A 72,089-nucleotide genomic window follows, 5' to 3' on the forward strand; every position below is an offset into this window, starting at 1 on the left:
CAATGTTGTTGACTCAGTGTATTAATTGGTTATTGGGAGATGGGGTGATTAAAAATGGTTTTTATTTTCTCTATAAACACATCTATATTTTGCAAATGCTCAATAATCAACAAGAATTAAAATTAGAAAAAAAGAAATAAAGATTACAACTACTTGGTTGACTTTACCATCACAAAGTGCTCTTTAAAAAAAAAAATCACAGAGATGACAAATACCTTAAGGATCTGTTTAACCAATTGCTTATTACCAGCGTGGAAGGCAAGTGATACCATCTTTATCCCACCTGCTGCCTGAAGACAGACCAGGGTGAGTGAGAGGAACAGAAGCTGCCTTCCGCCTCATTCTCACCTATATTGGGAAGATTAGGATGCCAGGAAGACTGAGCTCATAACAAGTTCAAATACAGAAGAGCTAAATAGAAGGGTAGCATGAAAAAAAGGTAAAGATATGGTCAATGCTCAGGAAGATTCTATGACTAGAATGGTGGGATAGGGCTAAGTACACTTATGATGAGAGATGGTTGCTAAAAGTATCATAAGTAAATAGACATGCCAATCTCACAGGCCCACTGTCAGTCCACCAGGAGATGAACTTTGTCAGTTCTGACATTGGCATAATGCAGTCGTTTGGGCAAAGCAGGGGTCAAATAGCATTTGAAATGTTGATCAGGTTTTCAACACTGAAAAACAGGTCATTATTTCTTCATGAAACTTATAAAATGGATAAACTGCTTCAAAAATTTCATCTTCAGAGACAATTGGTTAGTTTTGAAAAGCAATAGAATTTAAGCTCAGTTAATAACAGAAATATTAAATCTGTCATTAAGGTAGTCAAATTATATTGTCTTTATTGTAACAATATTAGATTGCAGTTAGAAATCTGATTTAAATTATGATTTAGTGTTGGATGCTTTCAGTTTTCATTCCTGTGCTAATATCACACCAAGAATCTACCTTCATTTTCTAATAGAGACTAGGTATAAGTAATCAGTCTAGATTTAGAGTGGCAACTATAATGTTTCAACATAAATTATAGATGAAAAGTATATAACATATTAGTAGATATAGGCAAACAGTTTTAGAAATCAGCTTACTTGAACCAAAAACTCCTTCCCATGTAACGTAATTTAGCCATTAAATAACCTATATTTTAGTAATTTTCAAATCAAGTCAACAGCTTTAGACCTAGTAAAATCCCCATATTTATGAAAACTTCACAGTTTCCATATAAAAATTTTTAACAATTACTGCTGTATTTATAAAGTACTTCTAAACTCTGTAAAAATACAAGTCCTTATTTATTCGTGTAAAGGAAATGAGGAAATGAGAAACGTTTTTCTTACTCTGAACTGTTGGAGGAGCAAGAGGAGAAAAGAATAGACATACAGGTAAGAATAAGGGGAAGTGAATTTCTTTTTTTTTCTTTTTTTTTTCTTTTATTTAATTCCCCTCCCCTCCCCCGGTTGTCTGTTTTCTGTGTCTTTTTGCTGCGTCTTGTTTCTTTGTCCGCTTCTGTTGTCGTCAGCGGCACGGGAAGTGTGGGCGGCGCCATTCCTGGGCAGGCTGCTCCCTCCTTCGCGCTGGGCGGCTCTCCCTATGGGTGCACTCCTTGCGCGTGGGGCTCCCCTACGCGGGGGACACCCCTGTGTGGCATGGCACTCCTTGCGCGCATCAGCACTGCGCATGGGCCAGCTCCACACGGCTCAAGGAGGCCCGGGGCTTGAACCGCAGACCTCCCATGTGGTAGATGGACGCCCTAACCACTGGGCCAAAGTCCTAACCATTGGGCCAAGTCTGCTTCCCAGGAAATTTTAAATACACCCATAACAAGAGCAACTGCAGAATCTGATCTGATTTAATCCTGGGTTCATTCAATTCCCAACCCTTAAAGCATGAATCTCAGTCTGCCTAGTTTTTAATGAAAGTGTGTCATCTTTAGCAATAATATGCAACATGTGCTAGTTAGGTTAGAGTCTCCTCTGTTAAAATAATAGCACATTTCATGTTAGTGAAACTATTTTCATCATCATTGATAATTGTATATATTGTGTTATATTTTGATGACTTGGGGATCCCCAATTATTTGAAACTATGTTTGAAGTATTGTTAAAGTGCTCTTTCAGAGAACATGAATGATGGTTTTATATTTTACAGTAGCAACTGACAAGTCTCAGGCACCTTACTTAGCATTAGAGATAACAGACAGGTCTCCAGTCAGGTTACTTAGAATTGGAGATAACAGAGAGGTCCCCACCTTAAAGAAGGGAGACGACAAGAGTTCTAATCAGGGATGATAACTGCTACCCTAGGAGTACAAGGCTCAGGGAAGCAGGAAGTAGGATAACACACCATTGGGCCTGGGTGTCAGAGAGCCTCAGAGAATGTTCCCTGGAAAAGTAGTTCCTAACCTGAATTTTGAAGACTCAGGATGGGTTCGAACAAATGCTGCCATACAGCAGGCCTGCCCCATGCAGCTGAGCTGTCTGTACACTGGTAGGAGGCTGCCAGCCAGGAAAGTATGTGGGAGGTCAGAGTACTAAGTCCTCATGGGGACTGTGTCTGCAGAAGGACAGAGAACACTTTTCTTGGCCAGAAGTCAATCATCTGCTTGCCAAGCCTTAGTCACTGCCGGGCAGTGTCCTGCCATGGATGCTTCTTCCTCTAGTTGCTCTTCTCAGAAACAAGCGCCTATTTTTAATAAACCAGCAGCAGCTCTGAGGGGAGGATGGGTAGTGAGAAGGAGGCAGATTTCAAGACAGAAGAACTGGAGTACAGCAGTTTCAAGTAGTTTGGTTTTGCTGGAGCATCAGGTGACATTGCCTCTGCAGAAGGGACCTTATCTGGCTGACTTTTATCCTGAAGAAAGGAGGAGACCATTGGTAGATATGAGGTGGCCAGGGGTGAATATAGCAAGAGGTACCAGGGATTGAACCTGGGATCTCCTACATGGAAAGCAGAGGCTCAACCACTGAGCTACATCCACTTTCCAAGATTTGCATTTCAGAGAGCTCACTCCAGTAACTACATGGAGGTCAGTCCAGTAAGAACCTGGGAGGCCAGTTGGAAAGATGTCAGCATCATGCAGTCCCAATGGTAGCTGTGAAGGGGAGGGGACGTGCGACCAGGTAGGGGCATATCACTAGAAAGTAGGTGTGGTTAACTTACAACCCAGATTCTCCAGGAGAGTCTTGGTGTGTCATATCCTGTCCCACATTTGTACTCACTAGAACAGTGCTTGTCATTTGTGTTTGTGTGTGTGTGTGTAGGTCTGTTAGGTGGGGAGATTCTGAAGGTCTGAAGCAGGATGACCAGTTAGCAAACTTGTTCAGGCCACAGGTAATAACAATCCAGCTTAGAATGGTGGCAATACAAGAGGAAAGGAAGGAACAAATGGGAAAAATACGATGGGGAAAGAAGCACTAGGACTTAGCAGCTGACTGTCAGGAGAGAAGTCTTTTTGTTTGTTTTGTTTTTAGTATTTTGGGTCCAAATGCACACTGCTGTGGTTTGGGAAGAAAAATGACAACAGGAGAGAAGTCTTGTTCATCTCTCCTACGTGACTGAGAAATCCAGCCCTGATTTCAGGTTTACTAATTAGACATAAAAAACATAGTAGCGAATTTGTTATTAGAATTAGAGATTTCTTATAGATCTTGAAAGTTGAGCTTAACCATAAAAGATAAGATCAACTCATCCTTTCCCAATGTCAGCTTCCATTTTTCCATGTGTAATTTCCAGATCAAAATTAGTGGTTGGAAAACATAAACATGCAGGAGGAGAGCACATTTCTTAAATGTTCCCTTGGAAGCAACGTAAAGTTGATAGAGCTTTTTCAAACCATATTTTTATTCTTTGCATCTGAATGTAGTTTTACAATATTTATTATAATATTCTAATTGAACTGGGTTAGGGGTTGTCAATATTATATAAAAAAGAATTTCCTGAGATGGAAGGATATAAGAAGGGTCGATTTTACAAAATGTTACCAGTAACTTTTTTCAAAAGACCTTTTTCTTTTATTTAAGAACACTCACTCTATTCTCCTACAAAGAAATTAAAGCTTAGTAATTGCCAAATAATTCCACAATTCTTGGGGAACCAAATATCTATGCAATAAAAATAAAAATATTTTATAAAAAGTTTGTTTGTTAATTTTTTTTTTTAAAGCTAAGATTAAGATATGAACTGGCCCCTAAGATAACTAAATTTAAATCCCTTGTAAAGTAGGACCCCTTTTGCCTTCTCCACCCCAGGGACTTTTTAGCTTCTTTTCCTTCCTCTACTGGGAGTTGAGTGTTGCCTGGGCAGTTGTGGCTTATTTTTTATTTTTATTTTAAAATTAGTTTTAATTTTCTTTTTTAACTGAGCAAAACTCAGTTACTAATTTTGAAAAGCTAAGCTTTTTAGATTCCAATTTAAAGTCCTGCTCCCTGTTGAAATGGCAATGTAAATAAGTAAAATAACATTGAGTATAAGTGTGTATGTATGTGTGTGTTTGTCCCAGGAAGGGAACACAAATGAGAGAAACTGATTTTTTAAGGCCAGCCGTTGGAAATAGGAGTCTTTTGTCTCCTTCAGAGGCTAAATTTGAACAGTATAACATTCAGTTACTTTTAAAAATCTATGTTCACGTATCACTGTTTTTTTCAAGTATACAAACCAAGTATTTGTAATTCAATTCAAAGGTGAAAATCCAAAAAAGTGGACAAAAGACCAATTAATTAAATTTGAAAAGTCATTCACATGATCGATAGGACAGGTGGCCTGTGGAAGAACATCCCCAAAGTTAAAAATAAACTCTGAATTTACAGACTATACTAGCTTTTCCTTACCAAGTGTTTTAGCTAACTTACCATGAGTATTTTTTAGTCATGCACTTAATTTATTTCTCTAGACATCTCAACTGTAAAATGAAAATCAATATTTATTTCCCAAATCCAAAGATTTATTTCTAAGGCACCAAGATACTTGAAGTACCATAGTGATAGGACTATTTTCAATCAGGCTGTCATTGATGTGTAAAGATAAAGGGGAAGCTTGAAGACAAAATATATTTTGTCTCTGCCTTTGTCCTTATTCTTTTGTCAATGTCTAATAGTCAAAGACTTTTGAATTCTACTTTTAGACCCTGGCATTCTGCTGCTTCTCTCTAGCCATTCTGCTTATTTTTCTGTGGTTATGCATTTGAGCAAGAAAATAAATGTATTGATTCTCTTGTAGACAGAAAAAGTTACTTATACAAAAGCAGAAACTGTAACATCTTTCGAAGCTCAGTTCATTAAAGGTCCCACAGCAGTGTATTTATCAGAGTGTAATAATGCTATTTCTTTTTTTTTTTTTTTTTTTTTTAATTTTTTTATTTTTTATTGACTTTGTAATAATATTACATTAAAAATATATATGTGAGGTCCCATACAACCCCACCCCCCCACCCCCCCTCTCCCCCCCCCCAACAACACTCGTTCCCATCATCATGACACATCCACTGGACCTGGTAAGTACATCTTTGGGCACCTCTGCACCTCACATACATTGGTTCACATCGTGGCCCATACTCTCCTCCATTCCATCAAGTAGGCCCTGTGAGGATTTATAATGTCCGGTGATTACCTCTGAAGCACCATCCAGGGTAGCTCCATGTCCCGAAGACGCCTCCACCTCTCATCTCTTCCTGCCTTTCCCCATACCCTTTGTCCATTATGTCCCTTTTTCCCAATCCAATGCCACCTCTTCTATGTGGCCACTGGATTGGTTGTGTCCATTGCACCTTTATGTCAAGAGGAGGCTCAGATTCCACCTGGATGCTGGATGCAATCCTCCCATTTTCAGTTGTAATCACTCTAGGCTCCATGGTGTGGTGGTTGTCCTTCTTCACCTCCATCTTAGCTGAGTGTGGTAAGTCCAATAAATCAGATTGTAGGTGCTGGAGTCTGTTGAGGCTCAGGATCTGGCTATCACATTGTCAGTCCAGAGATTCAAATCCCCTAAATATATCTTAAACCCCAACATTAACTGCACCTCCAGCACATTAGCATGGAAGTCTTATGAAGGGAGATCCCATCTGAGTCCAGATTCATCACACATAAACACCATTTCCAAATAGGGGCCATCTGCCCTGGTAGTTAACCCCATCGGCCATGACCATAACTCCCATGGGTCTCTTTAGCCCTCAAAGGAACCAATATCTGGGGGTTGTATCTGCTTTATCTGTCTCTCTGACTCTGCTCAGTTGTGCATGAGGGCAAACCTTCTGCCAGCCTCCAGACTCTTTTTTAGAAACTCGTAGCCATATAAACTCATTTCTCCTTTCCATTTCCCCCTTACTTTAGGTCAAACAGCATTTTAAAGTCATGGTATTTTATGTAGACATGGATATTCTGCTGATCCGCATTGAACCTTCCGTATAAGGTCATTTTCCAGTTGCATCATCAGTTGGTAGTTGATAGTGGTCCCTCGTTGCCAGGGAGGCTCATCCCCGGGTGTCATGTCCCACGCTGGGGGGAAGGCATTGCATTTACATGCTGAGTTTGGCTTCGAGACTATGCTATTTCTTTATAGGAGTAATGCACACATACCCTGTGGAGGCTGCAACCACTGTTATCACAATGAGTTTAAGGGCATGGAGGTAATTACACTGCATTTTTAAAAACAAATATTTAATGAGCACTCACTTTATGATTAACACTGTTCAAGCTTTTTAGATGTATGTGTGAGCAAAATAGGCAAAGATTCCTGCTCTCATGCAGCTTTCATTCTAGCAGAGAGATAAAATAGTATGCATACTCAACGATTATAGTATATTGTATGTTAGGTCATAAAGGCTTTGGGAAAATAAAGAAAAAGTAGAGTTGATTAAGGGGAATATGCAATGGTTTAAAATAGGGTGGAGAGCTTAAGCGTCATAAAGAAAGTGATGTTTGAGCAGAGACTTGAAGGAGGTGAAGGAATTAACCTTTCAATCATCTGGGGCAGTTATACTGGGCAGAAGAAACAGTGCAAAGGCCCTGTGGTGGGAGTGTGCTTAACTTGGTGGGAGCTGGAGGAGAGATTACTGAGGGTCTTTGTAAGCTACTAGAAGGATGTGGCCATGGTGTAGCTGATTCAGGGGAAAGGAACTAGGGTTCAAATGGACAAGTTAAATTTTGTAGTGTGTTTTTTTTTAAGAGAAATTGTGAGTTTCTAGACAAATTATGCATAAAATACAGGGTTCTCATATACCACCCTAATATTAACATCTTATACAAGTATGGTACATTTCTTACAAATGTGGAAAAGTTACATTTAAAGTATTTATTAGACATGCAAATAGAGATATTGAATAGGCAACTGCAGAGAAAATCTGGCCTGGAGATTTTGAAAAATGAATCTTAAGCATATAAATTATTTTTAAAATACGAATTTAGATCCCCAGGGATTGAGTATAGAGAGGAAAAATGAGTACTGAACCATGAGTCACTTCCACTTTCAGAGGTTGAGGAGAAAAAGAGTAACCATCAAAGAGACTGAGAAGTAGCCACCAGGAAGGCAGGAAGAAAACAGTGGATGGCCGGGGGGGAGAAAATGTATGGAGTCCACCTATAAAATCCAGCTGATGGGTTCCCTGTAAGTTAAGCTTTATGATTATTGAAATTTGACTGTCTTATCTACAAACACTGTATATCTAGAAGGACTATATGCATAGACCCCTTTCCAAGTATCAATAGAATAAGATATCAAACTTTTTATGAACATATTGTCTCTTAACTTTGTCATAGTGACTTACATCTCTGCAATTATTTGGAGGCAGAGTTTTTCTATTATTCAGGGTACTATATGACAATTAAGTTCATTGTTGCAAGAAAAATCTATGCCTCCAATTCTTTACCAATTATCTTCCAGATTAAAATATATGTATATATACATACACACACACACCACTGTTCCCAGAAAAGCATTGCTTATCTATTTCTTACATTTTTCTTCTAGTTATTTAAATAAAAAAACAACAATTCTTAGATCTGTTATACATAATATAACTAACACTGATTAAATATAAATAAAAATATTTAGATGTCTTCATCCTGACAGTAAATGGAGATGCATTTGGGAAATAAGTGGATTGGAAAGTTGTGCAAAAATTTAATGCTTAGAAACTTTAACATTTTTGTCACTTATTAAGGCACTTGTTCAATTATATGAAAAGAATATAAACATGCCATAAGAAGTTAGATGATGAATTTCTAACATATATTGCCCAGCACTTATAGAATTGTGCTGGGGAAGCTGATGTGGCTCAGTGCTTGAGAGCCAGTTTCCCACATCCGAAGTCCTGGGTTCAATCCCTAGTCTTGGCACCTCAAAAAAAAAAAAAAAAAGAAGAAGAATTTTGCCAGTACAGATTGTCCACTGCTGCTTGTTTTCTCCTAGTCTGTTGCTATGTGGGGTGCCATGGAAATGAACACAACTTGGACCAGACCACAGCCAATGGGTAGAAATGATTTAAAAATCATTTTTGAAGGCTGACAGGAAGTGCTACAGAGCTGTGAAATATAAATATGAGAGCTGTTACAACATCTGTTGATGGTTTGAATAGCGAATAGTAATAGTTTGACTGTTACTCCTAGGCTATCTTTTTGGCAGAAGGACCCAGTGTTAAAGAGAAGACTGAAATTAAACCATTTGAAAATACTGAAGTCTATAACCTAATGTGTGGTAAGTATAGTCATGAATTCACCAACAAAAGGTGGCTGTATTTTTTTTTTAAAATAAGTATTTTGGAATTGGTGATAAATTGAATCATAGGGTTAATATGCTACGCTTAAGAGTATGTTATTTAACTCCTTACTAAATTGCAAAGTGATCATTAAGTCATGCTCCTTTCCTCTGGTGGTGTATAAGAGTTCATGAGAATTTCCTAGTGCACATCTGCAGTGCCTGCTCCTATGCTCTAGAAAGACATGAAACTCTGGGGAGATGTCAGTGGCCCCAATGGCCAGTGCAGCCTAGGCTGAGTTGCAGCAGGATTTAGTAAAGGCACTGAAGTAGCAGGCACTTTTTCCGCTCAGCCCCCACAAAGGAGTTGTTGCCTTCAAGCTGAAATCTATTTTTTCCTTATTTTTTCAAAATAAGATTTTCTATACATTCGACCAGCCTTAAACAATGGGACCCATGGCAATTTAAACCATCTTCTGAAGGTGCCTTTTTATGAGCCATCCTATGCCAAGGAAGTGTCAAAGCCTTCTGTTTGTGACATTACTAATCCTTTGCCCACAGATTCTCTAGAATATTCATGCCCAGAGCTACAAAATATGAGCAATTACTGCATGTAAACCTCAAAATGTGAAGGTGCAAGCTGGTTTATGACTGGGGTAGGAAACAGCTGGGTTTGGGTTTGAGCTCAGATTACTAAGTAAAGGTATGCAATTTTTCAACCTTACATGTTTATGTGATATTGTCATGTATAGGTGATAAGATTAAGCACGTGAATGTACTTTGTAAATGGAAAAGCCCTTTTTAGAAATTAATTACTTTCATTATGAGCTAACTGTCCATAATCATTCAAAACAGAGATGATACCAAGCAAAAGCAGGTTTTTTTCTCTGGATGTGTCTTTAAAGCCAAATAGAGAAGGATTTTTATAGGTTGCTGTTCTGCTCAATAAAGAAGCAGAAACTCTCCATGCTATGCAAAGGCATCTTTGTTCAATTAAATGAGTTTCAGGTTATGGCAAATGATTATAATAATTGGGTAATCACAGTAGAAAATAATTAATTAGAGATATAGGAAAGAATGAAAGTATAGGGAAGTGGATTTGGCTCAATGGATAGAGTGTCCGCCTACCACATGAGAGGTTCAGGATTCAAACCCAGGGCCTCCTGACCTGTGTGGAGCTGGCGCATGTGCAGTGCTGATGCCTACAAGGAGTGCCATGCCACGCAGGGGTGTCCCCCACATAGGGGAGCCCCACACACAAGGAGCATGCCCCGTAAGGAGAGCTGCCCAGGAGTGGTGACGTACACATAGAGAGCTGACTCAGCAAGATGACACAACTAAAAGAGACACAGATTCCTGGTGCTGCTGACAGGTGGACATGGGGGGTGGGGCAGGGAAGAGAAATAAAAAAAAAAAAAAATCTTAAAAAAAAAAAGAAATATATGCATACTCACCAAATTGGGGGAAAACACAAACATCTGATCTTTTACAAGGCCAGGAATTCCCTTTGGCGGTTGATCAGAGTCCCATTTGGAAAAACAGGCCCAGGCAGAGCATCCTCTCCTGGGTGAGACTTTGACCAGCAGCCAAAATGAGCCTCCTTTTATGAGAGACCAAATCTATGATCTCAGGGTGGTCGTGCAACTTGTGATTTGTCAGTTCCCCCTGGAACAACAGTGCCCATCTCCAGGAGAATGGCCAGGTCCCGAGGAGGGACGTCGTGCCCCGAAGTGCTCTATTCTATACGAGGTACCCTGAACAGGAACATGAATGTTCTCGGCTTTCAGTTTTATGGGGAATACAAACAGGACATGCAGATGCCACGTTTGGTAATTTGTTCCTTTTAAACATTTGTTTTTTGGTTACTAAGTGAGGGGGTTTCCTGCATAGCAGCTTTACAACATTCCAAAAAACAATGGACAAGGTGATCATTCACAATTCTAGGCTAAAACGGCAGACACTATTGATTAGAAAGCTTATGGAATCACAATTCTTAATAATTTTCTTACAGTACAACAGTTGCCCAAGCAATGGAGCACAGTGGCCTTCTGGCCCCAAACTGCCTCCCTGATCTGCAGAAATTCTAATGTTTTGTAACATCAGTGCTGATGAATAATCAGAGTGGAGCTGGACACAGTTTCCTTCATTAATAAACATTAAGGGATTGAGCAAGCTTGAACCACAAGCCAGGGGGAGTTACAGAGTTAAATCATTTTCAGAGATGAAGGTTCTGAGATAGGAAATTCCAAAGTTGAGGTCAGTCATGAGGTTGTCCATATGGATATTAAACAGAGGAGGGTGGAGAGGTTACCATTCCAATAGTAAGCATGCACAAGGGTGAGCTCAATCTAGAATAACTCACAAAAGTAAGCATACACAAGGGTGAGGTTAAGTCTAGAGTGGACGGGCTAGTGGAGTGGGCCCACTCTAGCCAACTTCAGTAATTTCAAGTATTAACTTTTTGCTATTTTATAATATAAAGGCATTTATATAATGATTTAGCAATCATGTTTATTTTTTAATTCTTAACCCTGTTACAGAGACACTTGAAACCTTGAATCTGTCTTTGATATCCCTCATAAACTGTTGCTTTTACAGTTTATGCATCAGATGGTTATGGCTGGTTATTAAGAGCTGGGAGAGCTGGGGATGGTAAGCTGGCACTAGCTGTGGTATCCACTCAGCAGGAAGTGCCCAGAGAACAGAGTGGTCTCAAGGGGGAAACACAAATGAAAGCAGGAGGGGTTCTTTCGGGCAGTGGTGGAGAAACCCTAAAGCAACACTTGGAAAATGGCCAACAGACAGTCCCTATTGGGAAGGTCCTTGTAGTGGATGAGGCACCAAGCTGAATCCACAGGCAGGACTTCAGATCCCAGAAGGAGACCAGGCAAGATTCCAGTGTTAGACGGGACCCCAAGGGAATCAGAACCAGAGCTCAAAGACCAGGCCCAAGCCCTCCAGCAAGAGAATGAGAGCACTTGGGTGGGCTGGAATTTCAGGATAAAATTGGAGTCCACTTATCAGGAGCCCATCAAGCTGAGAGACTAATGTCAAGGCAGCTCTGATGACAAGTTCAAAGAACTTGTCAAGTGGAATTTGAAGAAGTTCAAGTTCAAATGAGCACCAGATGCCTCATTGTTCCTTATATCCAAGAATAGGTGAAGAATTTTCATCCCCTAATCCTTAAAATAACAGTACAGGTGTTACTGAATGGCTCTGGATTCTGGGCTTCTTGATTCTTGGCTTATGTCTCATAAAAGAATTAAAGGACACACTAAAGGGTAGACAAAGAGTAAAGAGTTTATTGTGAAACAAGAAAATGAGAAAAGTACATGACCCGAGGCATAGACCACAGGTATACTGCAGGGTGAATTGCGCTCATGGGGCCCCACATCAGGGCTTTTTAAAGTATTTCCTTCTCCTGCGTCATAATGTTTGGGACAGGGCCACAGGTGTTTGGTGATCTGATTGGTTGCCCCACATGCCATTTCTCAGGGGCCCAATGATGAGGCCTTTTGGAGGGCATCCAGGGCTTTCCCTTGACCCTGAACAGAATTCTCATTCCAAATGAATTCTCATTCCAGGGTTTCATGGGATCCCTCAGGAGGTTTCTGGGGGGATCTCCTGGCCATGTGGTCTGCCGGCTATGTTGTCTGGCAAATCTTTGGCTCTGACTCAAGTCTTCCCTTTCCCTAAACTAATCTGCCTCAACTCCTCCCCAGAGAGTTTACGCCCTTATTCTTAAGGGGGTGATGAAGGGTGATGGCCATTCTTCTGTAACTTCATGCTGGTTAGGGGGGGTAGACCCTGCCTGACAAGGTGTAAAACCTGCTGTCTATTCTATTGTAGTTGAGGGAATATGGGTCTGGCACACTGGCTGGAGCTGGATGAAATCCCCGCATGACTAATAAGGTGTTGATTCTTTAAGAAACAAACAATTAGAATTTTGAAGGTAGATGGTCCTATTAAAAGGATAAAGAAGATGGTGGTGAGCAGACCCAAACAGGACCAGCCATGACATCCTGGACCATGAGAGTGAGAAAGGTCAGGTGCCTTGAAAGCCTGCATCAGCTCTCTGTGTGCACAGCACCACTCCTGGGCAGGCTGTGCTTTTTTTTTTCATGTGGGGCGGCTCTCCTTACGGGGCACACTCCTTACATGTGGGGCTGCCCTACATGGGGGACACCCCTGCATGGCTTGGCACTCCCTGCATGCATCAGCACTGCGTGTGGGCCAGCTCCAATGGGTCAAAAGGCCCTAGGTTTGAACCCTGGACCTCCCATGTGGTAGGTAGATGCTCTATCAGTTGAGCCAAATCTGCTTCCCTCATTTACCTTTAAGTAAGCTTATTAAATTATAATTAGCAACTAATAAAATTTACCTTTTTCTTAATTTCATTAAACATGAACTTATAATTTTCATCATCTTGAAGATTTAAAACAGAAAACGTTAGTTTATTTATTTGGTATTCTATAAACCTAGGGAGATAATACCCAAACTAAATAAAATTGAAACAATTAAATTTTATGCAAGTTATATTATTTTTCCTTCTTTTACAGGAGGCTAAAACCTCTTTTCTTTAATAAAATTCTAAAATTATGAATACCTTAAAAGCATACTGACTGCTAGGTTCTGGAATATAGTATAATCATTTAATTTGTTTTAATTATAATTTAGAAAAGATATTTCCATAGTTTTCAAGGACTTTTTCTTAACTTATGACATTTGGTAATAGGATTATTAGCCACCCTTATTTTAAGGCTGTTAAAAAGTTTGAATTGAAGATGGTGGTTGAGTGAGTGCACCTGATAGTCTCTCCTGCAAAGAAGCGGCTGGGCAGCAATAGAAATTCTTCAGGACCAGGCTGTTTCAGGATTTTGCAGGGCAGGAGGTGTCTGGACATTGATTTCTTGGGAAAGTAACAGAGAAAATTCGTGGAAAAGATAAAATTGAGGCTCTCTTACACAGAGTTAGGGGCTGTGTGTGGGACGCTCCCCCTGGGGGCGGGTGGAACCGCGGCACCGGCACTGCAGCGGCGATTCCTGGAGGCTCTGCGGTACTGGGGAATTCATAAGCCCTGAGCGGGCTATTAAGGGGCTAACAGGGCAGGAGGCCTTCGCAAACTGATTTGATGAGACAGATGGGAGTTTTTTGTGAGGCGGGGAATTTTTGATTTCTGACATAAATAATAGCGCTTCTGGCTAGAGCCCCACGCCCAAGGCCGGCTGCTGATCTGCAGTGGCCTTAAATCGCTCACAGTAAAGAGACGTCACCAGGAGGCTGTTTCAGGGGATTGCAGGGTGGGAGGCATCTGGAAGCCGATTAGGGGAATCTTTTGCGAGGCGTGGGATTTTCGGTTTTGGACACTGATACAGTGCTTCCGGCTAGAGCCCTGCCCCCTACGCCTGGCTGCAGATCTGCAGCGTCCTTAAATTGGCTGCAATATAGAGGTGCCCCCAACTGGCTGTTTCGGGGGCTTGCAGGACAGGAGGTGTCCTGAAGTCGAATTGTTGATACAGCCACAAAAGAGACCCTAGAGAGAGGGGGAATTTCAGGTTTCGGACACATAGGTCAGGGTTTGTGGATGTGACCTCTCCCATAGGGCTGGCACCCAGCTGTGGGGATTGCTGAAGGCTCTGCTGCACTGTGGTGCTCCCAGGCTCCCTGTTAACTGGATTTGAGGTTGCCAGGTCTGTGTCCCCTAAACCCTGGTGGCCCACACCCCAGAGACACATCTCTTGAGTCTGCAGTATCACAGACTTTCCATCCCTGAATCCACTACGCCCTGAGGCCCATCTGAGGTCCTTGATTGTCCTAGCCCTCAACATTTGCGTTTCTTTTTTTTAATTTTAATTTTAATTTTTAATTTTTAATTTTTTATTGTCCTGGTTGCTAATATTGCATTATTTCCTACTCTTTTCTCCCATTGTATCCCCCAAGATCTTTTTTTTTCATTTATTTAGGGGCTTTTTGTTGTTGCTGTTGTTGGTGTTCTATATCTTCTTTTCTTTTCCTTACTTGCTCCCCTCCCTTTTCTTTACCCATCCCCCCTTTTCTTTCTTTCTTTCTTCTCTCTTTTTTTTTCCCTCTCTTTGCTCTTGTCCCTCATTTTCTTCTTATTTTATTTTATCTTAATTATACAATAGGTGCTGCAGGGAACACCTCACATTTCCTGGGTTTCCTCATCCTCTGTTGCCTCATTTCTGTGTGAATTGATTTTGGCTACCTACACTATCCCCTTTCCCCCACATCTTGATATTCTCCATCATCTACTGTTTCTCCTATATTCCACCTCCCTTTCTTTGAACCCCAAGTTGTCTAACTCTTAATTTTTAATACCTTTATTTTATTTTCTGTCTTTTCTCCACTCTTGAAACTATTGCCTTTCTTTTCTCTTTCTCTCTCTCATGAAAACACTAGCTTTTTAATTCATACCATATTCCTCCCATATTCAGTTGACTACCTCATTATAGGTACTCTACTTACAGCTATAACTCTACACAACTTACATGAATCTAATATCCATCCTCCCAGATCTCATATTGTTGCTCTGTTAACATTTATTACCAATACTACTTTACACATTTTCCTTTCTCACACAATTGCCTTTCCCTGGTGCTAATACTTTCCTTCAAAGTGAACTCAGCCAGCAATAAGAAATTAGAATAAGAAGAACAAAGTGACAAAGAGAAGATATAACACTTACGCAAAAACAACAGCTAATTAATCCCCAAGACTAGACAAAGAAGCTAAGGAACTGATTAAACCCATCAAGATAAAATGATGACCAGACAGCAACAAAAATCTACAAACAAAACCAGTAATCAGGAAAACATGGCTGAATCCATTGAACAAACTAAAAACCAGGAAGGGGAGCAGAACTTCGCACAAGTAATTAAAGATCTCAGAACATATATCACCGACAAATTTAATGAAGTAAAGGAAGAGGTTAACAATATGAAGAAAACACTTGGAGGGGAAATTGCAGACAAATGCAAAAAGATAACAGATATGATGGGAATGAACACCACAGTTCAAGAAATCAAAAATACACTCGCAGCAAATAGCAGCAGATTAGAAGAGGCAGAGCAGAGAATTAGCGATGTGGAAGACAGTACATCAGAAATCAAACAGATAGTAGAATTGATTGATAAAAAGATAGAAAAAATCCAGCTAGGACTTAGGGACCTGAATGACAATGCAAAATGCACAAACATACGTATTATAGACATCCCAGAAGGAGAAGAGAAGGGAAAGGGATCCGAAGGAGTGTTGCAGGAAATAATGGCTGAAAACTTTCCAAATCTACTGAAAGAGACAGATGTACATATCCAAGAAGCACAACGCACCCCAAACATCATAAACCCCAACAGGTCCATCCCAAGACATATACTTGTCAAATTATCCAACACTCAAGACAAAAAGAAAATTCTAAAAGCAGCAAGAGAAAAGAAAACCATCACATACAAGGGAGGCTCCATAAGATTAAGTGCTGATTTCTCATCTGAAACCATGGAGGCAAGAAGGCAGTGGTATGATATAGTCAAGGAACTAAAAGAAAAAAATTTCCAGCCAAGAATACTCTATCCAGCTAAATTAGCATTCAAAAATGATGGAGAGTTCAAAATATTCACAGATAAACAGAAATTGAAAGAATATGCCAACAAGAAACCTCCCCTTCAAGAAATTCTAAAGGGAGTTCTGCAGGAAGAAAGGAAAAAACAGGACAGGCAGAGTTGGAGGAGAGTGTAAGAGCAATAAAAAAGACAAAAAGAGAAGAAAAAAAAAACAAACAAAATATGACAAACACAAGTCCAATCAAAATATGGCTAACAAAAATTATTCCTTGAAAGTAATAACACTGAATGTCAATGGATTAAACTTACCTATCAAAAGATTCAGACTGGGACATTGGATAAGGAAATATGACCCATCTATAGGCTGTCTACAAGAGACACATTGTAGACCCAGAGATTCATGGAGGCTGAAAGTGAATGGTTGGAAAACAATCTTACAAACAAACAACCAAAAAAAGGCAGGAGTAGCTATATTAATATTGGACAAAATAGACTTTAAATGCGAAACAATTGTGAGAGACAAAGAAGGATACTACATATTAGTGAAAGGGACAATCTCTCAAGAATAACGAACAATCATAAATATTTATGCTCCTAACGAGGGCACCTCTAAATACATGAGGCAAACACTGGAAAAACTAAGTGAAAGAATAGATGCATCTACAATTATAGTGGGGGATTTTAATACACCACTATCAACTGTGGACAGAACGTCTCAAAAGAGAATCACTAAAGAAACAAAATATTTGAACAGTATATTAGAGGAGCTGGATCTAATAGACATATACAGATCATTACACCCAAACACAACAGGATATACATTTTTCTCAAGTGCCCATGGATCATTCTCCAAGATAGACCATATGCTAGGCCACAAAGAAAGGCTTAATGAATTCAGAAAGATCAAAATCATACAAAATGATATCTCTGTCCACAGTGGAGTGAAGCTGGAAATCTGCAAGGGCCAGAGGCCCAGATTTCACACCAAGATATGGAAATTAAACAGCACACTCTTAGAAAAACAGTGGGTCAAAGAGGAAATCCCAAAAGAAATTAATGACTACATTGAAACAAATGATAATAATAACAACATACCAAAATTTATGGGATGCAGCAAAAGCAGTACTGTGAGGGAAATTTATAGCCATAAATTCATACATCAAAAAAGAAGAAAGAGCAAAAATTGAAGAACTAACTGCACATTTGGAGGAATTAGAAAAAAAAACCAACAAAGTAATCCCACAGGAAGAAGAAGGAAGGAAATAACAAAGATAAGAGCAGAACTAAATGAAATAGAAAATAAGAAAGCACTTGAAAAGATAAACAAGACCAAGAGCTGGTTTTTTGAGAAGATCAATAAAATTGACAAACCTTTAGCGAGACTAACAAAGAAAAAAAGAGAGAAGATGCAAATACACAAAATAAGAAATGAGAAAGGAGATATCACCACTGACCCCACAGAAATAAAGACTATCATAAGAGGATACTTTGAAAAACTATATTCCAGCAAAAACGACAATTCAGAGGAAATGGACAAATTCCTAGAAACACATAAGCAGCCTATATTGATGAAAGAAGAAATTGAAGATCTCAACAAACCAATCACAAGTAAAAAGATAGAATCAGTCATTAAAAACCTCCCAACTAAGAAGAGCCTAGGACCAGACGGCTTCACAGGTGAATTCTACAAAACATTCCAGAAAGAACTAACACCAATCCTGCTGAAACTCTTCCAAAAAATCGAAACAGAAGGAACATTGCCTAAGTCATTCTATGATGCCAAAATTACCCTAGTACCAAAGCCAAACAAAGACACCACAAGAAAGGAAAATTACAGACCTATTTCTCTAATGAACCTAGACGCAAAAATACTTAACAAAATACTTGCTAATCGTATTCAACAACACATTAAACGAATTATACACCACGACCAAGTGGGATTCATTCCAGGTATGCAAGGATGGTTCAACATAAGAAAATCAATCAATGTAATACACCATATAAACAGATTGAAGGAAAAAAATCCCATGATTATATCTATAGATGCAGAAAAAGCATTTGACAAAATACAGCACCCTTTCTTGATAAAACCACTCCAAAAGATTGGAATACAAGGAAATTTTTTGAACATGATAGAGTATATATGAAAAACCCACAGCCAACATGGTTTACAATGGAGAAATCCTAAAATCCTTCCCTCTAATTTCAGGAACAAGACAAGGATGCACACTCTCTCCCTTTCTATTCAACATTGTCTTAGAAGTACTTGCTCGAGCACTGAGGCAAGAACCAGATATAAAACGCATTCAAATTGGAAAGGAAGAAGTCAAAATTTCATTATTTGCAGATGACGTGATCCTATACATAGAAAATCCTGAGAGGTCTACAACAAAGCTTCTAGAACTCATAAATGAGTTTAGTAAAGTCACAGGTTATAAGATCAATGCGCAAAAATCAGTAGCATTTCTGTACACCAATGATGAGCAAGATCAGGAGGAAATCAAGAAACAAATACCATTCACAATAGTAAATTAAAAAATCAAATATTTAGGCATAAATTTAACTAAAGATGTAAAAAACTTATACACCGAGAATTATACAATACTGTTCAAGGAAATCAAAGAAGACCTAAATAAATGGAAGAATATTCCCTGTTCATGGATAGGAAGACTAAATATTATTAAGATGTCTATCCTACCAAAACTGATCTACACATTCAATGCAATCCCAATAAAAATCAACACAGCCTTCTTTAAGGAACTAGAAAAACTAACTATGAAATTTATTTGGAAAGGAAAGAGGCCCCGAAAAGCCAAAGACATATTGAAAAAGAAAAAAGAAATTGGAGGAATCACACTACCTAACTTCAAAACATACTACAAAGCTACAGTAGTGAAAACAGCATGGTATTGGCATAAGGAGAGACACACAGACCAATGGAATCGAATTGAAAGTTCTGATATAGAGCCTCATATATATAGCCATATATTATTCGATAAAGCCACCAAACTCTCTTAACTGGGAGATAATGGCCTATTCAACAAATGGTGCCTGGAGAACTGGATATCCATATGTAGAAGAATGAAAGAGGATTACCATCTCACACCTTATACAAAGATCAACTCAAGATGGATCAAAGACCTAAATATAAGAGCCTAGACCATAAAGACTTTGGAAAGCAGTGTAGGGAAACAAGAACTTATAATAGGAAATGGCTTCATGAACATCACACCAAAAGCACAAGCAGCAAAAGACCAAATAGATAAATGGGACTTCCTCAAAATTAAAGCCTTCTGCACTTCAAAGGAGTTTGTCAAGAAAGTAAAAAGGAAACCAACACAATGGGAGAAAATATTTGGCAACCATATATCTGATAAGAGACTTATAGCTTATATATGAAAATAAAAAGATAAACAACCCATTTAAAAAATGGGAAAAAGATTTAAGCAGACACTTCTCCAAAGAAGAAATACAAATGGCTAAAAAGCACATGAAAAAGTGCTCCAAATCTCTAGCTATCTGGGAAATGAAAATCAAAACTACAATGAGATACCATCTTACTCCCATAAGTTTGGCAGCTATGAAAAAAACAGAAGAATACAAATGCTGGAGAGGATGTGAAGAAATGGGAACACTCATCCACTGCTGGTGGGAATGCAGAAGGATCCAACCATTCTGGAGGACAATTTGGTGGTTTCTCAAAAAACTAACCATAGGTTTGCCATATGACCCAGCAATTCCACTGCTGGGTATATACCCGGCAGAACTGAAGGCAGGGACACAAACTGATATATGCACACCAGTGTTCATAGCAGCATTGTTCACTATCGCCCAAAGTTGGAATCGACCCAAATGCCCATCAACAGATGAGTGGATCAATAAAATGTGGTATATACATACAATGGATTACTACTCAGCTTTAAGAACAAATACACTACAAGCACACGTGAGAACATGGATGAATCTTGAGAACCTTATGTTGAGTGAAGCAACCCAGGCATTGAAGGACAAATACTACATGACCTCAATGATATGAAATAAGCAAGCTGCCTCAGAGAGCTAGAGACTAGAAGATAGGCTTACAGAAATTCAGGGGGTAGAGGAAGGATGTAAGCTGACATCTATATGGGTGAAGTCTATGATAAACTGGAGGTAAGTATGTGTACAAGGAAGGGATAAAATGGGGGCATAGGGTTACCTTTGGGTGGGGCTTTGAGGGCTTGAGGGGGGCTAGGGATGGGCGGATGGGTAATATTGCCCAAGAAATTGGGGGGAGGGTGGGGCAACACACGAACATAGGAGATTGTCAGGTGTTGGTTGAGAGTATAATGCTGAGAAAACCTTTTCAAAATATAATTAGGAAAGTTACCTGTTTAAGATACTCAAAGGGGATAATCTGATGCAGGACAGACTCCTAGGGAATATGTGAATGCTCATTTTCCCTGAGTGGGTTATACCATTGGGTAGAGACCCATATAATGAGAGTAAAGTTAGACCCACAACCTGGGGAGGACTAATGCCATCAAATAGAGGGAACTGTATCTCTCAAGAGAAAGGGTGGCTCCCAGGGTATTAGGGCAGTTGAGCAAGTCAAGCCCTCAACACTGTAGCAAGTATCTCTGAACATGGCTCCTCAAGAAATGAAGATTGACTATCACTGTGGGGCCCAAGGGGAGGGGGAAATTGATATTAAATAGATGGAACCAAAGTAAATGTGAGGGCAAAAGCAGTGTTTCACAAGAGTACACGAGGATGGATATAAAACATGTAATATTACACCAAAAACATATAGGGGACAACAGACTAATAATGTAAACCATAATGTAAAACATAGGATAACTAAAAAATTTAGAAAACTGTATAGCCTAAAGTATAAACCACAATGTAAACACAAATGTTACCTTGTTTGAAAGCTATTGTCTCAATTTCTCTACATCAGTTTCAGTAAATATGATATGAATAAGTTAAAAGATTATCACTGTGGAAGGGAAAAGGTTTTATAATGGATATGTGGGAGTACTGAATATTGTATATATGAATTACTGTGATCTAAGGCTCTTGTGAAGAGAAGCTCAATAATTAGGGAAAAAAGAAAAGAAAAAGATAGGATGTGGAATTTTTCCAAATCAATATGTATTCTATATCTAACCTTTAAACTCATTGCTATATTCCATTTTACTAGTAAGGGAACCTGACATTATATTGGGCTTCACTTTTCAGGAAGTTTTGGATCACAGAGTGGTTCAACAATGGCAGTGGAGGAATACTGATATGGGATGATATTGACAGGGAACATATGGTTGACAGGGAGTTATACAGGGCATGTGTCCAGGGTGCATGGAAATGTTTGGATATACTCATAGTGGAAACAAATAAAAACAACAGCTGGGGGGGGGTACTGGGTTCCTGGCCTGGGGTGGGGGCGGCTCTGTCGTGGTCCCTAGGGGAGCAGCGGCAGTTCCCCAGATGCAACGGCAAGGACCAGGAAGGAATGAGGGTCCAACAGTGACCCCCTGATACTAATGACTATGCTTGTGAGCCTATACACCTGAAATAAGAACAAGGCCTAGAGCAGCACTGTGCCTAAGAGTTCCCTCCTGACAGCCTCCGTGTTACTCAAATGTGGCCAGTCTCAAAACCAAACTCAGCATGTAAATGGAATGCCTTTCCAGCGTTGAGGTGAGGAGCCCCCGCTTCTCTAGACAGGGGGCTCGGGGTGGGGAGGCGCAGGCATGAGAGGATGTACAGTGACTCGAAGGACAACTGCGGAGATGAGGTGGATGGCGCAGGTCTACTTTATCGAGGAAGTACAAGCAGTTTTATAGAGTATGAAGAGAGGGGATTGATGGAGGGTGATTGGGTTCTGATAGGCTAGATTAGCTGTTGTTACCTTATAAGGGCATAGAAGCAGTAGTTACTAGGGAGAGCTTAAATTTGAGAGGGCTGAGCTGGATAGCTCGCTGATAGGTGGAAGAGAGCAGACGTGTCTTTACGAGGTAGGAGGCCCTGAGATTGGCCCAGACGGAGGTGGTGTGAGGGGGCTTGCTTGAGTTTCCCCTGCGGGGAGGCGTAGGTGCATACCTCATCCCGAGGGGCCAACAAAGGGAGGCGTATTTCGTGCCTCAGACCTTGGAGGCGGCCAGTTCTGAGAGCCAAACTTTTGCATGCTTGCCCTCAAGCATGGGACATGACACCTGGGGATGAGCCTCCCTGGCACTGAGGGATCCCTACCAAGTACCAGCTGATGACGTAACTAGAAAATGACCTTGAATTAAAGGTTCAACATGGACCAGCAGAATATCCCTGTCTACATATAATAACAGGAATTAAAAATGCTGTTTGACCTAAATTAAGGGGGAAATGGAAAGGACAAATGAGTTTATATGGCTATGAGTCTCTAAAAAAGAGTCTGGAGGTTGTCAGAAGGATTGCCCTTATGCACACCTGAGCAGAGTCTCAGAGACAGATAAAGTTGATACAACCCTAGGTATTGGTTCTTTTGAGGGCTAAAGAGACTCACAGGTTCTATGGTCATGGCAGATGGGGTTCACTGCCATGTCAGTTGGCCCTTCTTTGGAGCTGGTGTTTCTGCGTGATGGAGCTGGACTCAGATATGATCTCTTTTCACAAGCCTTTCATGCTACTTTACTGGAATTGTAGTTGGTGCTGGGGTTTAAGATATATCTAGGGGATTTGAATCTCTGGACTGACAATATGATAGCCAGGCCCTGAGCCTCAACAGACTTCAGCTCCTACACCCTGATTTATTGGACTTACCCCACTCAGCTAACATGGAGTTGAAGAATGTCAACCCCCACACCATGGAGCCTAGAATGCCTACAACTGAAAGCAGGAGGATTGCACCCAGTATCTATGTGGAATCTAAGCTCCCTCTTGACATAGATGTGGAATGGACACAACCAAGCCATGGTCCACAGGAAGGAGGAATACAGTAAGGATAAGAGTGGACTTAATGATATTCTATTCATGAACTATTATGGTTAATAATCGAGAAAATGTGGCATTGGTGTGGAAAAAGTGGCCATGATGGCTGCTGGGTGCGGGCAATGGGAGGAAGAGATGAGATGTGGAGGCATTTTCGGGACTTGGAGTTGTCCTGAGTGGTGCTGCAGGGACAATTTCCAGACATTGTATGTCCTCCCATGGCCCATTGGATGGAACGTGGGAGAGTGTGGGCTATGGTGTGGACCACAGGACATGGGGTACAGCGATGCCCAGAGATGTACTCACAAAATGCAGTGGATGTGTCATGATGATGGGGGAGAGTGTTACTGTGGGGGGAGTGGTGGGGAGGGGGCAGTGGGGGTGAATGGGGACCTCATATTTTTGGAATGTAATATTTTAAAAAAAATGAATAAATAAAATAAAATAAAAAAGTTTGAATTGGGGGATTACAGGACAAACTGATTCATAATTCCCCAGCCTAGAAGATAAGAATTTTAATCCAAAACACTTAGCCCCTCCCTCATAACTCTTCCAAAAGGCTGGGTAGGTCAAAGAGGTCAGGAAAAAACCTTTTTTCCTGTCCCAAAAGTTTCTATATTCAAATTTCTATATGACCTTTCCATCCTGCTTAGCCTGATTTGGTCTCCAGGAATAGTCTTTCACCATAATAAGCACATATTTAATTTTTAACAATTTGAATAGAGGTCTTTAAAGAATTTTCATTTGTCATTTTGATACTACCATCCTGATGTATGAAGATATACACTGACCAAATAGGCATAAATAGACAGTTACTTATTTTCATGCTCATACAAAATAAGTTTAAGTGTAAAATAATATTTAAAAGATCTCTTTGAAACCTATGACCATGCAGTTTTGTACAAGAGTTTCATTCCTTTTAATTACTGGCTTATAACCAAATTGTTCCCTATACTTTAAAAGACAATTTACGACATTTTCTTTTACTCCAGAGCTTTTCTTATTTCCCATTTTGACTTTGAAAGGCCTTGGATGAGCAACACTAACTGAAGTATATATTCACTGAGGTCATTGAAGTTTCAGGGAAACCTGGTTTTTCTCATAACTTGCGGCTTTTAGGAACCTCACTCAGCACTCCAGGTGGGAGGACCCCAATTCCCAGTCCTCAGAAATAGTAGGACTCCAACAGCCACTGAACTGGAAGAGTGGACTTCCAGCCCTGAGGCTCAAGAATTCCACCAGGCAGCAATCTATGCCACACCTAGAATCACGAGAGAAAGCAGAGTCATTAATACCGGTGGGAGGACAGGAGACAACGTGTTTAAAATTTGCCTTCCCCTGAGCCATGGGGGCATAAATTGTCATGAAATAACCATAAGCAAAAGCAAGGGTTGAGGATAGACCTCAAGGAACTATAAACAAAAGTAAATTAGTCAGCAATTACCATCACAGTAGCAGGTCTAAGCTAAATCCACCTAGTTATATAGCAATTTCAGCTTTTGCTGTTTTATAACAAAAGGCATCTATATAAGGACCTTAGCTCTTAGTTACAGTTTCTAGGAAGTTTTTACTTTAGGCACTTTTGTTTATTAACTAAGCAACTAAAACAATTTTATTAATAACAACATTGCTAAGTTTTCCCACTTTTCTAGCAGTTGAACCAATTCCATGTGATTTCTTTTATACGTCAAATTCAATTGCAAGATGGTATTGACATTTAAAGACTCAATTTTAGGTTACCTTTCACTGTTATTCAATTTGTAACAGGTAAACCACAAACCTGATTTATGAGTTCCTAGGCAGAAGCAGACTGACAAAGTTAAATAGAAAGTTAAGCCTGGATTAATATAGAAGAGATTTTAAACCTACTTAGCTTAAGGAAAGACTTGACTTTAGAATCACCTAGACTCAAAGCTCCCAGGATCTGTCTATGGCAGAAACCTCAGCAGGACCCTCCAGCTTTGTTTCTCCAGGAAAATCCCTGGACAGCTGCTAAGTATGGTACTACAGGGTCCAGAGGAGCCCTGCCCCTGACAAGACATGAATTGGGACTGCTCTGGGGGTTGCATCCCATTAGTTACTTCCTACAAGGGGTAATGCCCTGCTAGGCTTCTTTGCTGGAAGAATTGGGGTGTGTTGGGTCCCAGTTCCTCAGCCAGAGTGGGGGAGTCAGGGCCATTAGCAAAGAAAAAGGTACATGGAGCCATGGGGAATTTATCCATATTGAGTTATTCCATGCATTTTCCCTTCCTCTGCTCTCTCTGCTTTTTCCTGCTCCTGCTCCTTTAAGCTTCCTTTGTTCTCTCTGCTCCTCTGTTTCCATGGGAGCTGCTCTTACGTTACTACTCTCAGAATATATGATTGACTCTTACAGTGGCATACCTGTCATGTTACATATACTGATTAGCTGGTGTATATTTGTTGATAGAGTTTCAAGTCCATCCCCTGGAAGCTAAGTGCAGTTATGCTGTGTCATTGCATCCCAGATATAGCCAGTATGCTTAGTCTGTTTTAACTATTGGGCTCTAGCTACCCCTACATTCCACCCCTTAAATGGCAAGCATCTTAGGGGCTCGTTGCACAGGGCCACACCCTGGGCCCAAAGGCCAAGCAACAATATAAGGCACAACAGAACATAACTAAGAAAGTTATAAAACCAATGCCATTTAACACAACCCATTTCTAAATGGATCCCAGATGTTCCCACCAATACCCCATTTGACTTTGACTACAGTACAATTACAAAGAAACCAGGGGGTCCATCCTGCTATTCTCTGGGAATCATTGGCACGTTGTTCTATATACTGGGGTACTATTTCCCTTAATGTTACATGTTCAGCTGGAAGCCACCCCCACCCATTATAGATAACACAACCCACTGGGGGATGGGTATTGTCCATATCTCTGTGGAGCAGTGCTTCTACTTGTCTTTGTCTTGTTTCCCATTCTGGTGTGAACCAGCCAGTTGTCTGAAGCCATGTCCAATTGGCCTCTGTTGCTGGGGTAATGGTCCTTGGAAGGTCTTCTGCTCCTTCTGCTGGCAGGTCAGTGTATACCCAGCACTGGGTTATGTTGTGAACATGGGCCAGATTTGAGTTCATGACAGTACTGTATTGGCTACTGTCAACCTGGATGGAAAGACAGCAGGGCCAAAGATACCATGAGAGGTAAATAATATCCCTCAGGCAATAAACATGTGACCTCTTCATCTTGGGACAGAGTGGTGGCAGGCATTGGCGGTCACCCTGGTCTGGAATACTGTATCTTGTCTCCCCACACTAAAGTCGGCTCCAAAGGGGATAGCTCCACTGGGAGCAATGGTAGGGGCCACATTTGTAAGACAAAAGTCCCCTCAGAAGGGTTTCCCCTGAGTTTTCAGGATGTATCTCAAACAGCCATTTATAAACCCATGGTGTCAGAGTCAATCCCCTCTTCACACCATCTCCACATGGTAACAGGATGGTTCTCCAAGTGGGGACTTCAGTTACAACAGTCCATGGCCATGTCCACACCACTGTGTGTTCTGACCCCAAAGCAGTGGGGCAGGCAATACCAAAGTTCCATCTAAAACTTTAGGAAATGCAAGAGAATCTGAGGTATTCATCATTACATGTAAGGGTAAATCAGGTCCTCACACAACCAAGTCTAGGGGCGACTGCCTGTTCCATGCAGCTACTCATTTAGAAGATGTTCTGCCCATGGCAGGTGGGTAGCCCACCCCTACAAGGTTGGCTCCTTTGGAGATAGAATGCATAATTTGTCTTTTAATAAACCATTATACTGTTCAATCCTGCCTGAGACCTGCAGTTGATATGGAGCACATAAGTGCCAATCAATGTCTTCATTTTTTTTTTCCTAACCAAATTTTTATTGTATTTTTTGAAGATATGAAAAATGGTACATTAAAAAATATAAAAGGTTCTCACATACCCCACCTCCCACCCCCCTCCATTCCTCCCACATCAACAACCTCATTCATCATTATGGCATCAATGTCTTCATTTTTTGCCTAGGTTTGTACTTTGGAATCCTTGAAATGGGTGCCTTTGTCACTCCACACTTCAAAGGGATGCCCATTTTGAGCACTCAAAATATTCAGTGCCACAATGGTACTCTTGGGTGGCTATTCAAAATGGAAGGGCAAAACTAAACCTAAATTAGTATCCACAGCTGTGAACAGGAGCTTATATCCTTTATCAGAGGGCAGAGGTCTACTATAATCTACCTGCCAAACCTGTAGGGGTCTATCTTCTTGCTTTACAACCCCTTCTTTCATGGGCACCTGACATCTACATGGGTATTATTTAGCACACAGCTCATAGGCTGTTATCGTGTTCATTGCGTCTGTAGTTGTTAATGGGATACCATATTGCCTGGCTTTCTGCAGGAGGGTTTGAGCCCCTACATGTCCCGTGTGCCTATGTAACCAGGTGGCCCATCCATCTGTCAGATGGTATAAAGCTCTTACTTGTGCCAGGCTGTCTACAGCATCATTTCCTGGGCTTATGAGAGGTTTATATCCTGCAACATGATCAAACAGTTATGCTGCATTCTTGCCCTTTTGGTCACAAGTCCTTTCACAAATTTTGTCCCCAGAGAAGTCTTTTACCAATCATCCATTCTTGGTGCTCCCATTGGGGCAGCCATAAAATTAGTCCTCTGTACTTGGCCAACTGTCTGTACGCATGGTAAGGAGGATGGGTTCATGCCTTATACAGCTCTCAGTTCAGCTCACTGGCTGCTTTGGTCAAATCTGGTTTCAAACCAGTTATCTTCTGAATCCACTTGGATACCTACCATATCATTGCTGGACCCATCTGTATACCAGACATCAGCTGGTATAGTGCCCATTCCATCCATGTATGGGCTAGGCTCTAAAGCCTGGGGACCAGGAAGCCCTCTGGCCAAAGGTCACCTCAACACTCCACTGGTCCTAATACTTCCTGCAACTGTGTAGACAGGGGACTATTACTCAACATTGCCCGCTGTTTCAAATATGTGCCCCATTTGGCCAGTATGGGCGTCTGAGCCACCCCAGTCCTGGGGGCATTTAACTATGAATGTACCCATCCTGTCATAGGATAGATGCTGGAATCTTTGGGAGTCGTGTTAACCCTTTCCCAGAAGGAATGGGCTGGTTCTTGGGTTATCTCTCATAAAAGAATTTAAGTACATGCCATAGGATAGGCAAAGAGTAAAGAGTTTATTATGAAACAGAACATGAGAAAAGTACATGGTCTAAGGCATGGACTGCAGGTATACTTCAAGACGAGTTGTGGGCATGGGGCCCTAGGTCAGGGCTTTTTAAAATCTTTCCTCCTCCCCCTTCATAAAGTTTGAGGCGGGCCCCTAGCTGTTTGCTGTTCTGATTGGCTGCTCCACCTGTGATTTTTCAGGGGTACAGGATTCTCCCTAGCTCTCTAGACATGGGCACACTTCTTACACAAATCTTAATTTTTTCCTATGAAAAACTATCACTTCCAATTATAAGTCTAAAAGGACTCTGTGGTTCTAAATTAGTAGAAAAAATATGTTTAAGTTCTCTACTTTTTAAGAGGTCACTTAATAGCATGGAAAGAAGACTAGTTGAAAATCAGAAAACCTGCCACTCAGTCTTTTTGAATCTCTATTATTTTATCTCATTTGTAAAATATTTCAGCTAAATTAGAGAATTATTGGGAGGGTCAGGTAGGATAACGCACCTATAGGGGCTCTGTAAGTTTGTAAAGATAATATATTTCTAGGAAAGGTGAAACACATGCAAATGCACATTAGATTTCTTAGAAATTTAGTGCTAATATATTCAAACACTTGTTAAAAATACATTGGTAACTGCATAACATAGAAAAGAATATTCTAGGACAATGATTGTGTCTTAGGCATGAGCTTCTCAAACTTTAAAGCACATGTATAACCTGAGGTTCTAGACCGCGCACACCCTGCTTCTGCAGGCCTAGGGTGAGGTCTGAGATTTTGCATTTCTACAGGCTCCAAGGTGCTGCTGCTGCTGCTGGTCCCTGGACTTCAGCTGGAAATCACTTTTAAGTAGCAAACCACTAGAGCAGGGATTTGCAAATTGCGGCCCCATATTCGGCCTCCTGTCTATTTTGGCAAGGCCATGAGCTAAAAAACGTTTTTCACATTTTTAAATGGTTGAGGAAAAGATAAAGTCAGAGTAATAACTCATAATACGAAAATGATATTAAGTTCAACGTTCAGAGTCCATAAGTAATGTTTTGTTGGAATACTGGTCTGACCTTATTCATTTACCTATTGCTTATAGTTCCTTTTACTCTGTAACGCCAGAGCCCTGTAAGTGGAGACACAGACTGTAGAGGCCTCAATGCCTAAAATATTTACTGTTTTGACTGGTAATAGAAACAGGTTGGGGTCCTCTATACTGGAGGATAGTTGGGAGATAACCTTACATGATGCTTTTGCAATGTTCCCATCTTGTTTAGTTTAAGTTTTATTTGTTTTTCAACTTCTTACTCCAGTTATACAAATAATGTATGCATACATTTTTATTGTTAAAAAAACTAAAATATCGTAGAGTGAGCAAAACTCCTACCCTCCCTACCCCTGGAAGTAGCCAATATTTTTACAGGCTTTTCCCTCTGCAGTCACGTACTCTGGGGAAACGGAGAGATGTCCAGTTTGGTCTTGCCAGGCCTTTCCCCTAAATAACAAGACACTGCCTGAATTGTTCTTGGCTTATCATTCCCATGCCCATGCCCCAACATTTCCATTTCCGTTGTTAGGGGTCCCTCCATACAGTTCATGTGTGTCTTCAGGAGAGCCTTGTGGGCAAGAGGGTGAGCACCAGGTGCAAGTTCACCTTCACCCCTTCCTAGTCATCTGACTTTAGGTGAATCTTTTAAACACTCTGTGCCTCAGTTCATCATTTATGAAGTGGGGGTTCTTACTTTATAGAGCTTCAATGAAGACTCAGTGAGTTCCTTTGTGTGTGCCCAAACAGAGCCTTTTGAACATAAGAATTTTATCTCCAAGGTACAAGAAGAACACAAAATCTAAAATCAACAGTGACAAGCATGGGGCACACAATAAGAGCTCAGTAAATATGTTAGTTGCCACGATAATCTTCTAATGAGCTGCCAAGTGTTAGTCCACAGTGAGAACATTCTTCAGGTGTTTATAACCATTTCATACTTGATGGATATTTAGATTGTAATAGCACACAAGGAAAATGATAAATACATTGGGATACATTTGTAATAAAATTCCATTGCCTTTCCTATGACAATAATAAAGTCATGCTTGTTATAAATATATACTTCTGATTTTGCAGTTTTAGCTCTTCAAATAGATCTTGCAAGCTGCAAAACATAAGGATTCAAAGAAAGCAGACTGTACATTCCTGCTAGCATGTTACTTGGGAAGATTACTTGCCTAAACATAAGTCTCTTATCTATAAAATGGGATAATAACACCTACCTCATAGGTTTGTTGTAAGATTAAAAGAGGTAAAGTATGTAAAATTTTTAGCAGCGTGCCTGCCACATAATAAAACATCCTTGATAGAAGCGTTTATTAGTGTCACCAACGCTCTTTCTTTTGTGTTATTTTCTTTTAGTAATGGAAACAGAAGAAGCCAATTTGCCATTTGGAGGGCCCCGAGTGATGCAGAACAAGCAGCACTATCTTCTTTACCACAGGGAGTATGTGAGCGGATATGGAAAAGCTTTCAGGATGCCCATGTGGAGCTCATTCACAGTCCCCAAGCCGGTAAGTTCCTGTGTTCACTGGTCCCTGCAGTTTGGAAAAATACAAGGCTCAAATATTCTACAAGTTGAACATTGATGTGCAGTAGAGCTCCTAAAGGGAGCTCCCTGGCTAGTGGCTTGTAAGACAGTGTTGTACCAGGTATTGCATGAAAATGTTGAGAGTATGCTACAGAGATGCAGAAGAAGACAGCATTGGGTTTTTCTTGGAGAAATTCATCATTGTTTACAGGCCAGTTGGCCAACTGGTAAGACAGGTAGGAAAGGGCATTTCCAACAGGAAAGAATGAGAAATACAGAGGCATAAGAAGGACAAATATGCTCAGTATTTCTCAGGTGTATAGTGGGTGCATCTAGAAGGTGATGGTAGCTAGATTATGAAGAGCTTGGTATTCATTTGATTAATTAACAAATATTTTACTCTCTGCCACATGCTGTGTTAGGCACAGGATCCACACTGTGAACCAGAGAATACCTTTCCCTGAGGTTCTAACCCTCTAATAAGTCAGGCTAGACCTACAAGTACAGATGTGTTATGACACAGAGCTCTCTAGACTGAGAACGGGAATCTATTTGTTTTCAACCTTTTCCCTCTTCACCATCTGATAAACTCCTTTTAGTAAATGGTGCTGCTACAATCAGCAAATTAAACAGAAAAAAAAAAATCAATCCCTACCTCACATCATACACAAAATTAAATTGCTATTGGATTTATACCCCTAAATGTGAACACCAATTCCATTGTTTCTTTTGTGTTTTCTTTTTGACATTGGGATAGAGAAGGATTTCTTAAAACACACACAAAAAAATAAACTGAGGAAATGATAAATTTGACTATATTAATATTAATGTGACAAAGTTGGGTGGCAGAATATATTCTTTGCTTATAAGAAACTAGTGATGAGGATGCAGAATAGCAATTAGGATAGAGAATAGCCTAATAAATTTCTACCAATAAACATGAGAATGACAAAGCATTTTAGTTGATAAGTGGGCAAAAGATAGTCAAACGATTCAATCTCATTAACAGTCAGGAAAATATAAACTGAAGCAAAGATCAAAGACTGCCAAAAATCATTCTGAACATTCCTTCCAGCAGGGACGGAATTATTTAATGTATCCTCAGCACAGTAGAGATGCTGAGTAAATGCTTAGCAAATGAATGAATTGGGTACATTAATCCCAACCATCATTTTCAAAGACTTATAGCAGATATCTCCTGTACTTTCAAAAGTACAATAGATAAACAGAAAGTTGTTCTTGTAGAGAAAAATCTTAGGATTTAAGATCCAAAGACTGATGACAAAGCTCTAGCTCTGATCTTTCTTGCTGAGGGGGCAGATCCCCTGCCTCTATTTAAGGAAAGGAAGCAAATGTTTGCATCTGGTTTATTTACTCTTGTTCCAATTCAAGATTCTTGGAGAAAAATAAGCACATTTTTCTACTACTAATTAAAGCTTTGTGTGCTTTGAAAGCAAACTCTGCTGCTGACAGTAGTTTAATTGTGGTTGTTGGTAGCCAATGCTAATGTTGTTTATTTACCAATGTGGGCAGATATTTTACCAGCTGTTAATCTGCGCATATGTAGTTTGAAAGCAATATTATTACCTTCTCCATATGCACAGTGTTCAGTTGTTTGTGATTTTCCCCAGCATGCTGCACTCCTTAAAATAACTACCTTGTTTTTATTTTTGAGAGGCAACATTTTTAAGAACGTCAGCCTTACATAATTCTCTATTTTGAAAATGTCAGGTAATAGGGATTGTGTAAGATAAAGGAAATGTTTGTATTTATTAAAAAAAAAGATTTATTTATTTATTTCTCTCCCCTCCCCCCAACCCCGGTTGTCTGTTCTCTGTGTCTATTTGTTGCGTCTTTTTCTTTGTCCACTTCTGTTCTGTTGTTGTCAGTAGCACGGGAATCTGTGTTTCTTTCTGTTGTGTCACCTTGTTGTGTCAGCTTGTTGTGTCAACTCTCTGTGTGGGAGGCTCCATTCCTGGGCAAGCTGCACTTTTTTTAGCGCTGGGCGGCTCTCCTTATGGGGCGCACTCCTTGCGTGTGGGGCTCCCCTATGCGGGGGACACCCCTGCTAGGCACGGCACTCCTTGCGTGCATCAGCACTGCGCATGGGCCAGCTCCACATGGGTCAAGGAGGCCCGGGGTTTGAACCACGGACCTCCCATGTGGTAGACGGATGCCCTAACCACTGGGCCAAGTCTGCTTCCCGAAATGTTTGTATTTAATACTTTCCCCTACTGTCTTGCATTCCTGAAATTATATGAGCTTTGGTGGAAACCAAAGGTGGAGAGATTTTAAGCAAGCTAACTGAAAATGAGTTTGGCACAATTATTTCTGCTCTTGTCTGAAAACTAGCTCTTTGTTAGCAAAAGTTCCTGCCCTTTCACTGATCCTACAGAACTGCTTGTATATTTTTCTACCCTTCTGACAATGGAATTTTAGAAATTTTCTGCTTTCTAGCTGGAAGATTCCTTTTGTAGGAATTTTACTTTGTGGTTCAAGAAAATTCCATGTAAGTATGTTTTGAGATCCTCATAAAAATGTTATAAATCAGCTCTGTGTTTGAAAATTAGACTTTAAACCACTACTTTTTGGGACATGGTCCCAATTAACCTGTACCTGTAAGTTTTATGGAGCTTTTGTTTTTCTGTGACTTTGGTGGGTTTTCTGATTGAGCTGTTTTTGTTGTTTTGATCCCAGAAGAGTTCTGGGGAAGTAACTGTAATTTGAAATCCATTTTACAACTGCTTCAAAGCCAATAATATTTATGAGTTTGTACACAGATTTTACTTCTGGACCTCCTCAGCAGGAAGATGTGAAATGTGTTTTCAGTTCATTGGAAAAAACTGGAAAATAAGAGCAAGAACTGTTATTATTCTTTAGAGCAAATACTTTTGCAGATTAACATAAAAATCAAAGAGCTTTTATAGAGAAAAGATCTAAAGCAATTTGAAAAAGTCCTATAGATACTCATATGGATATACCTAAGCTGCATCAACTCACAATATTCCAGTTATCTATGGTGCTGACTCAGGCAGTGATCAATATTCCTGCTTCTTCCAGTTTACAGCATCCACATGTGTGCCTTTATGCTAACTGCAGAAGCCTGGTCATTCAGAACAGTTACTCCGCATCTTAGTTTCCAGCTACTAAAAGAAATACCACATATTAGGTTGGCTTAAACAATGGATATTTATTGGGTCATTTTTTTTTTTAAGATTTATTTTACTTAATTATATATTTCTACCCCACCCTCATTGTTTGTGCTCATTGTCTGCTCTCTTGTGTCTGTTTATTGTGCACTCATCTTCTTTTTAGGAGTCACTGGGAATTGAACCCGGGACACAACCCCCCACGTGGCAGGGAGGCACCCAATGGCTTGAGCCACCTCTGCTCCTGCTTGTTGTTTCTCTTATTGTGTTTCCTTGTTGTGTCTCTTTGTTGCATCATCTTGTTGCATCAACTTGCTGTGCCAGCCTGTCGTGTCAGCTAGCTGTCTTGCTCATCTTCTTTAGGAGGTACTAGGAAGTGAACCAGTGACCGCCTATGTGGTAGGTGGGCACCCAACTGCTTGAGCCACATCTGCTTCCTGGGTCATGGTTTTGAGGCTAGGAAAAGTTGATAGTCAAGGTTTCTGCAAGGTGATGCTTTGTCCCTGAAGACTGGCCTTCTGGGGCTGACTGTAAGTGATCCTGCTCCTTGGAGATATCTTCTTTCTCTTCTGGGTTCATTGACTTCTAGCTTCTTCCTGTGACTTCTTCTCTCTTTCTTTCTGAAAACCTCATTCTGCTTATAAAGGTTTCCAGTAGTTAGAATAAAGTACCCTGGTTCAGTTGGGCCACACCTTAACTGAAGTAACACCTTGAAGAGATATTATTTGCAATAGGTCAAAACCCATCAGAGTAGACTAAGACCAAGAGCATGTCCAAAGTAGGGTGCACAATTCAATCCACCATACTATAAGTCTTTGAAAGAATAAACAAGTGTTTTTAGCTTCCCAGCCTCTGCCTTCAGAAGTTGAGTGAAATAAATGGTGAAATCCAAATCCTTTGAATCTAACGCAAAATATTTTCCTATTTCTTGGCTTATTTTTTGTTGAGGTGGACTTTGTCATCCAGTAGGTTACTGAAAAATGGAGAAGCAAAGACACATTTTGTGTGTGTCAAATGTCTTTTTATTCTATTTGTAGTCTTAACTGATGGTTTAGTTGGCTTTTAAATTTTAGAAATAATTTCTCTTCAGAATTCATAGGATATTAGATCTCTGATACTCCAATGATCTTATATTTCTTCTACATTTTTATCTGCATTTCCACTTTTAAAGATGTTATTTGAAACTTTATCTTCTAGATTTTATTGAATGTATTATTTCTATTGTATTTTTAAACTTTGAGTTCTTTCTATTCAATTTCCTTTTTGTTTTTTCCTTGTTCTGATCTGCCCTCATGAACGCCTTATATACTCATCACAGTGAGAAGAGAGGTTTCTATTCTTTGCTGCATTCCTTTTTAGTTTAGTGCCTTTCTTTTCAGTTCTCCAAACCCAACCAAATGTCTGGTGATCCTTGGCTGTCTGTTTTTATTTTAAGTGTGAGACATTAAAGTACCTGGTTGGCATACTCATTGCACTAGGTGAACACATTTTGGAGCACTGCTGCACCACATAGATAATAGTTTACCCTGTAGATCACACTCTCCCCCCAATACATTCAGGGGGTTATGGCAGGATATGTAAAGTCCAGCATCTGATCTTGCAATATCATTTAGGACAACTCAAGGTCCCAAAATACCCCCACATCACATCTCTTCTTCCCTCTCCCTGCCCTCAGGAACTACTGTGGCCACTTTCTCCACCTCAGTGCTACAATTTCTTCCATTACTAGTCACAATAGTTCCATAGTAGAATATCAGTAAGTCCACTCTAACCCATATTTTATTCCTCCATCCTGTGGACCCTGGGTTGGTGATGCCCACTCCACCTCTAGATCAAGAGGGGGCTTAGATTCCACATGGATGATGGATGCAATTCCTCTGCTTGCAGTTGTTGGCAGTCTTGATTCCCTGGTGTGGTGGTTGACCATCTTCACCTCCCCTTTAGCTGATCTGGGTAAGTCCCATGGGCCAGAGAGTGGGTGTTACAACTCTGATGAGGCTCAGGGCCCAGCTGGCACATGGGCAGTCCAGAGATTCAAGTTCCCTGAGTATGCACCATCCCTAGCACCAACCACAGGTTCAGTGAAAATGACAGAAGAGGCATGTGTAGGAAGGTTATATCTGAGTCCAGCTCCATCATACTCAGGAACACACATTCATTCCAAACTAGGGCCCTCTGACATGGCACAGTACTCCAAATCCATCTGTCATGACCCTATACCCTGTGGATCTCCGTAGCCTTCAGGAGAACCAGCACCTAGGGTTGTATCTACTTTGGCTCTCTCTGGGGTCCTGCTGAGGTGTGCATAAGCATGACCCCTCTGATGACCTCCCAACTCTTTTTGGAAGACTCTTTGTGATGCGGCAGTGCTCCAAAATGTGTTCACTGAGTACAATGAGTGTGCCACAATGATGGGTTAGGTAGTTGGTGTGGGAGAAGTGGGGTGGGGGAAGTGGGGGGTATACGGAACCTCTTATATATATATATATTTTTAAAGATTTATTTATTTATTTAATTTCCCCCCCCTCCCCTGGTTGTCTGTTCTTGGTGTCTATTTGCTGCGTCTTGTTTCTTTGTCCGCTTCTGTTGTCGTCAGCGGCACGGGAAGTGTGGGCGGCGCCATTCCTGGGCAGGCTGCTCTTTCTTTTTCACGCTGGGCGGCTTTCCTCACGGGCGCACTCCTTGCGCGTGGGGCTCCCCCACGCGGGGGACACCCCTGCGTGGCACGGCACTCCTTGCGCGCATCAGCACTGCGCATGGGCCAGCTCCACACGGGTCGAGGAGGCCCGGGGCTTGAACCGCGGACCTCCCATATGGTAGACAGACGCCCTAACCACTGGGCCAAAGTCCGTTTCCCTTATATTTTTTAATGTAACATTTTTTGGTCATGTATATATCTTAAAAAAATACAATTTACAAAAATGATGTGGTGGGGAAGTGGGGAGTGGGATATATGGGAACGTCTTATGTTTTTTAATGTAGCTTTCTTTGTGATCTATAAACTTTAATTTTAAAAGTGTAAAATAAATAAATAAAAGAATATGAACAAAAATAAATAAAGTATCTGGCGGGGGTTTCACTATATGTTGATCAGGAAGAGACCCTGCCGTTTTGTTAGGTAACCCCAGCTGTTAGTATCTCTAATTTTCCTTTCAAGCTAGTTTGTATTCAAGAGAGAGGACTCGGGAAACGGACTTTGGCCCAGTGATTAGGGCGTCCGTCTACCATATGGGAGGTCCGCGGTTCAAACCCCGGGCCTCCTTGACCCGTGTGGAGCTGGCCATGCGCAGTGCTGATGCGCGCAAGGAGTGCCGTGCCACGCAAGGGTGTCCCCCGCGTGGGGGAGCCCCACGCGCAAGGAGTGCGCCCGTGAGGAAAGCCGCCCAGCGTGAAAAGAAAGAGCAGCCTGCCCAGGAATGGCGCCGCCCACACTTCTTGTGCTGCTGACGACAACAGAAGTGGACAAAGAAACAAAAGCAGACAAAGAAACAAGACACAGCAAATAGACACCAAGAACAGACAACCAGGGGAGGGGGGGGGAAGTAAATAAATAAAAAAATAAAAAATCTAAAAAAAAAAAAAAAGAGAGGACTCTTCTACTCTGACCCGGTACATAAAATTGGCAACCTACATGGGTAGGGAAGGTCTTGTCATTCGGTGTGTAGATTTTTAATTAATTTCAATATTTTCAAAATTATATAACTGCTTTCATTTCTGCCTTGGGCCCTTTTCTTCCATCTTCCCTCTGGCTCAATGCCTCCAGAAAGAAAAATTCTGTTTGGCTTCTTTTATAGACTCTCAATCTATCCCCCTTGCTTTCAATACTATGCTCACTTCCTGTCTTCAGGAGACTCCAAATTCTACTCACTTCTGAGGTTCTACAGGAGATAATCTGCTTTCATGTAATTTCTATAACCGTAGGCTCTCATCTGTCAGTGTTAATTTATCTCTTAAATCATTACTACTTGTTCATCTGCTTTGCAACTTTTGAAAAATTCTTGCTTTCTCTCATGTGTCTACATCATTGGTGTCTTATGAATGGGTTCTTGAAAGGGAGCAGAAATAAATGCATGTGTTCAATCTACTGTATGTTACTCAGTCCCCTTCATGTGCTCCTTGGCTCTGTTTGATTGGAAAATACTGACTTGGAAAGTTCATTTCAGGGTGACCTTCTTCTTAGAATTTTCCCTCCAGGCAAAAGCAGCTAGAGAAAATGAAGAGGATAAAAAAATAAAGAGACAAAACAAAAACAAACAACATGTTGATCAAGAGAACCTGAGAAGGAACAGAGGAATGGAAGCTTTTTCCTTGGGATGAAACAGTTGAACAAATAGTGCAATCTTAGAAATTGTACTGCATATCCAGGAAAAGAATTAGATGAAGAACTGGAAAACTATGATTAAACAAACACCAACAAATCTAAAGGTCTAGAATAAGTTGAACCAAGTGTCAAAGAAGAGCAATAACACGTATTTGATGAATAATAAAACCCTAGGCAAGAGAGAGAAATAATCTTCAGAGTAAACTCATCAAGATAAGCAGATATGTAGACATTAGGAAAATATGATCCAGCAATCTCACTACTAGGTATAAACCCAGAAGAAGTGAAAGCAGGGACTCAAACAGACATTTCAATACTGATGTTTATAACAGCATTGCTCACAATTGGCCAAATGATGGAAGAAACCTAAAAATCCATCAACTGGCAAAGGTCTAAACAAAATGTGGTATAGTCAAACCGTGGAATATTACTCAACTGTAAAAAGGAATAAATTTCAGATGCATGAGGCAACATGGTCTAACCTTGAAGACATTATGTTGAGGGAACAGACATAAAAGGAGAAATATTGTATGAGCTCACAGATATGAACTAATTATTATAAGCAAACTCATGGAGTTAGATTATAGAATATGGGTTATCAGGTGATGGAATGAGGTAGAGAATGGGAAACTATGCTCAATTTATGCAGAATTTCTCTTAAGTTTGACTATAAATGTTTGGAAATGGATAGTGGAGATAGTAGTACATTATTGTGAGTGTAATAAACAGTGCTGAATTGCGTTTGTGAACGTGGTTGAAAGGGGAAGTTTTTGGTCATGTATGTTTCTAGTAGGAAAGTTAGAAGATGAAGCATGGAACTGTATAACACAGTAAACCCAGTTGTGGATGATGAACCTGTGATTAATAGTAAGAACATAAGAATATTCTTTCATGTATTATAGCAAACGTATGACACTATTATGTAGTCTTAATAATAGGGTGGTGTATTAGTGAGGGTATTCTAGGGAAACAGAATCAACAAGAGATATCTGTCAATAATATGCAATGTTGTAAGAGACTCTCACATATCTGTGGGGAAGCACAAGTCCAGGTTCCACAGGTAGGCTGCACCAGGGACTCCAATGAGATTCCAATGAAGGTTCTTAACGAGTTCTGGGAGATATTGGCTGTCTAAAGATGAGCTGAGAAATTCTCACTCAATGCTGGAATCACTTCCCCTTTTAAGGCATTCAACTGATTGGATAAAGCATCACTCATTGCTGGTGGCAAGCTCCCTGATCAATACAATGCTAATCACCTATCTATGATTTACCACTGCAGTAAAGTCAGTGGTGACTAAAGTCCATAAATGCCTTTGTATTACAGTTAGCCCAGTGCTTGCTTGACCAAACAACTGGGCACAGTTACCTGGTCAAGTTGACATAATAGCCTAGCCATCACAGGTGGTATATAGGAAAAATGTACTTAATATAAACCATAGACTATAGTTAGCAATAATATTTTAGTATTGGTTCATCGATTTTAACAAAGATATCATATAATATAAAGTGTCAACTACAGGGGATTATATGAGAACATTGTATTTTTTTACATAACTTTTGGTAAACTTACAAATTCTCTAATTTAAAAAAATTACAGTAGTTATAAATGAACTACCCTAAGTGAAAGAAATCAGAGACAAAATAAAATGTATTGTAGGAATCCATTTGTATAAAATGTCGATATAAATAAATTTATTGAGGCAGAATTAGATTAGTGGTTATATAGGAATAGGTAAGGATAGAGTTATTGGTAAGTGACTGATAAGGAACAGGGGTCTTTTCTTTTTGGAACAATGAAAATGTTCTAAAATTGATAGTAGTGATGAATGTACAACTCTGTGATCATACTAAAAGCTATTGATTGGACACTTTTTATGGATTATGTTATATGAATGTATCTCTATAAAACAACTTTAAAAAAACTAATCAGTCCAACATGGCAAAAAACAAAGTGGTAATAATTTAATACTGTATTTGATCTTAAATATCTGGGTAAGACAACACATTCTAGGATGCTCCCTGATGAATAAATTATTGTACTAATCTTTAAATAAGGTTACAAGAAAATTATAATATATACATATAATATATATTCCTACATTTCATGAGGAATAAAGCATAGCTCTGAAATTAATTTAAATCTCAGATTAAATTCAGACAGCTACAGCTTCTTCAAATTAATTTTACGTCAGTTAAAGATTTTACATAGCTGAAAAATGTCTTTAGCTCATCTCTAATTTTGAAATAAATTGTGCATATGACAATATCAGAGTTAGATCCTGAAGAGTATTGTGGTTTGCAGCAACAACTTCTATTATTCCTCTGAGCTCATTTCAGATTTTCCTTGGCCAATATTTTTCTCTAGCATGTATTTATTTGATTTGCTCTCCAAGTACTCCTATCCAGAAGGGAAGCACAGAAAAAAACATTATTGAAGATATCCATTTCCTTTGCCTACAAAGACTTGAATAAATCAAAAACATTCTAGGGAAATTACAACCCACATGAGGTAATGAATGAGTGAGCCACAACTGTGGGGACTATTTTTTTCCCTTTTCTCCCTCTCAACAGGGAGACCCAACCCCTCTTCCTCCCACTGTCCCAGACTGTCTGCAAGCTCATGTCAGGGTTGCTCCTTCTGAAAGCCAAAACTGCTCCTTCTAGCCAGCAGGCAAGAATATCACCCACAGATTCCTCTATCCTGGTTAGTATAACTCTTTCAGAGCAGTAGCTTAGAAAGCTCTCATCAGCTGGATGTGGGCATGTGCCTTAAACATATACTACCCACCAAAACAACCTGCTTGAGCTAAACTAGCTGCCCGGGAGACTCCCACTGGTTGTGAGAAGGCTGAAGCAGGACAAAAACTATGCAGTAAAGACTAATAATGCATTTTGCAGTGTGAACCAAAGATCAGCTCTAACCCGGCCCAGGTGTCTAGAGAGCTCAGCAGGTCTGAGTTTAATTTTAAAACTGAAGAATCCCTGGAGAGGGACACAAGCAAACTAAGAAAATGTTTTCTCTGGCTACTTCCCAGCTAAGGTCTGCACTGTGAGTGCACCTATGCTTGTAAAAAGAAATCTGACCAGAATCCTGGCTGTGTATCAAATAGTTTCAACTGTGGATTAAAGCAGCTAAATGAGCTTTACGTTCTTTTTTTTTTTTAATTAAAGCATTTCTTTTGGGAACATGCAAAAGCTAGCATGATATTTCTGAAACTCAAGCTGTTTCTTCCCTATTCAACCAGAAATGCCATTTTTATTAACTGGCCCTTGAGATTTTCAACAATTTTGGGTTCTGGGAATGAGGTTTTACTCCTGATTTTTTTGCTTCATTTTTGTTGTTGCTGTTGTTTTAAAGCCATGACCCAAGATGGTCAATTAAGAGACTTATAATTTAGAGACTCAGAGATTTACTGTGGAAAAAAAGACTTAATGAAAGCAAGTTGCACATCAATTTAAATTACCTAAGATTGAATTAGGATATTTTACTTAATTATGTAGATAAAATTAGAGTTACCAAATTTGTGTGAACCTTATGATAAATCTTTAATAGTAGCAAAATTTTTTAATAAATATTTTAATATTGCAACTTAAATTTCTATCTGATAAGGCATAAATATTGGCTTTGATATGTATATAAACATTTGCCTTAACAAGAAATGAAATTAATAACCAAAGAACTTTTTTCTGAAAAAATAGTAAGGGTAAAATTAAACTGCCTTCTATCAACTATATATTCTATTTTGTTAGAAATAGAAACTCTGTTATAAATAAATGCTTATTTTTAACTGAAACAGAGGTAATATTATGTTGATTGTTGGGGCCTAAAAAGTAGAAAATGCTTATCTGGGGTCTAAGGGCATTGAACACCATGTGAAACGTTAAGGGGAACAAGTTTGTTTCTTCTTGCCTTTTGGTGCCAACCCATTGAACTTTCATGAGTATTAAGATACTCAAGTGGAGGTTCAATATAAAAACTATTAGTATAAACGTTTGTAGCTTGGCAGTTTTTAATGCTCACAGCAAGTCTATGAGAATGAGATCCATATCATGAGACAGATGAACTGTGGCGGGACCAAGCGCTTTGCCACTGGAGCTGCTGCTTAGCAGAAGGGCTGGGGTTCTCTGGAGGCAGACTGGTTCCAGCATACACAGGGTTAACAGTTGTTCTGCCAGACCAGAGGGTTCATCCATCTCAGGGCAGGCCATGGGTGGTTTTCCTGTCAGCAGTGCTTAGTGAGTGAAAACTCGTTTCCTTAAGGAATTTGATTTCAAAGCTTTCTTTATTTATAAAAGCTTTCTTATTTTGTGCATCTGGAGCTGGTATCAACGGCATAAAATTCCTGATGACCTCTCCTGGACAATACTTCAGTAGCTCTGTGTTTTGACTGGTAATAAATTTACATTAGTATGCAGTAGAAAAAAGCTCTTTTCGTAATATGTCAGATTTTCTCTTCTAGCTAGCTATATTAAGACTCATTTGTTTTGCAGGGAATGATAGAATTTCTGATAACCAATGACATGTTAATTACAAGTAATTTGGTCCCTATGTATGATGCTTTCAAAAGCAAGTATATATAGAGATATTATTAACTTAAAAATGACTAAGGGACTCCCAGAATTTTCAAACTAAACACATCTTTTGTTGCAATTTGTTTCTGATATTGAGTCATTTTGTTCTAACGTTTTAAGCACACATATGGGAAGGATCCCTGACATAGCTTTTCAGCTTACTTCAACTGGGTGACTCATTGACATGATTTTGCTCATTTCTTTTTGATCTTTATTTTAAGTATATTGCTGCTCACAAAGTAATATTATTGACAGTCTTCATAAATAAATGGAAGGTAAATATTAGGCATCAGATTAGTGATTAATAAGGCATTAGTGTGTTCTCACTCATTAAATAAAAATCATTGTTACACAAGATACTTGGCCTTAAAGAGAAATCCCGAGACATATTCAAGTTTCATTTCAAGACTACAGAGGACCAGATATAGCTCAGGTGATTGAGCACCTGCTTCCCATATGGGAGATCCCAGGTTTGGTTCCAGTGCCTCCTAAAAACAAAATAACAAACAACAAGCAAACAAACGAGAAAACCAACTCAGGGAGCTGATGTGTCTCAGTGGTTTAGTGCCAGCTTCCCACATACAAGTTCTCAGGTTCAATCCCTGGCCCCCAGTACCTCAAAATAAACAAACAAACAGCAACAACAACAAAAAAACCCTACAGCAACAAGAAAAGAAGCTGTTGTCACAGTGGCTGTTTATTTTTGTTGAATGGAATGTTCTATCAAATTTTATAGTCTCCTCATCACTGCTGATTACTGAAGTAGAATTTGATATTAACTATTTAAAATGTTCCTGTCTGTAATATAAAATATCTCCATGTGCAATACAGGGAGACATTTTTAACATCTTATTCTTTTATTTTTAGAAATGTGGGATTACTTTCACAGTGTTCTTATAAAACATGCCATGGAAAGAAATGTAGCAAATGTGATTAGTGATTAGTGGATCAATATTTGATTACAATTGTGATGGCCATTTTGACACTCCAGATGAAATTAAAGAGCAAGTACTATGAAATCAAATGGACTTTGTTTGATTTAGCAATATGATATCACAGTGGGAAAACCCCAATATTTTAAATAGAAGGTGAGAATTCTAAATGTTACATTGTACATTCACATACAGGTATTATTATTGCCTATCTTTGATCTAATCTAAATAAAAATATTACTCTTCTTTCACTGTATTTGTAGCTTCGCATGTCTTTAAATATATATGTATATAAATAAATAATGTATATAAAGATGTCGATCATTTTTAGAAGCAAAAGTAGAATAACAAATCTTTTCAATTATATTTTTATTTATTTATTTATTTTTAAAAAGATTTATTTATTTATTTTTTATTTCTCTCCCCTTTCCTCCCTCCCCTCACCCCCATTGTCTGTTCTCTGTGTCTATCTGCTGTGTGTTCTTCTTTGTCCGCTTCTGTTGTTGTCAGCAGCACGGGAATCTGTGTTTCATCTTGTTGTGTCATCTTGTTGTGTCAGCTCTCCGTGTGTGTGGTGTCATTTCTGGAGCAGCTGCACTTTCTTTCATGCTGGGCAGCTCTCCTTACGGGGCACACTCCTTGTGCGTGGGGCTCCCCTACGCGGGGGGCACCCCTGCATGGCAGGGCACTCCTTGCACGCATCAGCACTGCACATGGGGCAGCTGCACACAGGTTAAGGAGGCCCGGGGTTTGAACCACGGACCTCCCATGTGGTAGACGGTCGCCCTAACCACTGGACCAAGTCCGCTTCCCCAATTATATTTTTAGATACATCACAAACACCCGTGTTCCCATCCCAACACACTACTTTGGGGTGCTGACCAGTTGTAAAACAAGAACCACACCCCCAGTGCCTGCCCTGGTTGGTTGGACGTCCTGCCCTTTATCATCCCTCACCCACCTACCAACGTGGAGAGCTGTCCTGTGAGTGTGCTGTGGACAGTCCCTGCAGCCTGGGAAATGATGACTTTGAGCTCCTCTGGGCTTTCACAAATGTGGCTCTGGCTGAAATAAATTTTTAAAGTTGTTTCATGGGTAGAGTTGTGCTAAAAATAATTGCATTTTAGAGTTTTTCCTTGCATCACTTATCTCTATTTAATGAAAATCAATTTAAGCATGTGTATGCATGCTTGAGCCTGTCTATATATGCAAATCTTATGTATTCCAATAAGATATATCTTATTCATAATCATTAATTAAGGAGTGAATGGTATCTTATTAATCTTTTTATTCTGGGCACAAACCTTAAGGTTCTGTCTCAAAACTGACACTCAATTAGTGTTTGCTGAATGAATATGTAAATAAAAATTCCATTAACTTGAAACATTAGGGTCTGAGAGTAATTATGGATACATATGTACAGTTGCAAAATAAGTTAATTTGAGTGGCTTACCCTTTTTTAACATGTATTAGGCCAACTAAAATTATTTTTGGATGAAGGTGCATTATATGTAAATAGTTACTTCAAATTACATATATGTACTTCATAGAAAAAAACTATCCTGTTAATTAGGTTTAACTGAAGTCATTCAATAAATATATTGAGTAACCATTAAGAAACTTTTAGACTACTTAGGAGGAAATCATGGTCCTTGCCCTCAAGGTGTTCATATACAACTTTTTTTTTTTAACAACTTTTAAAAAAAATTTTATTTATTTATCCCTCCTCCTCATTGTCTGCTCTCTGTGTCCATTTGCTGTGCTTTCTTCTGTGTCTGTCTTCTCTTTAGAAGGCACTGGGTACTGACCTTCTGGCATGGGAGAGAGGTGCTCAGTCTCTTGTGCCACCTCAGCTCCCTGGTCTGCTGCATCTCTTATTGTCTCTTCTCTATGTCTCTTTTTGTTATGTCGTCTTGCCGTGTCAGCTCGCTGTGAGGGCCAGCACTCCGCATGAGCCATCCCGCCATGCTGGCCAGCTTGCCTTCACCAGGAGGCCCCAGGAATTGAAACCTGGACCTCTCATGTGGTAGAAAGGAACCCAATTGCTTGAGCCACATCTGCCTCCCCATATACAACTTTGATACACAATGAGATATTGGCATAGAAATGGGTCAGTCAATAACAAAGGTATTATTTTAAGAATTAAAAAAATAAGAGATGTCACAAATTTGGATTGATGCTTTCACCATACTAAGTACTGTGAGAGGTGCATAGATAAACCAAACCTGAGTTTTATTAAAAGGGATCCTTAGTCTAGCACTTAGAAGTCTAGTAACATGTAAGGAGGAGGTAAGTGACACATGAGAGGGACTGATAAACTGCTATTTTTTCCCAAGTAGAAATAAATCCTCATAGGAAAGATGACGTTTTGCTGGGTCTCAAATATAGGATTTGAACTGGAGTGTTTGGATGGTCTTTCAGTGCCTAAAGATGGAGGTGGAAGGTTAGAGGCTGAGCAGTGGATCACAGGCCTAGAGTGAGGAAGAAGAGTTTCCAAAGAACAAGCTAAAAGGAGAGGTTGTTGAATTGAGTCCCTTCCTGCCAGCACCTTAATTAGTTGCCAAGGGCAAATCAGCACTCTGCACTTCCTCTTCCAGTGACAGACATTGATAACTTAAAAAGTGATACTCTCCACTGCTGACACAGGACTAAATAGCTCTTCATCACAGAGTTTCTAAATAGGCATTATGGATTCACGAGAACTGGTGTGCAAATGGGAAACTGTTTACTGTACCAGATCTAGTCTCTTACCACCTTCTCTCAGGAGTATTAAATACGTCTCCTAAGTAGCTTTCCTTTAAGTAGCTATTTCCTGTCTCCTGTCCTCCTCCCCTTCACCGCTGTACATCATTACCAATTTACTTGTTTTAAATTTAAATTTTTTAAAAATTTTCTAACTCTCCTACCCCTCTCCCCTAGAAAAGAAAATGCCCAGCCTATAGATGGTATTCCCCACTCTTTGTCCCTTGCAGTTCCATGTTTCAGGCTAAAGAGAGTCCTTGAAATTACTTTAACATATCTTGAAATCTCCTACCTCAACAGCTTTGTTCTCTTTCTTCACTCCTCTAGAATGCCTTCCTTTTCCATCTACTAAAAATTACACCTACACTACAAGATAAAGTACAGATAGCATGAAGTCTTCCCCTGATCATCCAAAGTGGCAATGATCCCCCCCAAAATTAACAGGGCATTATATCTATTGAATAGGTATTATCACTAATATACTAAACATCATCCAAGATTTTGAGGAGTTTTTAGTATAGTAATAAGGACATGACATATACACAGATAATTATGAGACATTATGTTATGAGTATAGAGCAAACATAAACCATGCCAGGACTACAAGAGAGATTGTGAGGGTAACAAGATGTGGTTATCAATCAGATATGGGGGAGGATGGATGAGAGGGAGTCAAAGATGACTGAAAATTTAGGTGTGACTGGCCAGCAAATATATAGGGCAATCAAATGTTTGGGGAAGGATGACTTTGTTTTTGGTCTTCAGTTTGAGAGACTAGTAGGATATTTAGGAGAAATGATATGCAGTATAGAGGCCAACTTAAATGCTAGGGTTTTGGAGCCGGACATCCTGGGTTCAGTTTTTACTTGACTTCTTCAGATAAGTTACTTAACTATTAAATCTAAGTAGTATAATAAAAATTAGCGGGGGGGTGGGGGAGCGGGGTTGAATGGGACCTCACATATATATTTTTGATGTAATATTATTACAAAGTCAATAAAAAAAAAAGGAAAAAAAAATTACCTTGATTCATAAAGTTTTTCTGGGAATTAAATTAGTTAATCTCTATAAAACCCTAAGCAGAGTTCCCAGTATACAGTGAGCAAAGGTGGACATTACAGAGGAGTCACATCTTATATGATGATGATATTACATTCTAAAGTCAGTGCATAAAATGAAATTGTACATGGGTACAATACCCTATAATCAAATCACCAAAAAAGCATAGTAAATACACAAATTTGTCCTTAAGTCTACACCAGTCAATTTTTCCACCAGCACTAGGATTGAGGGAATTGAAATCAGTTGTAGGAATGGCTGATAAATTCTACTTCACACTCAATCTAGGGCTCTAGATTGTTTATTTCCTTTTTATATATTTTTTCCTTCTTCTGCTTCTTCTCCCCTTACTTTTCCTTTTGTGCCCCTACCCCCAACTTTCCTGCAGTTAAATTCATGTCAGAGAAGTCAGACTATAGCATGAATGGCTATCATTATTATAAATCACTCATTGGGTATTAGAAAATGCAGGTTTGGAACTCAGATGGGCCATCAGAATGGCATCTATCAATTTGGAAGTGAATAAAATTGTTGAAGGAGAGAAAGGTGAGAGAAGAGCTCCCAAGATCAAGTTCAGGGAGTTGTATATACTCCAGGGTGGAGAATAGAGTGAGTTAAGGAAACAGAAAATGTTTCAAACATTTTCAAACATCAAACACGTAAAAAGCTCATAGAGTTATAGAAGGCAAAGGAGGAAGCTTTGGAAGAGCCTGGTGTGATAATTAAATTAAAATTCTAAGGATAACTCTCTGATTTGGGTCGTCCTAGATAAAGTAGTTTCATTAGTGGAAGCAGCAATATCCATGCTGCCAATGGTTAAGTAGAGAGAATAAGTAAGTGGTTAGGGGGGAAAGTATTTAAACTGATAATGTCACACAAAAAACGAAGAAAGTGAGTTGTATTTTGGGGATATAACAACATGTATGTAACAGAACAACTATATATATTTTATCAAAACATATTAAAATATAGCTCAGTAAAACTCTGTAAAGATAGGACTAATACTCTACTGGGATATACTAGTGCAGTAGAGGAGCTGTCTATAGCTGGCTTCTACTCAGATTGGATGTTGCCCACGACCTACGTGGTGTTAAATAGTTTACCGCCTTTATGTAGGTATAGTTGTACTTGATGGTCATTTAATTGCAATTTTAAAAGAGGGTAGCATGTGAAGTGTTCAGTAAACATTTAGTTGAATGGATACTGTCTTAGTTTGCCAGAGCTGCTATACTTCAATAAAAAAAAGAAATTGAAAAGAAAAAAAAAGGTACCCCAGACTGATCAGGTGAAACAGGATTTTATTTTCTCATTGTTGTGGAGGCTAGAAGTCCAGGACAAGGTGTTGGAAGAGTCACACTTTCACTAACCTGGAGGGGCCTGATAGTGACTTGCCATCATTCTGTGGCTCGATCTCTGTCTCGGTCACATGGCCATGGATGTCTCTGTCTCCTACCGTCTCCTGTCTCCTGCTGACTCTTCTAATTTACTTTGGGTGGAAGGACTTCAGTCATAGTGGTTAAGACCTACACTGATTCCGTGTGGACTTATTTTAATAGGATCTTTGGAGACCTGTTTACGAATGGTTTCAAATCCACAAGACTGGGGATTAGGGCTTGAATATGTCTTTGTGAGGACATGATTCAATTCAAACCAGATTCCAAATAAGGCAGTAGAGAAAAATCATAGAAGCAAAGTGACAGAAAATTTTATGAAAAAAGATATCAAAAATATTTTAAGCTGCTGAAATGTGAAATAATAAAGGCAGGGGGGAAAGACTGAATTTGATTCCCATTTGCAATATAAACTCAGATTTGCACTCTGCACTTATAAAAAAATTATTTTGTATCTTGTATCCCAGGGAGAGAAATACTTCAGTGGTTTAGAACCAAAAGTAACTTCTTTTATACTTCCTCCAGCTCAAATAGTGGCTGCCTATTTTAAGCCTGTATTAAAAAACAAGTAAGCTGTGGTACTAAAGTAAAATGAGACTTAGTAAAGAATACTCAACTTAATACTTAATAAAACAAACTTTACGTTTTTTATCTTGTTAAATTGAAGATTAGCAATGTCATATGAAAATCAAAATTAATAATGTCAGAGAAGCTCATAAATTATTGAACTATCTTTTATATAGTGAAAAATATGTTAAAATTCAAATGGCCACAAAATATCTAAAAAGATGCTGAATAATAAATTTAAATTCAACTTTATTAATAGGTAATAATTCTCAAAGTAATAAAATTTGAACAGGGATAAAACTATTTCACACCTGTAGGAAAGGGTTAAGTTTAGTTTTCACAAAGGGGAAGCTGGAGACAGCTTTGCCACTTTAGGAGGGAGGGAGAGGGGTTCTAGTGGCTTTGGGGTGCCAGGAATTTGAAAAGTGGCACCAAAATGGGGGGGTGGGGGTAATGGTGAGAAGCAGGGGCAGGGCCAAAACGAGAAGGGGAAATGGTGAGTGCTGGGGGCGGGGGCAATAGTGAAAGCAGGGCCAAATTTGAAAAGTGGCCAGGAGTGAAAGCAGCACAGAGCCCACCCAGCCCGCCAGAGTGTAGAGGGCGCCGGAGCGGGGACTGAGAGCAGGAACTGGGTAACTTAGATAGACGATTTGGATAGGCTGTAACCCCTGAAGTACCCAATCAATGGGGAACAGGGGAGGGCCTGCATGTTAGGTTTAGCATATAAATGTCCATGTTTCTTGCTGTTTGGCGCCTGGGCCATTTTATCCATGTCGTGGGCATGTCTGTGCAAGATCGTTAGTAAAATTGTTTTCTCCTCCACAATTAGGTAAGCTTTTGTTTTCTTACAGGTACAGCTTTCTTTCTAACACACCCGTGCGTTTGATAAGGATATAGGGTGGGAGTAGGGGGATGGGAATTATTCTCCAGTGTGTATGGAGGAGCAACTTTGCATAAACACTCTGGAGTACTAGGCTAATATTTGGTAAAGTTATATTGCTTATACTCTCTGATCCAGCAATTCCATTTCTATATTGTAGAAAGCCATACAATTGATCATGGGAGGCAAGGACCAAATTATTCATTGGGGTATTATTTATAATATGTATAGAAAATATCCTGTCAAAATGGCAATTAAAAAATAAACTGCATTGCCTTTAGTGAGAGGGAATATCACAAAATCACAGCTAAACACAAATTACTTGGATCTAGATATGAAACTGGATAAATCACAAATGTAATACTGAATAAAAAACAATTGGAGGGAAAAGAAAAAAATTGGAGATACTAATAGTATCACTAATGTAAATTTGCAAACTATGAAATAAAACTTAATACTGTATATTGATGTGCAGTAAAAGTTTACAAGATCAGACTGGATAAACTCTAATTTGTAGAAATGGTTAGCTTTGAGCAGAGGAACCTTGGGACTTGGAATTTATCTCTAATATTTTATTTCTTTAAGAAATACATATCTGAAGTAAATACAAAAATGACTGAACTTTATGACTTTGCAATGGTCTGGGTTATATTACACTTTATATTTTTATCATTTTATTTTAATAAACAAAAAACTTAGCTCTATCAAATTAAGATGCAAGGCAATAAAAATCACAGAAAAAAGGGACAACTTCTAAGTAATGAAAGAACTCTCTGATAATGAAAAATCGTGCCCTGTGGAAAACAGTCTTGCATTTCATTTTTTCAGGAAAGTAAACAAGAAGCTCTTTAAATTGAAGAAAGATTTAATGCACATATTGCCCGGGTTTGCGATGTGGAACTTCTTACTGGGCTTGACTTTTATCAGGACAAAGAACAGCCTGTATCTGAGATTTTGCAACTGAAGGCATATTTACCTACATTTGAAATCCTTATTTAATTTAATGCATTAAACAAATTTGGCAAATCTGGGTGATTTTGTATGTTGAGTAAAATAAATTTAATAAAGTTTTCTGTTTTTATTTAACTCTTTAAGAATCCATTATTTCATTCATTTAAAAATAGCCCTTAATTCAATATATAGCTCTATTTCTTTCTTTGTACTGGTGCAGAAATTCCACATTCCAGGGGCACATCATCTTTGGCCGCATCTTCCTGGGTCGCTGCTAAACACAGAAGCCAGGAGATTTGTACCTGCAGGTTTACAGGAGGGTGGCCATTGCTGCTTAGTCAGGTGGACTTTTGGGGCTACCCCTGTGGGTCAACTAGCACACACACTGGTCTTACATAACATTCACCCAGTTTCACCAATTATTAAATTTTCTTATATATTACATTTTTTTCTGATTTTTGAGGATACATTGTAGTCCAGGCCTTCCACCCTCAATATGTATTACCTAAGATCTAGGACATTAACTTACACAACCACTCAGGAAATTTAACCTTGATACAATACTATTATCTAATCTACAGACCTAATTCCATTTTTTCTAATAGTCTCAATAATGTCCTTTATAATATTTTCTAATCCAGAATCTAAAAGAGAATTATTCATTGCATTAAAATTTGTTTTGTTTTCTCTTTGGTATCATACAAAGAGTTCCTCAGTCTTTCCCAAATCACCTGGCCATTTTTGAAGAGTAGGTCATTAATTTTGTAGACTGCCCATCCCCACTGGATTTGTCTTAGGTGGCATATCTTTATGATTAGATTCAGGCTCTGTATTTTTGGCTAGAATATTATATTAGTTATTGGATTCTCAGTGAACCACATCTGGAAGCACATGATAATTTTTTGTCCCATTATTCGTGATGCCAGCTTTGATCACTTGGTTAAGTCAACGTCAACTAGGCATTTCCTCTATAGTATTTTTCCCTTTGTAATTTGTGGGGAGATATTTTGAGACCCTATAAATACAGTTTTTCATAAAATTTTTACCCACTGACTTTAATATTTATTAAAAATTCTTCCCCGATTTAATTTTTACTATAATGGTTGCAAAATGGTGACTTTTCAAAACTCCATCACTCATTCTACATTTTTTTAGCATTCTGTAAGAGAAAGAATTGTCTTCTTATTTACTTGTTTGCTTATATACTAGTTAATTATTATATACTCATGGATTCTGCCCCCCTACTGGATTAAAATCCATTCAAATCAATATTTTGATACTCCAATTGTCCCATATTTGGCCTGTAGGAATGCCTTTAGGTTGGCTCCTGTGTCCTATGGCCATATCCCATTATTTTTTGAACACTACCTTAACTTTCTGATACTAAAAAAAAAAAAAAATCTCCAGGCTCATTTTTTACTTTCCTTGCCCCAACTCTGAAATCAGCCAATTCTTTAAGAAGACCTGGTTGCAGTTAGTGGGAGTTACGTATTATAACTGTTTGTAGAGTACTGTTGTATCTTGTCCATTTCAGTCAACAGATAGGTTAGGATTTGTACTTACATTACCATTTCTGCATATCTTATTTCTATAATTATATTTATAATTACATGTATAAAAAACCATCAGTTAACATCCAGTATTATATGGTTCTTCCTAAGCGTTCCCCATTTTATAATTGTATCTTCTTTCTCCAACAGTGAGAAAGTGAGTTTCTAACATCACCAATATAATTACTCATTTGCTCAGTTCTATAAGACAATAAAGTAGGTTTGGAATTGCTAACAAATGCCACTGAGAGAAACAAAGCTATTAAGTATTATTCAGGAAATGTTTGCAGTTTTTTGTGTTTCCAGACTGAGAATTTATAGTCAAGATACTGTGTGCAAATGTTACTTGGATTAGCTTTTCTCTCCTGTCAGTATAGTTATTCATTTGGAACATAGAGGGGTCCATTTGTTTCTGTTTGTATTACATTTAGGGTGTTCTCTGAGCCTTGCTGATTTAATCTTCTCTTTTTTATTTTTTCTAAAGATTTATTTATTTTTTAAATTTTTCTCCCCCCCTCCCCCCACCCCAGTTGTCTGCTCTCCGTGGCCATTCACTGTGTGTTCTTCTGTGTCAGCTTGTATTCTTGTCAGCGGCACTGGGAATTTGTGTCTCTTTTTGTTGCATCATCTTGCTGCGTCAGCTCTCCATGTGTGCAGTGCCACTCCTGGGCAGGTTGCACTTTTTTTGCACGGGGTGGCTCTCCTTACAGGGAGTACTCCTTGAATGTGGGGCTCCCCTACACAGGAGACACCCCTGCATGGCAGGGCACTCCTTGTGCACATTGGCACTGTGCATGGGCCAGCTCACCACATGAGTCAGGAGGCCCTGGATTTGAACCCTGGGCCTCCCCTGTGGTAGGCAGACGCTATGTCAGTTGAGCCAAATCTGCTTCCCGATTTAATCTTTTAAATGTAAAATAGTTACATGATTCCTAAAGTCAAAATTAGATGAAAAAGAACAGTCAGAGAGTGTTCTCTCTCCCCAACCCCTTTCATTCCTTTTCCATCCACCTTCTGAAGACCACCAAGCTCATCCATCTAGTATATCATTCCTGCTTATATTTTGAATAATAGTATACATATGTATACAATTTCCCTCTTTTAAAGGAAACATATTATGTGGTCCTTTTTGCACAGTTTTTTAGCTTAAAAGATCATGGGAATCATTCCATACCAATTTTTCCTCCTTCTGTTTTATTACTGTATTGTACTCCATTGTATGCCTGCATCATAATTTATTTAATAAATCTCCTAAGTAATTTAATGAGTATGCATCACTTTGAGGTGTAACTTGTTGGAGGTGTAACTTATGGGAAAATTCCTACAAGTGGGTAAATGCATTTTTCTGCTAAGAAAGAGGCAGAAACTCTAAATGCTATGCAAAGGCAGCTTTATTCAGTTAAATGAGTTTCAGGCTATATCAAATAATTATAACAATTGAGCAATCATAAAAGAAAGTAATCAGTTGGAAAGGACTGTTGGAAAAACTGTCCCAGGCAGAGCATCCCCTCCTTGGTGAGGCTCTGACTGGCAGCTTGGGGACCATTTTTTTTAAGGTGTTCCAAACCTCAGAACTCCAATGAGTCTTAGATCCAATCCCCTTTCCTCTTGAGCTTGTGTTATTGTTTTATTTTTATTTTTTTTAAGATTTATTTTTATTTATTTCTCTCCCCTTCCCCCTAACCCCCAGTTGTCTGTTCTCTGTGTCCATTTGCTGTGTGTTCTTCTTTGTCTACTTCTGTTGTTGTCAGCGGCACTGGAATCTGTTTCATTTTGTTGCATCATCTTGCTGTGTCAGCTCTGAGTGTGTGGGCAGCGCCACTCCTGGGCAGGCTGCACTGTCTTTCACGCTGGGTGGCTCTCCTTATGGGGCGCACTCCTTGCACGTGGGGCTTCCCTATGCGGGGGACACCCCTGCATGGCACAGTGCTCTTTGCGCACATCAGCACTGCTTGTGGGCCAGCTCCACACTCATCAAGGAGGCCCAGGGTATGAACTGCGGACCTCCCATGTGGTAGACAGATGCCCTAACCACTGGGCCAAGTCTGCTTCCCTGTTATTGTTTTTAAAATAATATATCTATAGTTCCGTTTTTAAAAAAAGTACTATAGTATATTGGCACAACTTTCATTCCTAAATTGGTGTATTCAGAACTTGAATACACTGAGTTGTATTTTTTGCCACTGAATGGAAATAATTTGCTTACCCTTAACTATAAAAATAACACATTTTCATTATTCATCAATAACTATTCAAAATATACATTGCCAAATATTAAAATCACTCATAATCTCATCAGTGAATAAACTCTCTTTACCCATGTTCATACATTTCCTGTGAAATGTAATGTTAAACATGGGATTTGGGGGAAATGTCAATCCATGCAACTTTGATTCTGATTCAAAATGTATCTACAGCAGTTGATCCAGAGTGGGATGTCAGAGACCAGCAAGGCTGAGAAAAGTCATCTATGTGAGGGTCACCCAGAAGATGTTGTAGGATGAAATGGGCATCCACATTGGAGGCACTAAGGTGGCAGTGAAAGACTGGTTATGTATAACAGCGTTGATCAAATAAGTACATATAATAAGTTTAATGACAGCTAAGTTTCTCATTGTCAGAGAGGGGGATGCCTTATGGAAAGGGAGACAATGTCTCCTGCAGTGCTTCATTGGAATTGGAAGCATTTGAAGGAAATCATGGTTCTCAATGTATATAAGTAGTTTTAGAGAGATAGGATGTGCATACATATACACATAGACCCACATCTGTACACACTGATATATATTTTCTCTAGCTCTATCATTTAAAGGAACTAGGGCTGTTTGGAATGATGCCTGGTTGACTGCAGGACTGGGTCAGAGAAAGGACAAGATGAGCCTGAAGCATCTTGTTTTACCAGAAAACAAGAAAATTCTCAAGGCCTTTGAAGGCGCTCTCATTGGCCAAACAGAGACAATAAGGGCATAGAAGTAAGAATGATGGGAATAAATTATAACCCTTTGAATAAAATAGGAAACCAGCAGTCCACAGAGATGTAAATACAATTTATGAATACACTGAAATTTTGGCAAAAAATGGTGTTTTTACATAGTTTCAGATTAATCCCTATGGAATACTTAGTAATAAAAGGATAAAGAGGAGCTTCTCAGTGAAGTAGCCCAGCAGACACCACCTTACTCGTGCTCAAGTGAGCATCATCAGCAATAGACGAATTGAAGTCAGGTACCACCCCGGTAGGATGTGACAAGAAAAACACAACGTCACTGCTATTAATATTTTCCTCCCAAATTTGTATATCCTGCATCTAATCATGAGCAAATATGAGACAAGCCCGTAGTGATGGATATTCTCCAAAACAACTGGCCTGTAATATTTAAAGTCAGGGAAGGAATAACTGAGAAAAAAACTCCAGGCTGAAGGAGCTACTCCTTGACAGCTAAGTGCAGGATTCTGATCAGAATCCTTTAGCGCTAAAGAATAATTGACAACACCTGAACAGAGGCTGAGATGTGCATGATAGAAACGAATCAGTGTTGATTGCCTGATTTTGATGGTGATGCTGTAGTTATAGAAGAATGTCCTATATATACGATCAACACACTTTAAAGCCTTCAGAGAAGATGAAAGAGGCCCTCAACGACATCCGCAAATATAGTTCAAAGGAAATACTGTTCTTTGCAAGGGCACCTCCAACTTTTCTGATGGATTGTAATTATTTCATTGTAAAAAGGAATTATTTTAAAAGAATAAAGACATGGGTTCCAGACGCTTGCTAACGGCTCACGGGTCTACCAGTTGAAGTCTATTAGGCAAATCTGCGGGCTCCGGCTGCCCAGCGAATCTGCTGCTGCCGATAGGAGGGCTCCGTGGCGGCGGGTATCGCGAGAGCGGTGGCAGCGCGGGACATGTTTGGAGGGCGGTGGCGTGGGGTGGCATGGGGCGGCGGGGTCACGGTCAGGGTGTCCTTGGGCGTGGCGGGCCGAGTGCCTGGCCACGCCGCACGCTTTGGCTGCGTCTTGGTGCTTCAACAACAGCGTCGTGTCTGAGGTGCATTTTGTGGGGAACAGCCGCGCCAAGGCTCCTCGGCAGTGGGCCAATTCGTGTCCTTGGCCGGTGCCAACAAAATCGCAACCCTGGGCAGTGGTTTCCATGTGAACCTGGTAAGGAGTCGACAGTGTAGGCCATATGCAATGGGAAGCATTAGCTCCATCACGTAGGAAACCAGTTGCATCTGAACCAGCATTGCCTCCACGCAGCTGTCAACTTCAAGTGGGCAAACAAGACTCCCGGGAGGGAAATGGCCCACGTGGCCGCCAGAGGCACCCGTGCCTCTCCCTAGAGTGCCAGACCCAAGGCAAGCCTGAGGCAGCAAGGAAGGATTTGCGTTCCCCAGGTGTTCCGTGGTGGTCTTGCTGGAGTTGGCTGGGTAACCTAGGCACCGGGTGAATGGAGAGCTGATCTGGGTGTGTAACCCTTGACTCGTATAGGAGGCAGAATTTGCTATTCCAGAGAAACCACAGGGAGCCCAATTAAGGTCATGCCTCTATTGCTTGCTCACAGAGCCCAGGGGATGGGGGTAGGATGGGGTGCTCAGCCTACTTACAGAACCTATTAGCAGCTGGGCAGGAGATACAGAGCCATGCTTCATTTCCAGTTCCCTCCCCCCTGACAGACATGGTCAGCTTTTATAGGGTTACAAACAGTGCGAAACAAGGGTTACTAATTAACAATTACCTGATCTCCTGATTGTCACAGGTATTCCTTTAGTGCTTGCCTCCAAACCCCTTGTTTATGAGGTCAGGTGACTGGCCAGACCAACCCATCCTCATTCTAGGGCCTCTGTTCACGGATAGGGCATCATTCCATCTTCATTTCCCTACAGGTCACCCCAGTGCTCTTTCTGCCATATAATCTGCCTATTCAATCTACAGTATCTTAAGTGGAATTTTATATAAGCTTTCACTAGTCCCATGTTCCAATTTAAAATTTTCCTTCCGGTGATACCCAATCCATAGACTTTCCTTTCAACCTCTGTCATATTCGTACTAAAGCTCAGCTAGTACAAAACTGTGAAATTTTACAATTTTGGGAGTAACCATCCACACCATACCTTTTTCCCTTCAAAATTTGCAAAATTTCCCTTAGTAATATTAACTGGGTTTCAGATTTCCAACCAGTGAAGTTGCATAGGCCAGTACCATGGCCAAACAACCTCATTTTTCCCAGTTTGTATAGTTTGAAGGATATGCAACAACACATTGTTATTACTTAACCTTCTGGGTTTGGCCTCCCAGGTCTGTGCCCACGCCATTCCCTCTGCTTGGAAGGTTTCCCACCTCACTTTCTGAGACTTATATTCCAAGCAACAGCAGATCACCTCTTCTGGGCAGCCTTCTTAGGTATCCTCTGATGGGCTCTCCAACCCATCAGGCTCTGCCCTGCTGTAGGGCAGCTGGCCCTTTAACAATCATCAGTATGTGTATTAGTCAGCAAAAGGGCTGCTGGTGCAAAATACCAGAAGTCCGTTGCTTTTTATAAAGAGTATTTATTTGGGGTAGAAGCTTACCGTTACCAAGCGATAAAGCATAAGTTACTTCTCTCGCCAAAACCTGTTGGCACGTGTTGGAGCAAGATGGCTGCCAACATCTGCAAGGGTCCAGTCGTCCTCTTCCTTTTAATGCTCTGTTGTCCCAGCTTCTTCTAGTATCAGCTATAGGCTGGGATAAGTCTCATCTCTCTCCCAGGGCTCACTACTGACCAGGCTCAGCTTCTCACTGCTCTCCACAAAGTGAGCTGTAGACTCTCAGGCTCTCTCTTCCCAGGCTCTGCTGTATCTAAGGAGCTGTCTCTATTCCTCTTTGTTCTTCTTCTGTGTGTTTACTTCCCGGGGTTCCAGCATCTAAAATTCCAGCTAACTTCTCTGCATTGTGGTGATGGGCAGGGACTCAAATGTCCTACTGACATGGCCCAATCAAAGCCTTAATCATTATTTAATCAAGTAAACGTGAAACCTCTGAAGATAATACAATCTAATACACCCAGAGGAACAGACCAGTTTACAAACATAGTCCAGTATTTATTTTTGGGATTCTTAAAAAATATCAAACTGCAACAGTATGCTATTAGCATTTCAACTGGAGCAGGGGCCTGCAGCTGGTGGTGATCCCTTATCACCTTCTATTTGTTCCTCTAAAAGGCTATTCATCATTTCTACCTTGTCCATAGTCCAAAAACTGCATATGGTGATTGGATACTGTCCCATTCAGTGAGGCAATTGTCACAGTTGCCAGAGTGAGTGATGCAGCTGGAACTGCTGAGCTAGGCACCACAAAGTCTGTTAGCTATGATGTCCACTCTTCCTGTGGGGCCAATCTGCCACTTCTTGGGTTTTAACTGCTGTAGGCATCCCACATATCTTTTCCCCCACAGGTGGTTGTCTGCAACAGTTCACTGCTCTTCCAGCACTCACAGTTCACCCCCAGATGGGGATGGCAATCTTCAGAGTGACCGGACACTACTGAAACTAAAATCTATGGATTATTTGTTCAGAATGTTGCCTTTGCCACGGATCTCACCCAAAGCCAATATTGGTGCTGACCACATCCAATTTCAGGGAAAGTAAGGATCTGCACCTTCCCCATTACTCCTTGAGCCCTTACTATTGCCCTTTTTACTTCTTAAAGGCAGCTTACTGGGGGGATTATTCCTATTCCAACACACAATTTTCCCTGATTAACACATAACAAATCTTTAGAGGTTAGGACCCAATGTGGGGCTATGTAAATAACCCTGTGACAACACTTGAAAGGTGTGTTGTACCTCTGGCCATATCCAGCCATTGCCGGCCACGGCAGGGGTCTGGAACTGCAGTGTATTCTCCATCCACTATCCAGCGATTGCCACCTGCTCCAGGAGTTTGAAACTGCAACGTACTGAAGTTTCTCTTAATTTTCGTATAGTTCCTAAATACTTCCAATGCAATGTATCACACATCAAATGAACTTATGTTGCTTCTTACTTCTACACCCCACTATGAGGATATTAATTGACAGGTATTTTACTTCAGAAGCACAGAAAAAAACTACTTTCTTAATTATTTTATGATCTTCCACTTTAATATGCAACTTGAGGTAGCCTCTGGACCTTTACAAAACAGATTCCTTTATTTAATATGACCTTCTACAATACCTCTACAACTTTCTATATTCATGCAAGCCTTGTTTTCATATTTCCACCTTGATTTTATGACTCAATTTTAGCTCCCAAAATTCCTTTTCCCTGAACCTTCTGCCCTTCCTGTATCCTGTTTGGAATAAGCAAACACAAAAAGAGTTAAGACACACCAACAAACTAATTCGACCCATAACTCTGACTCCTTTAGTATGGCTGTTTCCAAGCTCTCCAAGCTCTCTATCATTTCACATCTCTGATTTTCACTGCTTTCAAGATCTCTTCTGGAATCAATGTTGCCTATAATATGCAAGTGCATTTTTGGAAACACTTTTAATTTCTGGGTTATAACAGGTCAGACATATTCGTCCTTCTTGGTACTGGATGTGTCTGAGTCAGAAATGGGATTCCATTTTTGGGGAATCCCACCCTTTCCGTTCTGTACAGCTTTCTCCCATTTAGGCATGCATAACAGCACGCCAAAGTCTGCGCTTGCCCTTGTGTTGTCTCCCACCTCTTTGCGATACTTTTTTTCTGACTAATCTAAGCTCTCTTTCAAGCTTCTCTTTTACCTAGCATACACGGGATTCAGCAGCCCATTGTTTATAAGAGCAGTCTCCCAAGGTATCTAACAAGGGCCATGTGGCAGCTGTAGTCACAGCCCAATGCTCTTTCTTTTTCATGAAGGCATCTATCTACATTCTTCTCTAAATATACTAAGTTCTTCTCTAACTGCACTAACCCTGCAGGCATATATGGTGCATTCCCCAAGGTACAGGGAGGACCCCAGATCTGATTTCCTAGGCACAAGCAGACTGACAAAGTTTTTAGACTGACTAAACACAACCACATAGAGGAACTGGACCACCCTGGGATTTCCCCAGCAGACTTCCCAATACAAGGCGAGATTCCTTTTGCAGACTTCCCAGTAAAGGGCGAGATTCCCCTTACACACTCCCCAGTAAAGGGATTGCCATGCTATCCGTGGCTCTTAAACCATTAGAAGACTCTGGAATATCCGGGCAACTATGCCAATTGTAAGGCATGTAGAGACCCTATCCTGCTGAGACACCAGGCAGGAACCAGGGACAATTATGCCTTTATCACTTACACAGAGAACCTGGTGGTGGCAGGCTGGGGCATGCACAGCCTACTTATGTGTCCCAGCAGTGGCCAGGCAGAAGGTACTACGCCATACTCTGTGCCCCGCTCTGCGCCACCTAACAGACATGGTCAGCATTTATAAGGTTGCAAACAGTGGGACACAAGGGTTCCTAGTTAATAATTACCAGCCCTCCTGATTATCATTGCAGGTGTTCCTTGGAAGCTTACATCCAAACCCCCTGTTTGTCATGGTCGGGTGGCTGGCCAGGCCAACCCATCCATCCTCATGCCAGGGCCTTGGGTTCACGGAAAGGGCATTCCATCATTTACCCTACAACTCCTAATCCAGATAGGCTCCTCATCCTGACCTCAGCAACCTGCTTCAGGTAAGCCTGCTTTATTTTCTAAGTCTAGTTTCCCCATCCCGAGACTGCAAAGGAACAAGCACCGCTGTCCCTGGGCGCTCCACTTTGGAAAGTGGTTTGGTGAAGGACACGGAGAGCTCTGGGACCTTGTGCTAAATTGGCAAACCAGGGGGGCAGGCTTGGGGCACTGCTAGCAAGGAACATCAAAGGGCCGGAATGTCCCTGCTTTAGAACAGGCTTACAGAGACCCAAGTCAACCTTTGTTCTAGGCAAGGGAGATTCTTTCAGAGAAAAAGAACAATACTGGATTGTAGGCATGCATTTCAAACTCTATAAAAGGCTTTTACATTTATGGTCTATTTATAGAACTTGCTGGGTGCCAGAGAGCGTTTTTCTGTTCAATGTCATTTCCAACAACTAAATACAGTGTAAAGACCTGAGAGGAGGAGGCTCCCTGGGTGAGTCTGATGTCCTGGGGAGGTGCAGGGGGCAAGCTGGGGTCTGGACTTGGTCCTCAGCCCATGCCCTGGCGGCTGTTATATGGGGACCTGTGCCTGCAGTGATTGCTCTACAGAGGATTCAAAGAGCATGACTACAACATGCGGATTCAGGCAGAATTCATGTGGATTTCAGTCCTGCATGGAACAGCTCCTGCCCAGGCACCAGTGCCTTCTTGAGGGTTCTTGGAACCCGTGTGCTGCCTCTAGTAGCCAACAGTCCTGTTTTGATTTCAATCAGATGGTGCCTAGTATTTTTGTCCTCCCAGCTGATTGTTTGTTTGTTTGTTTTTTAGGAGGTACCAGGGATTGAACCCAGGACCTCATACATGGGAAAGAGGCACTCAACCACTGAGCTCCATCTGCTCCCTCAGCTGTTTTTCTAAATGGCATCTCTCAGAAGCTATTGCTGCACTATTTGGTGGCCAGGCTAAAAGTAACCTACTGGAACTGTGATAATCCCATGACTCCCATTTCAAATACACCGTGCTTGGTTCAGGGCAAGACCAGAGAACCTCATTCCAACCCTGCATGATTGAGAACAAGGATTGGGGTGAGGGGCTGGAAGCAGGACAGCAGCCCTGGAAGTGCTTGGGCACTGCTGGAGAGGGAGAGGGAAGTGTTCTAGTAGTTTCTCACTTTGGGATGATGCTGTTCTGGGAGAGAAAGAGAAGGGGCTGGCAGACCATGCCCAACCTTAGCTTCTGGTGACAAGCTGCAACCAGAAGAGTACACTGTCACTAAGTCTATGTGGTACAAGTATGGCCGCAGTCCCATAAGCACAGCCCATGCAGGATGGGAGGAGTTGCTCAAGCTGTTAGGTGGCCAGGGTTGAGTGTAAGTGTGCCGATTCTGGGCTTGGGTTTAGGGCCAGTGTATGCCACCAGAACTGTTGCGGTGCCGTCCAGTGGCTTCTCTCCTGAAGAGGTAAGGACGAACAGAGCAAGACAACACATAGTAACGGCTCTGGAGACGCAGGCTGGTGGCGCAGGTCTGATTTATTGAGGAAGTGTAGTAGCTTTTATAGACCATGAGGCAACGAGCAAGCAGCTTAATGGCTATGCTAATTTAGCAAGGCTGATTGGTTCATGTGCTCTAGTTCCTGGGGGGAAGGCAGATTTCTGAGGGACATGCCTCGGCGCCATCTTTTGGGTGGAACCCCAAAGGCCTTATAGTTAGAGAGGTTTTCCTACTTCTAACAAGGCGTTGGTGGCTTGCCCACACAGAACCTAATGAAGCTGGCCACTCCTGAGGAGGATAAGCTGGATGAGCCCAAGCTCATGGCACAGAAATAGGCAGAACCCAGTGACTTCTTGGCAAAGCAGAGGGCTACAGCCAGTGGAGAGTCAGATGGTTCTTGTGACTCACGCTTTAGTAGCAATGTCAGTATCTTCACTCCAGCTAGCACTGAAAGGGCCCCAGTGACCCTTTACCCAGATGGGATTATGCAGGTCCTGAATTGCCACCTCAGTGACATGACTATTGGGTTGATGACCAGGAGCGTCATTCTCAAGTGGCTCTACCACCTCTACATTAAGACTCACTGGAAGATGACCTGGCACATCACCTCTTCCCCATATTGCTTCAGATGCTATCCTGAATTATCTGGAGGTTTGGGCAGAAATTGCTTCCTTCTCCACAGGCCAGACAGGCCCTGACGCACTCAATGGCCCTGACCTGCAGACCAGCCACTTGGAGCTTCAGATGTCACCCTGGGTGGAGCTGACTTCCTAAACATTTGTGGTACCAAAGGTTTAGAGTTTCTTCTTCCACTCCCACCCCACCATGAACTCCTTCTTTTATGAATGAATGATCATCCTTTTCAAGAATTTCAGCAGTAAGTGGCAACTCCTGCAGGTCAGAGGTGTTTTATCATCAGACTTCTCTGCCTCCTGCTGAGTGCAGAGAACATATTCCACTTTTTGTTTTTAAAGATTTATTTTTTATTTATTTCTCTCCTCCTCCCCTCCCCCCCCATTGTCTACTCTGTGTCCATTCACTGTGTGTTCTTCTGTGTCCACTTTGCATTCATGTCAGCGGCACTGGGAATCTGCATCTCTTTTTGTTGCCTCATCTTGCTGCATCAGCTCTCTGTGTGTGCAGCACCACTCCTGGGCAGGTTGTGCTTTTTTTTGCATGGGGCTGCTCTCCTTGTGGGGTGTGCTTCTTGTACGTGGGGCTCCCCTACATGGGGGACACCCCTGCATGGCACGGCACCCCTTGCACGCATCAGCACTGCGCGTGGGCCAGCTCACCACATGGGTCAAGAGGCCCTGGGTTTGACCCCTGGACCTCCCATATGGTAGGTGGATGCTCTATCGGTTGAGCCAAATCTGCTTCCCCATATTCCGCTTGATGGCAGACACCTTGCTCTGAGAGCAGGACCTCAAGTTCCACACTCTCAGCACCATCCTGCTGACCTCCACAGAGCTCTTTCAGCTGAGAAACCAGCTCAATGACCTGAAGACTCCAGAGCGCCAGAACCTGTTTTGAGGCCTGTACTACTTGTGGTGCCACAACCCAGTCACCACAGTGTTCCTCTGCTTCCTCACCCAGAACTACCAGCATGCATATGACCTCATCCAGAAGTTCAGGGACCCGGAGGCCACTGGATTTCTTCCCAGAACTGGAAAAGCTGGTGCAGCTGATCGAGTTTCCCATCTTCACATACCTACACCTGCAGGTGCTGGACATGAGGAACCACCTGAACCTGATCAAGTCCCTCTGCAGCCTGCTCATGCTGCTGCCTCAGATCAGCACCTGCCAGCTGCTCTCCCATTGGCTACAGGGTGCCCAACCCTGAGCTGCTGTAGATGCAGGACAGTCTGAAGGCAGCCCTCAACTCCCAGAAAGCAGATTGCCCCAGCATCAACTATGCAGAGCTGCTGCAGCACTTCAAGAAAGTCCAGAACAAGCACCTGGAAGTGAGGCACCAGTGGGGTAGGTATGGGGATCATCTGGACCACAGGGTTGTCCTCTGACAGGCCTGGCATGGAGAAGGGCCTTCAGATGCCCTCCCTCTGCAGTCCAAGTACGTGCTTCTCAAGAGCATGGCTGGGCCTGGTCACATGCAAAATGGGGGAGATGATAGTGGCTGCTCTGTACACCCTAACTCCTCAACCCAGGCTCCTGGGCCCCCAGCATTGTCAACTGTACCCAGGCCCTCAGACAGAGTTGGCCTCACACCGTGGGTGGGGCCACAGCTTCAGATGCCTTTTGTTTTAGTTTGCTAAAGGTTGCCAATGCAGAATACCAGAAAGGGGTTGGCTTTTATAATGGGAATTCATTAGGGTAGACATTTACAGTTCCAAGGCTGTGAAAATGTCCAAATCAAGGGTGCTGGTGATTCTGGACTCCTGCCATGTGGCAAGGTAAAATGGCAGCTGATCCCTGCCTTCTCTAGGCTCATTCCCCTCCCCCCCACCACCTCCAAGCTCAGCTGTGGGCCATCAGGCATATGGCTCATCTTTCCCCTTTATCTTTCTAGTCTTGTTATTCCATTTTGGCTGCACTGCTGATTCCAGCCTCTGGCCTCTCTCAGCCTCTTGAAGTTACTCTGACTTTCTGTAGCTGCAGGTGATCCTGGAGTCCTTTCTCAAATTGCAGAGTAAAATGGCAGCATTCTTTCTCTGCCCTCTCCTTCATTTATATAGGACTCCAGTAAAAGGATTAGGAACCCCCTGAGTGCCATAATCTAATCAAAGGCCCTTACCATAGTGATCTAATCAAAAGGTCCCAGATACAATAGGGTTTACATGCACAGGAACGACTTAGCTTAAGAGCATTAATCTCTGGTCTTGGGAAGCAGATGTGGCTCAACAGATAGAGCATCTGCCTACCATATAGGAGGTCCAAGGGTTTGATACCCAGGGCCTTCTGGCTTGTGTGGTGAGCTGGCCCCCATGCAGTGCTGCTGTGCACAAGGAGTTCTGGCCCACGCAGAGATGCCTCCGCGTAAGGGTCCCCCAGTGCAAGGAGTGGCCCCTGTGCAAGGAGAGCCGCCCTGTGCAAAACTGCAGCCCACCCAGGAGTGGTGCCACACACACGAGGAGCTGACACAGCAAGATGATGCAACAGAAAGAGACATGGATCCCCAGTGCCGCCTGATGAGAATACAAGCAGACACAGAAGAACACACAGTGAATGGACACAGGGAACAGACAAGGGCTGGGAATGGGGGAAAGAAATAAATCTTTAAAGAAAAATTTCTGGTCTCCACAAAAGGCTCAAGCCAGTACACAACCTATCTTTTGGAATTAGTCTCTGTAATACACTCCTGTAAAAGCTTGACCTCCCTAATTCACCTTAGCTCTGCCCTCTTATATCTGTATACACACAGATGTATAGATGTACATGTATGCACAGGACCAGGAGCCAGCATTCCCTACACCAATAAGGAAATGACCAAAAAATAAACTGTCATGTGAACAGCATTCACTATTTCTAATAAATAAGTCATACAAATAAACAGGCATTTTTGGAAATTAAAAAAAAAAAAGAACCAAGCCACATTTCCAAGAAAAAATAAAGCCAGCCCTCCCCTTCAAATAGTTGCATACTAAGGGTGGGTCCTGCCATAACTGTCCTAATGACAAGAAGGTGGTGGCTCTGTGAATCCTGTCTTGTCATTAATGAAGGTCAGTCACTTCAGTTTAAATATCCCCATGAATTCTATGTTGGGGATTGGTGGAAAATGGTGTATAATTTCCTCAGCGGTAAATGTTTAAATACCATGATGTTCACAAACAAAGAAAAAGGGGGTAGTATATAAGGGAAGCAAGAGTAGAAGATATGCTTGGGTGAGTAAACTATCAACTATCTGATCATTCTTCAGGAAGAATAATTACCCAGAGCAGCTAAAAGCAGATTGTGCATAAGAGTAAATGTAAAGCCGCGTGGAAGGAAAGTAACCACTGAGGTTCAAGGTGGAGGCTCAGTGCTGGGAGCAGGAGTCATATCAGAAGGTCAGGAGACAAGTAGAGGCAGAAAAGGAGCAAGAGGTGCCCAGAAGGACTGGAACAAAGTGAGAGCGCCCAGGACGTCCCTGTGAAAAACACTAGTATATTCAGATCATCAGTAAAGCTGCTGTAATGTTGACTAGTTGGATGAGCCTAGAGAGTGAGGCCAGGAGAGGGCTGGAGGACCACAGAAGTCAGGCATGGTAGTGTGACTCAGCAGCTATAGAGATGGTCACTGTGGGCTGAGAAGAATGGAGTGAGCATTGAAGAAAGAAAGAATAAATAAAACAACCAAATACTTGGATCAGAAGCAATGCTGGCCTAGGTTTGAGGTAAGGGAATATATCCATCCACCTACAGCTGAAGGTGGGGAGATCTAATGGCAGGCTGGAAACTGTGGGTACTGGGGATGGAGATGAAGCAGCTTAGGTTCTTCAGAGAATGGGAGCAGAGAGCTGGGAAGAACTTAGCGTATGCCATTAGCATGGGGACAACTTAAGGGCCATTTCTGTATCTTAGTGTTTTTCATTCCAGGTTTTAGTGGAGTGCCTGTTATGTTGCAGGAGCTTCACAAATATTTGGAATGAACAAATAAATATATAAAAGAATTGAGATTGCAAAGAAAAGTGAGTTCTCTGTTCAAAATCAATTGACTAAGATGTTAAAAATTGCATTGGTTACGGGATCAGGGCAGGTGGTTTTGTGGAATGCACCTTTGAGCTTGCCCTGAGGAGGCAAGTGTTGGCTGGGTGGGGAGAGTATGGAATGTGGGGCCTTGCTTTACCAGTGACCAGGAATGCTGGAAACCAGGGCTTTCTGGATTTTAGAGGGTAGTAAAATGAGCTAACATCAGTCATGTGGTCCATGAGTAAAATGGAGATGCACAAGGCCCTGGGGGAGTCTCACTTGGTACCTGTGTCGAGCTCGCTGAAGGGTCTGAGTCTAGGTATTAGTTGTATTTGCACACCCACACCCACACACTAGCAAATGGTTTCTGGTATTACAAGCCTAGGCTCATATCCTAGCTAACTGTTTGCCAATTCCCTTAATCTCTTGAAGCTTTTGCTTAAAAAAAAAAAAAGCGAATTCCCTTGAGAAGGAAAAGAAAATGCCTTTAAAGGATTTTGATGGGAAGTGGACTTAGCCCAGTGGTTAGGGTGTTCGTCTATGACATGGGAGGTCTGCAGTTCAAACCCCCGGCCTCCTTGACCCGTGTGCAGCTGGCCCATGCACAGTGCTGAAGCGTGCAAGGAGTGCCCTGCCACGCAGGGTTGTCCCCCGCGTAGGGGAGCCCCACACGCAATGAGTGCACCCCGTAAGGAGAGGCGCTCAGCACAAAAGAAAGTGCAGCCTGCCCAGGAATGGTGCCACACACACCAAGAGCTGACGCACAAGATGATGCAACTGAAAGAAACACAGATTCCCATGCTGCTGACAACAACAAAAGTGGACAAAGAAGAAGACGCAGCAAATAGACACAGAGAACAGACAACTGGGGTGGGGTGGAGTGTGGTGGGGGAGGGGAAATAAATAAATAAATAAATCTTTAAAAAAAAAGGATTTTGGCTACTAGCAGATGTACAATATGGCATCTGTACTCTGTCGATTTTTGGTAACTTCTGCACTTCTGTAAAATGATTGGGTCCTTCAGCACTCTTTGGGTTGTATATTAGAACTACAATATAAACTCCTTGTCTCAGGGATAAGACTTTTGGAGGAGATATTCAGTCCTTGTTTAATGCCTTGGTAGCTGAAGAGGACATCGTCCTGATAGCTGTGAGCCTGGGAGCTGTTCTGGGAAATGCTTTAAAGGAACCTCACCTCAGCAGTACAACATTTTTTATGTGATGGGCTCAGGATTGTGGGCAGGGGAGGTTGCATGGTAATGAGTTGTGTGAAGCCCAAATCCCACTATGGTAGGAAGAAAGGAAGGAGGGAGGAAAAGAAAGAGATAATGAAAATATTAGCCCCTGTCAGTCTGTATAGGTATATGTTAGTATGAATATGGTGAAAGTATGGAAGGACTTTTGCCTGTGGTAGGCATATAATGCCCTTCATCCCCTCAAAGATGGCCATGTCCTAATCCCTGGAACCTGAAAATAGGTTCGGTTGGGTTAGTTGGTACATTAGTCAGGAATCTCCAGGAAAATAGAACTAATGGGATGAGGGGCAGGGAAATTTGGCTCACAGGGTCTGACAAGTCCTAATTCCATAGGGTAGGCTACAAGCTCTAACTCTGATAAAGCTGAAGTTGGAATTCCATAGGAGAAGCTGGTTGACTGCTGTAAAGGCAGAAACTCTTCTTCCTGGTTTCTGAAATCCTTGATTCTGATTTTTACGGCCTCCAACTGATTGGATAAGGAGACTCCCCACAACACTGAAGGCAGTCTCCTTTGTTGATTGTATATGCAGTTAGTCATAGATTCAATCAACTAATATAGATGCAAACTCATCTATCAGATACCCTCATACTAACAGTTGGGCTATTACTTGCTTACCAAGCAACTGTACACCATAATCTAGCCAATTTGTCCTTGAAATTAACTATTAAAAGTGCAGAGAGGAATTAAAATGAAACTCACCATCCTAATTAGGTGCCTAGGTATCAGCCAAAAATTATGAGCCATACTAAGAAAATGGGAGATATGGTCCAAGAAAAGGAATATATCAAAGCCCCAGAAGAGACACAAGATTTGAGACAACTAATTAATGAGATGCACAAAAATTTCCAAAATCAAATTAATGAATTGAAAGACAATATGGCTAAAGAGATAAATGACATCAAAGAGATACTGAGCAAGCACAAAGAAGAATTTGACAACCTGAATAGAAAATTAATAGAGCTCATGGGAATGAAAGACATGACAGGTGAGATCAAAAACATATTAGAGGGAAGTGGCTGTGGCTCAATCAGATGAGCTCCCATCTACCATATGGGAGGCCCTCGGTTTGCATCCTGGGGCCTCCTTGTGAAGGCAGGCTTGTTTGCACACTGTGGAGTGTCACCCAGGCCACAGACACCACGGAGTGCTGCCTGGCACACAAGTGCCATGGAGCGCTGCCTAGTTGGCAGACTCTCTGGAAAGCTGACTCAGCAAGGTAATGCAACAAAAAGAGAAGGGAGACACGTGAGAACACAGAAGAGCCCACAGTGAGTGGACAAAGAGAGCAGACAGCAAGCAAGTCTCAAGGGGGAGGGCAAATAAAATAAAAATAAAATACAGACAGAGGAACATACAGCAAATGGACACAGAGTAGACAGCCCACAAAAAGCTGCAAGGGATGGGGGGATAAAAAAAAAAAAAAACACATTAGAGGGAAGTGGGTGTGGCTTAAGTGATTGGGCTCTTGTCAATGGGAGGTCCAGGATTCAATTCCTATGTCCTGGTGAAGGCAAGCTGGCCCACGTGGAGAGCTGGCACAGCAAGGTGATGCAACAAAAAGAGACACAGAGGAGACACAGCAGACCAGCTGAGGTGATACAAGAAATTGAGCACCTCTCTCCCACTCCAGAAGGTCCCAGGACTGGTTCTCAGTGCCTTCTAAAGAGAAGACAAGCAGATACAGAAGAATTTATAGCAAATGGACACAGAGAGAAGAGAATGGGGCAGGGAGAGAAATAAATAAAACCTTAACAGAAAGCACACACATATATTAGAGGCATACAACAGCAGACTTGAAATGATAAAGAATAAGTGAAATTGACAATTTCAGAACAGCTGAAATTGAAAAGAGAAAAGAACACAGAAAACAATGGGAAAAAATGAACAGGGGCTCAGGGAGTTAAATGACAACACAAAATGCAACAACATACATGTCACAGGAGTTCCAGAAGAAGAAGAGACGGGAAAAGGGGCAGAAAGAATATTTGAGCAATTAATAGTTGAAAATTTCCCAATTCTCATGAAAGATATGAACTTACATGTCCAAGCGTACCCCAATCAGAATAAATGTGAATCGAGCTACTCCAAGACACATACTACTCAGAATGTCAGACTTCAAAGATAAAGAGAAAATTATGAGAGCAGCAGGGAAAAGCAAACCATCACATAAAAGGGATGCCCATTAAGACTTAGTGCAGATTTCTTCTCAGAAACCATGGAGGTGAGAAGACAGTGGTATTTACAATTAGGATACTGAAAGAGAAAAATTGCCATCCAAGAATTCTTTATCCAGCAAAATTGTCCTTCAGATATGAAGGTGAGTATAAAATATTCATAAACAAACAGAAACTAAGTTCATTAAAAAGAATCCATCTTTGCAGGAAATATTAAAGAAACCTTAGACCCTGAAAGAAAAAGACAGGAGAGAGGCTTGGAGGAGAGTATAGAAGAAAGAATAGCAGAAAGAATAACCAAAAGAGTAAAAAGAGAAAATAAGATATGATATATGAAAACCAAAAAATAAAACAGTGGAAGTAAATAATACATTTAAGTAATATACTTGAATGTGAATGGATTAAACTCCAATTAAAAGATATAGACTGACAGAATGGATAAAAAAAAACACGAGCCATGTATATGCTACTTACAAGAGACTCAACTTAGACCCAGGAATACAAACTGACTGAAAATGAAGGTTAGAAAAAGACACTCCATGCAAATGTAACCAAAAAAAAGCAAGGGTAGCTATACTAATATTGGACAAAACAGACTTTAAATGCAAAAAAAAGTGTTATATTGTATATTAATAAAAGGGCCAACTACCAGGAGGACATAACAGTCATAAATACCTGTGCACCTAACCGGGGTACCTCAAAATACATGAGGCAAACTCTGGCAAAACTGAAGGGAAAAATAGACGTCTCTACAGTAGTTGCTTGAGACTTCAACACACTCCTCACATTATTAGATAGAACAACTAGACAGAAGGTGAAGGAAACAGAGACTTGAACAATAACG

At 40.9% G+C, this 72,089-nt stretch overlaps 1 protein-coding gene and 1 pseudogene across 1 annotated transcript; both read left to right on the forward strand.

Annotated features, from left to right (window-relative positions):
- The first annotated feature begins 6,540 nt into the window (after positions 1-6,540).
- On the forward strand, positions 6,541-51,615 carry LOC101425427 (ectonucleotide pyrophosphatase/phosphodiesterase family member 3). The gene is given in 13 exon segments (XM_012521623.3): positions 6,541-6,624; positions 8,603-8,690; positions 9,108-9,323; positions 15,769-15,789; positions 28,883-28,900; positions 30,807-30,958; positions 41,019-41,151; positions 42,949-43,014; positions 43,887-43,948; positions 43,950-44,023; positions 44,780-44,838; positions 44,841-44,935; positions 51,419-51,615. Coding segments are annotated over 13 exon segments (1,239 nt in total). The 3' UTR covers positions 51,590-51,615.
- An 11,410-nt stretch (positions 51,616-63,025) lies between these two features.
- LOC101424983 (protein VAC14 homolog pseudogene) lies at positions 63,026-65,211 on the forward strand (annotated as a pseudogene).
- The last annotated feature ends 6,878 nt before the right edge of the window (positions 65,212-72,089 follow it).

Source organism: Dasypus novemcinctus, chromosome 11, assembly GCF_030445035.2.
Source record: "Dasypus novemcinctus isolate mDasNov1 chromosome 11, mDasNov1.1.hap2, whole genome shotgun sequence".
Lineage (NCBI taxonomy): Eukaryota > Metazoa > Chordata > Mammalia > Cingulata > Dasypodidae > Dasypus > Dasypus novemcinctus.